The 72,089-nt window shown below is 44.4% G+C and overlaps 1 protein-coding gene across 2 annotated transcripts; it reads right to left on the bottom strand.

Moving 5' to 3' along the window:
* Window positions 1-21,426: 21,426 nt before the first annotated feature.
* On the bottom strand, window positions 21,427-23,508 carry LOC136509861 (uncharacterized). 2 transcript variants are annotated; one of them, XM_066504442.1, is made up of 6 exons: window positions 23,297-23,508; window positions 22,919-23,177; window positions 22,537-22,723; window positions 21,846-22,450; window positions 21,585-21,764; window positions 21,427-21,485 (listed from the first exon to the last, which is right to left on the bottom strand). In XM_066504442.1, exons 1-4 carry the CDS (start codon window positions 23,483-23,485, stop codon window positions 22,438-22,440), a joined length of 648 nt encoding a protein of 215 aa, XP_066360539.1. In that variant the 5' UTR covers window positions 23,486-23,508; the 3' UTR covers window positions 21,427-21,485; window positions 21,585-21,764; window positions 21,846-22,437. The 2 variants fall into 2 exon arrangements, with proteins under 2 accessions (XP_066360539.1, XP_066360537.1); XM_066504440.1 differs by having other exon boundaries at window positions 21,450-21,764.
* Window positions 23,509-72,089: the final 48,581 nt, after the last annotated feature.

Raw genomic sequence — 72,089 nt, 5'->3', positions numbered from 1 at the left:
CATTACCAAGTAGATAATGTCTCCAAATTTTTAGGGCATGCACAACTGCAGCAAGTTCAAGATCATGTGTTGGATAGTTGACCTCGTGCTTCCTCAATTGACGTGAGGCATAGGCAATGACTCTCCTTTCTTGCATAAGAACATAGCCTAATCCAATTTTCGATGCGTCGCAAAACACATCAAATGGTTTCTCGATATCTGGTTGTGCTAGAACAGGAGCAGTGGTCAACAGTTTTCGCAAAGTGTGGAAAGCTGCTTCACACTCCTCTGTCCACACAAACTTGTGATCCTTCTGTAGCAGACTTGTCATCGGTTTGGCAATCTTCGAAAAGTCTGGTATAAAGCGACGGTAATAACCCGCTAGTCCTAAGAAACTTCTAATCTCAGGAACTGTGGTCGGTGCTTTCCAATTTATAACCTCTTGCACCTTACCTGGATCAACTGAAACTCCATTTTCTGACAGAATGTGACCAAGGAAAGGAACTTTCCTCAACCAGAATTCGTATTTGCTAAACTTAGCATACAGTTGATGATCCCTAAGTCTGGTCAAGACAGTTCTCAGATGCTCTTCATGATCCTTCTCGTTCTCGGAGTACACCAGAATGTCATCGATGAACACCACCACAAACTTATCCAATTCTGGCATGAAAACTGTATTCATCAAAAACATAAAGTATGCAGGAGCATTTGTCAAGCCAAAGGACATGACAAGATACTCATACAACCTGTATCTGGTGGAAAATGCAGTTTTCAGTATATCTTGTGGCCTGATCTTGATCTGATGATAACCGGATCTCAAATCTATTTTTGAGAACAGCTTGGCCTTGGCTAACTGGTCAAACAGAACATCAATATGAGGCAAGGGATACTTATTCTTTATGGTTACAGCGTTGAGTGGCCTGTAATCTATGCACATTCTCAACGTGCCCTCTTTCTTCTTCTTCACAAACAAGGCGGGACATCCCCATTCAGACTTGCTTGGCCGAATAAACCCCTTTTTTGATAAATCTTCTAATTGCTTCTTCAGCTCAGCTAGTTCATCTGGAGGCATCCGATAGGGTCTCCTTGAAATCGGAGCTGTTCCGGGGATTAACTCAATTCCAAACTCAACCTCCCTATCCGGCGGAAGACCAGGTAGCTCATCCGGGAATACATCCGGAAATTCACACACTACCGGAATCTAATGAATAGGAATGACTGCCGTAGCACATGTAACACTTATAAGGTCTGTTCTTCGAGGCAATGGTACTTGGAAAGTATCCTCACCTAGGGGATCCTTAAGGGTAAGTACTCGACTTCCAGTATCTAAGACTGCTCCCCAATCCTTCATCCAATTCATCCCTATAATGACATCCAAAACTAGTCCAGGCATAACTATCAAGTTCACTCGGAACTTCCTGCTACCTAATTCAAGGGTTGCCCCTCGAACCATCCGGTTGGTCAAAACATCAGCCCCTGCTGAACTTATACGATAACCATAACCCAATTCTGTGCATAGTTGTTCATATTTCTGTGCAAATGCTTGACTCATAAAAGAATGCGATGATCCAGAATCAAATAGAACAACTGTAGGGTTTTCGTTGACAGGAAACTTACCAGCAGTGACGAGCTCTCCCTCAGGAATTTCATCCACAGTCGTACTATGCACCCTAGCATTATAAGTCTGCTGCTTCTTCTTGGGTGGATACGGACAAAACCTCGAGAAGTGGCCGGGTTGATCACAGTTATAGCAGGGTCCCCTCACTGTCCTGGCAGATCCCACAGCTCCCTTGGAACTACCTTGTACCGTAGTTGCGGCTGCCTTGTTGGGCTGTACTGCCATCTTGTAAGGCTTCTGAGGTCCACGGAAATTCTGACTTCTCTGCTGAGGTGGCCTAAACCTAGCGCCAGGTGCCGATGGGCGATATGGAGGACGACCTCCCGTAGGTGCTCTAGCTTGGGACGGACCACCTTCAAGGGCTCTCTTATGTGTCTTGGCTGCGGTGCTGGCGTTGTTATTCTTCTCCTGCTTCAGACAGTCGCTGATGAAGTCATTGAATCTGACGCGGTTGTTGGTACCAACATGCTTCATCATTTTTGGATTGAGTCCCCTCTTGAAACTGGCTATCCTCTTAGTATCTGTGTCAACCATGTCGGGAGCATAGCGACACAAGTTGTTGAAGGCATGCAGATATTGCGTCATGGTCTTGGTGCCCTGATTTAACGCCAAGAATTCTCCCAACTTCATCTCGGTCAGCCCGGGTGGAATATAAACTCCACAGAAGGCCTCAGCAAACTCTCTCCACGAAATCTGAGCATTTGGAGGGAAGGTGGTGCGATGATGCTTCCACCACATTCCCGCTGGTCCTTACAATTGAAGTGCAGCATACTCTGTTTTCAACACCTCAGTCATTCTCAACACACGAAATTTATCTTCCATAGTGTTGATCCATTCCTCAGCATTGAGTGGCTCTGTTGCTTCCTTGAATACTGGTGGCCTGGTGTCCATAAAATCTTTGAAGCTGCTATATTAGTTCACCCCAAGGCCACCACCCTGATTATTACCACGTTGAACGTTGTTGGCGATGGTGCACAGAAAATCCTCCATGTTCTTCTAGGATTGTTCCGCGTTGCGCTGACTCCCGAGCAACTGTGCGAGGAATATCTCGGGGGTAAACGGGGGAGGAGGTGGCAAATGCGGTTCATGGGGAGGCTCATTGTTGTTGCCGTGGTTTCCACCACCACCACCGGTCCCCGCACCGTTAGCACCGGTCTCAGTGGCCTCATACGTGGTTCGGCGAGTGTTTGTCATCTGCATATTTTAGCAACAAGTAATGATTGAGTGAAGCTGTAATAATTGTGAGTGAAGGAAAAATTATGCCGTACTGAATTTGCTGGAGAGAATAAATTCATACAATAAAACAGAGGCACAACAATCGCATCCCAATTAAAACAACAACACTTAATCAAATTACTTCAATGGTAAACATCGCGTCCATACAACCAAATTGCCAGCATACATACACTGGACTTTTATGCGTTTAGATATCGCATTCGAAATCAAGTTCCAACCACATGTCAAGTCTCATAAGTTCGAAGCAAAACACATTAGGTTACATGCCAACAAAAGAAAGGTCATCGCGATAGGACCTAGATACTAGCACAAGGCAACTAGCCTACTCCTTGGGGCCATCGTCGGGATCGGAGACGTCACCATCGCCCCTAGGTGAAACTACAGGCTCGTCCTTGTTGTCATCGTCGATGTCCATGCCAACGGCGTTTGGTGGAGCATATGGGCCAACCCCATTGTAGAGCACGTGAAACTCCTCGTGCAGGTTGCCATTGTATTCCTCTAGCTCATCGACCCTCTGCAGCAGAAGGTCCCTCTCGTCCCAGGCTTCATTCCTTTCCTGAACCAACTGTCCAATCATGCGGTCTGCATTGTTGTTGGCTTGAGTCAACGTATGCACCCGCTGCATAGCTCTATACCTCTCTCAAACCGCCTGGTCTTGCTGTAAGTTCATATCAGCTAACTGCTCCTACAAACTAGCTATAGCACGTGCCTGTCTCTTCTTCTGCTTTCTCCCCTTGAGCTTATCCTGACCACGCAAGCCAGTCAAAGTCTAGTAGGTACTCTCGAGACCCTCATACGCTCTGATGGCGGTGAACATAGCACTCATTTCCTGGTTGTCGCTAGCCTGTCCCTCAGCTGGACCTCTGACCAATGCACTTCCCGAAGGCTGAACCCAAATGGCATCACGAGGATCATCCCTAGGAAAAGTGCCAGCTAGAGCTGCTGCAAGCTCACTGGGAAATCTGCTCATAATATCCCTGATGACACGGAAGGCTGCTCCTTCTGCACCCTCAGCGGGAGTGCGACCCTCAAACTCCAAATGCCAACCATCCCAATCTAGAGCATCACCGAGAGCAGGAACCGTGATCTCTACCACTACAAGTCCATCCTCTGCTAACTGGCTCTCATTCCAAGAGTACACTGGTTCTTGACCCTCTGGGTACCCCACATCATGGAGCACTCTCCAAAGCAAGGTCGGCATGCCAAACTCGCTCAAGAAGGTGTCCGTGGTGCGGTGCTCCCTCAGGGCCAACGGACGTCGAGGTGCTCTTCCTCCGGTGGACTTACGGGTGGTCTGCTTTCGTACGGGCCATCTGTAGCAAAAGTTCTTTTATTACCCCGGGGAAACATATTTTAGGTGATACAACTTTTATCAAAAGGAGATAATCAATTTATAAGGGGAGGAATGCATGACATGAATGAAATGCACAAGTAATATGATGTATGTACGTGCCGTATGTTCTCACAAACTTATGAAATAAATAATTTCTAGCGATGAATTCGGTGGCATACAAACGATCTCTCAAATACGTAACTAATACGTTCTACATGATATCATTGTTATGTACCTGTAGAAGATTCATTTCAGCCCAATTCCCAATGAATGCATAAAAGCAGTAAAATTTTATCTACACGCTCTACACGAATCCCCAGATACGTGTACAACGGTAGTAACTACCTGAACCATCGTCCTATTGACGGCATCGCCTTAACAGACGGAAGACCCATACATGAGATACCTTTGTAAAACATGTGTAGAACATGTAATTACTCCAGCATCATATAAGCATTCACCCTAGATCGGCGGTGTATCCGATCATGCTCTCACAACTCACACTTACCGAGGCGTAGAGGCAATTGATCCATACATTACCACTCAAACAAGTGGCACTCATATAATAGCACGCCGTATGAGCGATGAAAGAGAAATATGATGCAAAAACCCCAAGTCAGTACTTAATTAAGCCACCTAAAGTCCTTAACTGGGCATAAAGGATATGACCCCTGGCACACTTTATAGTTTGAAAATCATGTTTTCCAAATGCCTTTTTGTTTTAAATACACTTGTGAACAGTAACACGCTAAACCATGCTCCGATACCAACTGCAACAGAACCGACCAATTATACGAAATTAAGTAAGAAAATCATCCGCCAGAGTAGACGATTTAGCAAACTTAAGCCCGTATGACCCGGTAGTCCGTGAAATCACGAAGGATTTCAAACCAACTTCCATTCCAGCCAAGATCGTAATAAGTTTAGCGGTCACCATCACATATTACATAAAAGTTTGCATCTCAGATATATCAGAGTTTAAACATAGTTATTACAAAACAAGTTCAAATAAAAGTAGCGGAAGCCATTTGTTCAAACCACACACACGCACGCGGAGTTCAAATATAGTGCCAGCGAATGATCATCTCCAACAAAAGCATCAGACGAGACGTAAGGAATGACCATGCCCATGGTCCTAAGCATCACCCATCGCAGGATAAAGGCAGTTGATACAGTAGCCGTAATACATCTGCCCATCTGCAACAAGTGGGAATAAAACCCTGAGTACGAGAAGGTACTCAGCTAGACTTACCCGACATAACCAAAAATAAGTGACACCAAGGATTATGAAGGGCTTTATAGTAGGGTAGCTGACTCATTTGCAAAAAGAAGCATTTTTAGCATTTCAAGACCCTTTTCAAAAGCATTATTGTCAAGTTAATTGTTATTAACCTGTCGACTAGATTTGCACCTATACTAGAGCAAACATGTGATTAAGCAGATAATGATAACCAATGATCATTAAACAACTTCCATAATGTCATATTCATTATAACTGTCCAAGTGTTCCATCAACATTACTACGATGAAGTAACTCAAGTCAAGTGCTCACTATCCAGGAGCGATGGCGATTCGAATCGATTCCTAACCAGCTGGTGATTTATTCCTTACACAAACCTCACTCACCCGCTAAAGTGAGGATATTGATCACCGAGTCAACTATCCAGGTATCTCGAGTTTGCCAGGAACCACATGTACCTGGGGGCCGACCGACTGCACTTTGGTCTTATCATCTCGCCCCCGTGTCCTACCACACCTGCTCCGGCACAGTGCGCTGCGGGCAATCTACTCGGCCCTAAATAATCTCCAGCTTCGCGGTCGGAAGGTACTTTATCTGGCCAGCTAAATGTAAGGCATGCGTTCAACATGACTCGAGGCCCAACAACGGTCGGTCCTTAATCGACACAGACGGAAAAGCACTACTAGTCCAAAACTCTGCAAGTCTCCGTCCGGTCTCAACTTCATTTAACACTTAGTTATACCATGACTTCATAGTCATCCAAGCAGATCCAGGTAACCACCTATAGCTCGCAGGTGACAGGAAATCACCCGACTTCTATCGGTCTAAGCCAGCTAAGCATTGACTCGATTGCGGATACCAGGGTAACAAGGATATAGTATAACAAAGGTAAACAAGGTATAATAGCAGCAACGGTTGCAAACAACTCCTGAACGTAATGCATCAATTAAAGTAAAGCATTGAATTAATAATTGCATACCAGGGAGAAAATGCTCCGGGGCTTGCCTCTCTCGAAGGAGCTCGGACGGTGATCGGGGCACTCCGGAAGTTCCTCAACGTCCTCCTCGTCGGCTTCGGGCACTTCCTGCGGCTGCACCTCGAACTGCTCCTCAGGCTCCTCGGGTATGACGACTGGGTTCTCGGTTTGCGATCCTGTATGATGCAATGTGCGTAAGTGCTTATGCAATCGGTGCATCGGATGAGATGAATACCATGGATATGCTTGAATGCAAGGTAGTCAACATCATCCAAGAACATATACTACAAGCACATGTCATCTACTGCATTCTCTTCTACTACTAATATGCTAAATCAACACATCTTATTAAATGCTTCAAAGATACACCAAAGCTTCACTAATTTCTTAATCACACATAAAGCAAGCACTTGATTAAACCCTAATTAATAATAGGTTTGAATAGCAACATCTATTTTTATTGCTTAGAAAAATCTTAGAAAATTACCATAGAACATTACTACCCTAAGTAGTCTACCCTCAGATTTTCATGGTATTTGAATGAGTGGATTAGTCTACACAAAAATAACAAGCTATGGCATGATTATGAACATGAAAATACTTTGTACTGTGAAAAGTGTCAAACAACAGAGTTAGCATTTTTCCTATGTTCTTCATAGCATACAATTACTGTACAAAAATTATCACATGCATGTTTTATACAAAGTTTGCTCTCTAGCTAAAATAACAAAAATCAGCCATTAAAGGTGCTTGAACTACACCTCAAAATTTTTCTACAGCACAAGCATGACACATATTTTCCTAGGAAGTACATTACATAAGAAGATTAACAAACTTGGAATCATATTTTTCTGAAGCCTATAGGTTTTTCTACATATTTTTCAAGTTATCAGCAATATACATGATTAAATAAAGTTCTACAGAAAAGTATCTCAAAAATGACATGCAATAATTTTCCCAAGTAGATCTGGTGATAAGGAACCTAGCAAAATTTATTTCAATAGATTTGGAGTAAATTTGAGTATCCAAACATTTTCCAAACCATTTCTATTTTCAAATAATAAAGAAAAATTGAAAACGAATCCTCCTATTGCTACTGGGCCAGTCCGCGGGAATCAGTTGGCCCACTGCCACACTTGGCCTGCGCGGCCCGAGCGAAGGGAAAGGGAGGCGGCCCGGCAGGGGCTTCGGCCCGTGGCCTCTTTGCCCAGCTCGGCCGAGGCGAAGCCATGCCAGCGCCGTGACGTCGCGGCGGCGCGGCTCGGCCAACGGGGTCGGCGGCCATTACCGGCCATGCCAGAGCAAGCGAGCAAGCGCATGCGGTTCGCGAGAAGCTGGCGAAGGCGGGCAGGTAGCTAGGCAGGGTGGAGAAGAGAAGGAAGGGTGCCTTCCACGACGGCCGAGCACGGCGGCGCCATGGCCGACAGTGGCGAGGCGCTAGAAGGCACTACCTGGGCTCAACAGTCGGCACAAGCGCAAGCACCACGTGCCGGAGAGCGAGGCGGAGCTACTGGCGCACGATTGCTGGCCGAGGTGGAGGAGAGGCGGCGAATTTGACCGGTGGGCTGCGGTGGCCGCGGCGAGGGGGAGAGAGCGAGCTCGGCGCGGGCGGAGAAGAAAGGCAGCGCGGGAGAGTGAAGGCGAGCACAGCGGCTTCAGCAGAAGTAGGCGGGCGCGTGGGAGCGGGCGCGTGGGAGCGGGCGCAGGCCGGCTGCGACGCGCGGCGGCGTCGACGACGCATGGCCGCCACGCGGCAGGCGTGCTCTGCCGCTGGTCGGGACGCGGCGCGGCGCGTCACCGAGCGGGCGAGCGTGGAGGCAGGCCAGGCGCGGCGCTGGGCTGGGTTGGGCCAAGGCGAAGCGCGCGGCGCGGCGGGAGGCTGGCTAGGCCGACTTCGGCCGTGGGCCGGGAAGCGGAGCGGCGGCCTGATAATAAAAATGAAGAATTTTTCTTTTTTTATTTCTCAAATATACAGAATTAAATTCCCATTTTTGAGCCATTTAAAAGCATTTTCACAAATTTGGTGTAAAAATGAAATTTGTTCCATTTTTCAATATCTACAACTTTGATTTTATGACCAAAGCCAAATTCTTGCTAGATTTTGAATTCTAAAATTAAAGTCAATTTTAACTCAAAACCCTAATTTTAGGAATTATTTTTAAAGCAAAATTGGCAATAATTTGAATACAAACTTTGCTCCAAAAATTGTGCTAAACAATTCTAGATGATTCACAATCATAACCAAACAAGTTCTACTAACCTAGCAAACATAATCAGGGCAAAATAACTCTTAAACAGGTGTATGCAACATTTACGTTTCATGAACATGTTTCGTATGTTTCGAAGCAGTGTTTCAGTTGTTATTTACATGATTAGGCATGTATGATTAGGATGCTTGATGATGCATGATATGCATGATTTGCAGTGCCTAAATGCTGGCATAACACCGGGGTGTTACAGCTCCCCCCCCCCGAGGCGCGGTAGGGAAACATGATGGGCTAACTTCAGCCCCCGCTTCGCTTCGGCCAAGCCTCCCGGCGACGGGCCTCGCTTCTCTCCGGCAGAAGTTAGCATTTATCTTATACATAACTGAATTTGGATCACAACTCAACATCCCTATGATGAGGGGAAGCCAGAGTTCATTAAGGAGTTACATTCCTTATTAGAAAACTAGGATGGACCTACCCTTATTGGTGGGGATTTCAACCTGGTAGCTAGTGTCAAACAAAAAAGTAATGGTATTGTAAATCATAAATGGATGGATCTTTTTCAAGAGTGGATTCATAACTTTGGACTTTTAGAACTTAAAAACTCTTCTAGATCCTATACTTGGACTAACAATCAGGATCAGCCTATTATGGCAGCTATAAATAAGCTTTTTTTAACACTATATTTGAGCAAAAATTTCCTAGAGCCTTTGTAACTGCTAAGTCCAGGGCTGGTAGTGATCATGTCCCTCTGATCTTAAATTTTGGCTGCCAGGAGACCAAAATACCAAGCTTATTTAGGTTCAAAAAGTGGTGGCTTGAGCAACCAGGTTTTAAACAATTGGTAGCTAAAGTGTGGAATACTGAATGTGCCTTTGAAGATGCCATGGATATTTGGCAATTCAAAATAAGGCTGCTTAGAAAAAAGATAAAGGAGTGGGCCATCAATATTAATTCTGAGATCAAGAAACAAAAATTTGAACTTCTTAAGGAGTTTGAGAACTTAGACAGGAAGTATGAAGCTGGCCTCCTGCTACCAGGAGAAAAGCTGAAAATGGATGACATTGTAAAGGAACTTGAAAGTATTTAGAACCTGGAAGAGATTAAAGCTAGACAGAGGTCTAGGGACAGGAACATCAAGGAGGGTAACAGAAACACAGCCTACTTGTAGGCAATTGCTAATCAAAGAGCTAGGAAGAAGAGGATTCCTATCCTGGAAGGTCCTGATGGTGTTTTAGAGAATACTAAAGATATATGATAGACCATGTAGTGGATTTCTATAAGAGTTTGTTTGGTGTAGAGGAAAATTTGGGAGTTCGATTAGGGGATAATTTCTGGGAGGAGGAAGATAAAATAACTCCTTCAGAAAATGAGCTTTTGGAAGCTCCATTCTCTGAGGAGGAGATTAAAACGGCTGTCATTGAATCTTATGCTGAAGGGGCTCCTGGCCCTGATGGTTTCTCCTTCCTCTTCTATTAAGCTTTCTAGGATATTATAAAATCAGATTTCATGAATCTGGTCAGTTAAATTTGGATAGGATGAATTACGCCATCATTACGTTAATTCCAAAAGAACCTGAGGCGACCTATTAGTCTTATTAATTGCAGTTTTAAAATCTTTGCTAAGGCTCTTAATAATAGACTGATTAAAGTAGCTGACAGATTGATCTGTGCAAACCAAACTGCCTTCATTAAGGGCAGATTTATTTTAGAGAGTGTAGTTGCTGCACATGAGATTATTCATGATATCCATAGGAATAAAGAGAGTCGGATTATTCTTAAACTAGACTATGAAAAAGCCTATGATAGGGTTTGCTGATCCTTTATTGAAGATATGCTCTTATCTAGAGGCTTTGGAACCAGATAGAGGATGGATGAAGAAAGTTATACAAGGGGAGTCTATCTGTGTTAGAATAAATGATGAGAATAGTATTTACTTTAAGCCTGGTAAAGGACTTAGACAAGGGGACCCTTTATCCCTTCTTATGTTCAATTTGGTTGCTGATATTTTTACAATAATGCTTTTAAAAGCTGCTAGAAATAATTTGATCACTGGTTTACTGCCGAGAGTAGTAGAGGGGGGGTTACCAGTCTGCAGTATGCAGATGATTCTTTTCCTGGAGAACAATTTAGAGAAAGCTAACAATCTTAAATGGCTCCTTGTTTGCTATGAGAAGATGACTGGTATGAAAATTAACTATGATAAGAGTGATCTACTAACTATAGGCATTGAGGAAGAAGTAGTTAAGGACGTGGCCAAGATCTTCTGTTGTAAAATAGGAGACTTCCCTATAAAGTACTTGGGTGTACCGTTGCATTACACAAAATTGAGGAGAGAAGACCAACATCCAGTCATTGATAAGATCATTAGAAGGATCGCTAGGTGAAAAGGTAGACTTCTGTCTTACGCAGGACGCCTGACCTTGTTAAAAGCATGCTTAGCAAGTAGCCCTATATACTTAATGTCCAGTATTAAGTTTCCAAAATTGGTGATTGATATGATTAATTCACATATGGGTCGTTTTCTGTGGAATAACAACGAAGACAAGCACAAATACCACCTGGTTCACTGGCAGCTAGTTGCACAGAAAAAATAACTAGGGGGTTTGGGCATACCTGGCTTAAGAAATTTAAATCTTTCCCTGCTGTGTTCATGGATCTTTAGATATGGCCTTCATACCAATGCTATTTGGTCTTAGATCACTGATTACAAATACAAAACAGATAAACCTAACATTTGTTGCTCTTTGGGGAACCAGTTGTCTCCTTTTTGGAAAGGTGTGACCAGGGCTTTACAAACTGCCCGAATGGGTATTTTGTGGAAAGTTGGGATGGTAAAAAAATTAGATTCTAGGAAGACCATTGGTTCGGAAATTTCAGTTTAGCTACTAAATTTTGGCCACTTTATGTCATATGTGAGCAGCAAGGTAAGACTATTTCCCAGGTTTGGGATGGTGTAAATCTAATGCTTTCTTTCACCAGGAGTGTGTCAGAGAATCTGATGAATCTCTAGTTTGAGCTAGTAGGGATTATGGAGGATATTACTTTAATTGATGAACCTGACCAGCAGCCTGTTCGTTTCGTCGTAAACGATCGTGGATTATTTACTGCTGTCTGGTTTGGTGTGAGAGAAAAATACTGTTCCAGCTTATAATCCACGATCGTATACGAGCAAGCGAACAGACTGCAGATTATATGGAGCTTTAGCTCCAATGGAAAGTACTCCGTTCAGTCCCTTTATGCTATTATTAATCACCACGGTGTTAAACCTGTTTTTGTGCATGCTGTCTGGAAGTTAAAAATCCCTCGAGTGCAAAATTTTCTGTGGCTCCTTTCAAGAAATAAATTGCTCACACGGGATAACTTAGCTAAGAGAAGGAATGTAGATGATAAAACTTGTATCTTCTGTGCTGAACCCGAATCTGTCCATCACCTGTTTTTTGATTGTTGTGTGGCAAAAGCTCACTGGGTTGAACTCTCTGATTGGACTTGAATTGAGTGGTGTTTGGTCTTATGAGTCTATGGCCTCACTTTGGATTGCCAACAAAAAGCACATGTTAGCAAATGCTGTGTTGGCGGCTGCTGTTTGGTGCTTATGGGAAATTGCTGAATAATATGTGTTTTCAGGGAGTCGTCTGGACCGGAATGAAGATGCTGTTGATCTGGATCACAAAGTCTTTGAGAGGATGGAAGCAGCTGTTCATGGACGACATGGAGGTGAGGCTGGAGCAGATCATTTCAACAATTGGAGACGAAAGCGTCCCCCAGCCTCCTGGAATAGGTTGGAGTCAATCACGTCAACCAACATCAGGATCTCACCCGTGCGGAGATGAGAGAGGAGCCCGGAGCGTGGCTCACATATCGTTTATCATTTTCGCCAAGGCGAAAATACTGCCTAGTGTTCAGCGGGGGCCGGTTGTCTTCTCGCCAAGGCAGAAGGGCTAGCCCTACATCCCGCAGGGATCATTGCCTTTTCACCAAGGCGAAAAGACAGCCTTGAATCGAGCGGAGGCTGTTGTCGTTCCGCCAAGGCGAGATATCAGGTGCGTATCTTGGGGCCAGGCGGTCTAGGCGCGGGGCCTGCTCCTTTCGCCTGGGCGAAGAGGTGTGTGCGAGCCGGCAGGTGTGGTAGTCGTCCGGGCCTTTTCGCCTCGTCGAATGCTTGGAGCTTGTTTTTGCATCTAACCTTGTAGGTTTTCGCCTGGAGGAGAGCTCGCCAGGAGACAGGGTGCCAATAACCACGATCCGCTAGGGACCGCTCGGTCGGCAAAAAGGTGGCAAGGCGTGGGGACCAGAGGGCCGACGCTACCCAGGGCGGGCGATACCTTCGAAAAGGCGAACAAGCCCTGGGAGAACGGGAATATTCCTCAAATATGTAGTAGTTCAAGGGTAGTATTGTCCATGGAAAGCCTACGGGCATGTATAAATAGCCCCCGAGGCGAGGATTGTAAGGCCAATACCATTGTTTCACCATGAATACATTTGTAGTGTTTTCCCCACTTTGTATTCACTTCGGTTATCCGTTTGCTTGATTTGCTCGCATAGCGACTTGGTGTTCGAAGGCTAAGGCCTAGAACAATATTGTCGCCCACCGTGGTCGTTGCACGAGCTTATCATGCCACCCAAAAAGTCAAAGATACCGACGGATAGAGTGGAGCCGTCCGCAACAGTAGCCGCCGCTGCCGTCGCAGAGGGAGGAAGCAGCTACGCAGAATGACGCGGCATCGGCAACGACAGCAGAGCTGCATACGCCGTACCCACAGCCGGACAGTGCCGCAATAGCTCAAACCTAGGAGGAAACACCAGAAGGCATCGCCGAAGAGGTCCAACTTGATCAAGACGGAAACGAGATCGAAGAAGAAGATGAAGAATGCGAAATCACTGATCAGGCAAGGGAGTTGAGGAGGCTGGAGCAGTACCAACAAGACATCGTTAGACTACAAGCACGAAAAGGACCAGCTGTTACAGCAAGCTGCAGCGTGGAACAGAGCCGATCAAACTCAATGAGCCATTTGGCAGGCCGAAATTCAAAGAATCAGACTGTAAAGGGAAATCCAAGCCCTGCACGGAGCGGGGGCCGCAGGGAACGCAGCTGGGCGGTAGAAACCTTGTCATCCCTGATGACCCAGCGCTAAATGAGGACGCCGATGCATATGACCCAACTTCGCCCCTATCCAAAGAGCTTCAGCAGTATCCCGTGGCCACCAGGGTACAAGCCACGCATCCCAGCTTTCGATGGAAAGACAAACCCAAAGAAATTCCTAGCTAGCTATGACACCGCTGTAGTTTCCGCTGGAGGAGACACACAAACTCTGGTGAAATCTCTCATCATGGCAGTCAAAGACATCGCACACGATTGGTACACTTCGCTGAAACCCCTCTCAATCCTTTCTTGGTAGCAACTCAAGACAGAGCTATTGTCTACCTTCCAAGGATACCGGTCTAGGGCGAAAACAACTAGAGACATCCTAAATTGCATCAAAGAGATGATGAGCCCCTATCCGAATACCTGGAAAGGTTCATTCATATTAAGGCGCAAGTATCGAATGCAGCAGATGAAACCATGATAGCAGCGGTGATCGACGGCCTGGCCATAGGCCAATGTACCGCCCACTTTGCTAGAAACCAACCTCAGTCTATCAAGGAGTTGTTCGAGGTAATGGGCAGTTATGCAAGGTCCGATAATGACCTCAAAAGGCGAAAGCCACTCACAATTCATGGAGGCAGGCAAACAAAACCCCAAGACCGCCGCAAACTCCAATGCAGCGAAACGTCAAGCCCTTTCATTCCATCAACAACCTCCAAGAAGAGTCAGGACAGTCGGTACCAAACCAGGCACCCCTAGGGCCACCGCCGAATCAGCAATACAAAACCTTCGATCAGCCCGTCCACGGTGATCGCGGGGGCCACAGAACGCGTGGAGGGCGAGATGGTAGAGGAAGAGGAAGGGGCCAGAGGCCCCCATACTACATCGTCTACGGCGAGAATGCCGACAATATCACCAAGGACTGCAAGTACAACAGTATGGCGAGAGAGCTCAAAGAAAAAGATGATGCCGCAAGAAGCAACGAAGCGCCAAAACATGTCTTCCATAGTGCTGGCCGCAAAATCGTGCCTCAGCAGGCATTCAACCACCCTTACATACTGATAAGCAGCAACGCTTTCCAGTAACTCACCTATTCACATGGGTACTTCCAATCCCCGTATGCTTGGCAGCAGCCAACATACCAACCGTATCAGCATTTCGCACAGCATCCAGTACAATTAGCCATTGCATCTTCACCAGTTCAACAAGAACAACAATAGTCTAGTCAGGTTCACCCAGCAAAGCAAGAGAATGCCCATGAGCACCAAACAGTCAACAACATTTTACCTTCGTAGGGTCACATATTTGCAGTCACCGGGGGGTCCAACCAAGAGCATGAGAGCAAAAGAGCAAGAAGAGACCACGAGAGAAGGGTTCACACAGTTTCACCCAGATTACCTCTCAACAGACCAGCATGGTCCATGGTCCCCATAACTTTTGATGAGAATGATTTCTAGGTGCGAGATTATCCTCACGCAGATGCGTTCGTTACAACGACGAACGTTGCCGATTTCACCCTGCACAACATTCTCAAAGATAATGGAAGCTCCACTGATATCTTGTTCATAAAGCCATTTGAACAAATGAATCTCGACAAGTGCATGCTTGAACTAGCCGCAAACTCACTATTAGGGTTCGATGGGAAGAAGATCGATGCCTTGGGAAAGAAAGCTATACCTGTATCATTCGCCGAGGGTGAAAAAGTTTGCACAGAAATGATCACTTTTGACATAGTAAACATGGATTATCCCTACACTGCTATATTCGGCCGAGGAGTTCTAAACAAATTTGAGGTAGTGATAAAACAGAGCTACATGTGCATGAAAATGCCATCACCATTCGGCATAATCTCTATTCATGGGGATCAGGTAGCTTCCAGGCGAATAGAGGGAAAACCTATCCTAGGCTACAGCCTCATCAATGAGGTGGCGAAGAAGCCGAGTGCGAACGAGGAGAGCAGCGAAGCCATTATCAGCCCAAGAGCACAGGCAGTAGAAGACCCAGAAAAAACTCCATTATCCAAGTTAACCCAGAAAAATGTGTGCATATCAGCTCAGACCTCACCCAAGAAGAGAGAGAGCATCTCATAGATTTCCTCCACTAAAGCAAAGATATCTTCACCTGGTCCGCAAATGACCTACAGGGAGTTAGCCAGGGAGCTAGCATAGCACAACCTAAATATCGCCCAAGGCTCGAAACCAAGAAAGCAAAAACTAAGGAAGATGTCCATAGAGCGGGCTGATGCAGCGAAAGCAGAAGTAAACAAGCTATTGGACGTCGGCAGTGATCAGACCAGTACAGTAGCCCAAAGTGGTTTGCTAATGTCGTCATGGTCAGAAAGAAAAACAAGAAATGGCGAATGTGTGTAGACTTCACTGATCTCAACAAGTGCTGCCCGAAAGACCCATACCCATTACCAAGAATCGACAAGGTAGTAGACATCGCCGCAGGTTGCGATATGATGAGCTTACTGGATTGTTTCTTGGGCTATCCACCAGATATGGATGAACCCCGATGATGAAGAGAAAACGAGCTTCATTACACCAAGGGGACACATATTGTTATTAGCAAATGCCAGAGGGACTACACAATGCAGGCCCGACCTTCTTGAGAATGATAGATGAGGTAATTGACGAGCAAAAAGGAAAGAATCTGGTGGCCTACGTCGATGACATCAGTCAGTAAAAAGTGACAAGAAAGAAACCCACATCCAAGATCTCTAGAAAACTTTCGAGAACCTGACCAAAAGTGGACTTAAGTTGAACCCTAAAAAATGCATATGCTGGCATCAAAAAAGGCAAATTACTCGGCTGCTTGGTATCCGCAAGGGGCATAGAGGCAAACCCTAAAAATATTGCGGCGATAATGAACATGAACCCACCAGCGACTAGAAACAGGTACAGAAGCTAACTGGAAGGCTAACAGCGCTAAACAGATTCATCGCAAGGCCAGCCGAAAAAGGCCTCCCCTTTTTCAGGATTCTACGAAACACTGAACATTCCGAATGGGGACCCGAGCAGCAGCAGGCCTTCAAAGACCTCAAAAGTTTATCTGACAAAGTTAACAACACTATCCAAGCCTTCGCACTTGGCCACCCTGCTAATGTATTTGGCAGCTTCACCTACTACAGGTAAGTGTGGTTTTGGTCAAAGAAAAAGAACACGAAAATAAAATGAAGCAGTTTCCCATATACTTCGTGTTGAAAGCACTATCAGGAGCAAAGTTGAACTATTTAGAGTTAGAAAAAATAGCATATACAGTGGTCATGGCATCAAGAAAGTTGAAGCACTACTTCCAAGCCCACAAAATCAAAGTTCTACCAGCCCAGTCCTCTTGAAGCATTATTTTGAAACATCAAAGCTATAGGCAGAATCGAGAAGTGGGCAACTAAATTAAACGAATACATGATCGAATTCAAGCACAGATCAAGCAATCAAATTCCAAACATTAGGTAGATTTCATCGTCGACTGGACGCCGGCATAGCTTTCGACACAATGACACAGTTCGATGAGCATACAGTGGACCGTGCACTAGTGACGAAGCATGGGACATGGCCGATGCATGATTATCAGTGATCCTAACACCGCCAAATGGCCCCAAGTTCTGGTACGCAGCAAGGCTAGAGTTCCTCACTACCAACAACATAGCCGAATATGAGGCAGTACTATTGGGACTACGAAAGCTAAGAGCACTCAGGCATCCGAAGATGCATAATCAAGTCTGACTCCCAAAGTCATTGTGGGGCATGTCGAAAAAGAGTTCATTGCAAAAGAACCTAGAACTGATCAAGTACCTAGGCAACTGTAAGAAGAATGGAAAAGCACTTTGTTGGTTTCTCTCTTCGCCATATCCCAAGAAGCGAGAATGAGGAAGCAGATGAGATAGAGAAAGCAGCAGCGCAAAAAGCGCCTTTACTAGCCGACGTATTCTTCCAAGCACTGACAATTAAAGCAATTAGAGAAGAAGAGGACCATCCGCACAGCATACATGCTGTTGCAAGCGAAGATTGGCGCACACCTATATTCGCGTACCTCACAGGAACTTTTGAGCCAGAATCCAAGCACAATATCGAAAGAATGAATTCTAGAACGAAGCATTATTCCATCGTGGCAGGAGAGTTGTACAAAAGCGGGATCATAGCACCAATGCTAAAATGCATAAGCAAGGACCAAGGGATCTAGCTGTTAGCCAAAATGCACTTAGGCATGTGCGGAGCCCATAGAGGACTGCACAAAATCGCCCATAGGGTGATGAGACAGGGGTTCTACTAGCCAACAGCCGCCGAAGACGCTAAGCAGCTGGTTTGCAAGCTGCGAAACTATCAAATGTTCGCCAAAAAGCAAAAAGCACCAGCAAACCCAACCAGATCAATATTCCCAACTTGGCCACTGCAAAGATGGGGGGTCAACATCATCGGGCCTTTGCTAGCAGTAGCAGGAAACCTACGTTTCGCTGCCGTAGCCCTCGAATACTTCACAAAATGGATTGAAGCTAAAGCACTAGAGAAGATCACCTCGGGCACCCTAATCAGTTTCGTCTGGCACAGAATTGTATGTCGCTTCAGAGTACTAGTTTACATCACAATAGACAACGGGAAGCAATTCAATTGCACAGACTTCAGGAATTTCTGTAGCGAACTAGGGATAAAACTAGCATTTTTATCAGTCAATCACCCCGAGAGCAACCACACGATCGAAAGAGCAAACAACCTCATTTTCACCGCAATAGCAAAGGCACTATTTGATTCAATGAAATGAAAGTGGGCACATGAACTAGTCACTTCAGTATAGGGACACAATATCTCTAGAACTAGAACTACAGGATTCACACCATTTCACCTACTGTATGGCGAGGAGGCAATCACACCAGAAGAACTCAAGTTGGGATCATTCTAAATAGAAATAGCAGCAACAACCACCATACAATGATACATTGAGCTTGAAGCCGCAGAGAACACCAGGCTCCAAGCAGCAGAATACCTCAACAAATACTACCAAGAGACAAAAAACTTGGAGAGACAAGAAGGTCCTGTGAAAAAACATCAACCCAGGGGACATGGTGATCATTCGCCACCCTGACAAGCAAGGCAAGTTGCAGTCCCAATGGTATGGCCCATTCATCGTGGCAAGCATGGTCAAACCAGGGGTATTCAGATTGCTCAACAAAGAAGGAGTCGAGACAAGTCACACATGGAACGTAGACAATCTGCGCCGCTTCTACCCCTAGCAAATAGCATTCATGCCTTCACCCCAGTAGGGGTTGTAATTTTCTGTTTATTTCACAACTATTACCTAACAAGGGGGTTCACACTTTTTTCCTCATAGGGGAAACCTTTGCAAAAAGGTATGAGGTTTTTTAACGAGGCGAACCTGTGTACCCCCTTAGACAATTTAAATTCGCTACTTTTCCCACCTCGGATAACCATTACAAAAATGTCGAAATAAGACCTACTGACGCAAGGTCTCGACTATTGACAGGACTTTCAGCAAAACAAGGTTGCACCATTCAATTACCTGCCAAATAGAGCGGCAACAAATGCAGCAACCTCAAATGGTCTAAGGACTGGACAAACACTTCGGCTCTCTAAAAATGCAAGAGAACGAAGAGAACAAGCCCAAGGGCATAGTAAATGTTTCGTCGCTCTAATAAAGTGCGAGGACCGAACAATTTAAGCCACGAGCTATTCCTGACTTTCCGCCTCTTCAAAAAATGCAAGAGAGCGAAATCAAAAGAAAACTACAAAAACACCAACACCCAGGAAAACGAATAGCAAGCCCTAGAGGCTCACTGAACATTTTGCATTGATGAAAATACAAATCAAGGCGTGCAAATAATACAATCAGCTCACCTTATCAGCGAATGCATCAAGAAAAGCCAGGAAGCCAAAAGGCAATTAAACCAAACAAAGGCCTCACCGTACCACAAAAGGATGGATCCCCATTTAAGAGCAACACCAAACTCATATAGTAAATGCAGCAGCCTACCACAACAACCAAAATTAACAATCCCAAGCCCTCAAGCAACCTATAAATAAGACGCCCGGGGCTCCTCAGGTGCCAGATCAAGTTTTCAAGTTTAAGTCAAAACACTAGGATAGACACCAACACCCCTCAGAGCAGGTGCAAGAGTGCATTAGGGGTTTCGAGCATGGAGATAGTGAGTGGGCCTGAGAATGCATCAGGGGTTTCAGGTTTCAATGTTAGCACAAGGTTTTGCGCATGGGATAAGAGAATGTGTAGACACAAACCACTCAATAGCAAAATATAGATGTTGCGAGAAAACACATAAAGTTCAGGTCGCATACTATCCAAAAGGAGCATGCACCTGATTATTGCCACGCACAGAGCTGGAGGATGGCTGAACAGGATGAGGATGGATCACAGCGACAAGCAAGCATGGAGGGATGTTGCAAGAAAAAATGTAACATCCCCCTGTCCGGCGAAACCACACCTCAAAACTTTGCACCTCCAAGAGATTGCATCCTTGCAATAGCTCTGAGCTGGTAAGCGCAACACCACAACACCGCACATCAATTTAGCTAATTCACCTAGCAATTTTGCTAACTCTCCCAGGCAAAACAACGAGATAAGCTAGATGTTCCTAGCCAAGAAGCAGAAGGAAAGATACCGATTGCGCATACATGCCAATACACTCGGCACCAACCGTAACTGTAAAAATATTTTTTGACACTTCCAACATGGAAGAAGCAATAATTTAGTATCGGCTTAGGAAATCCCCACGCCCCATAAGGTTGGGGGACGGTGTCTTTTCGCTAAGGAAAGCGCCGAGGGGCTGGCACAGAAGTCTCTCGCCCGCTCACCCTTTCACCAAATCCTCTTGCCCAGTAAGGTTGGGGCGACGGTGTCTTTTTGCTAAGGAACGCGCTGAGGGGCTGACACAGAAGTCTCTCATACGCTCGCCCTTTCACCAAATCCTCTCTCCCCGCAAGGTTGGGGGGATGGCGTCTTTTCACTAAGGAACGCGACAAGGGGCCGGTACAGAAGTTTCTCGCACGCTCGCCCTTTCGACAAATCCCATTGGCCCATAAGGTTAGGGGAGACGGTGTCTCTTCGCTAAGGAACACGCTAAGGCGCTGGCACATAAGTCTCTCGTGCACTCACCCTTTCGCCAAATCCCCTCGCCCTATAAGGTTGGGGGGACAACGTCTCTTCGCTAAGGAACGTGCCGAGGGGCTGGCACAGAAGTCTCTCGTGCGCTCGCCCTTTTGCCAAATCCCCTTGCCCCGTATGGTTGGGGGGACAGTGACTCTCTGATCAAAGAACGAGGGATGACGTCCCTCTACAAAATAGCCAACTAGCAAAAGTGGGCACGAGATGCATCAGAGCTAATACTCCATCATAAACATTCGAAAACTTTACACAGTGGCACCAGAGGCGAAAATACAAGCACCGCACATTGCCTACACACCAAGCTACGCACCGCCCCTAGCATGGCGGAGATAAAAATTATATCGCCGATTTTCAAAATCTAGTGTCATCTCCTTGGCAGGCTCCTCCTTAGGGTCCCTTAGGCCAGACGACGAAGGCTCCCCGCGGTCTCGCCTAGACTGTTCGCGGCGGGCCCTTCTCTCCCCTAATATAGCTGAATCAAAGTCCGAATAGAAAAACCTATTAAGAACCTCCTCTTTCCTAAGCATGCGACGGAAGTGCAACCTCAAAAAACCGGTCATACTAGAACCCGGGAACTTCTCGCGATGGCGAGACCAAGAAGCGCCTCCAACATAAAAATTGTTGCAACATATCATTAACGGATAGATATCCATAAGTTCCATAGGCTCCGCATCGGGAACCTGCGCGCCGAAACCACAGAAGTTTAATTCAAGTCTTTATAGCAACATCCAACCAAAGGCAACTTTCTAAAACTAGAAACATGAGTCCTCATTTTCTACCCCATCTTGACCAGCGTTTTCACCCGGAGCGCCCGTGTCGTCTTCGCCTAGGATCTTGGCGGCAGGGGTAGATGGAGCGCCCGCGTCGCCCGAGCTGCTCCCGGTCGCACCTTCCTGAGGATTCCGGGCAGCAATAAAAATGTTCACCTTTTCCTTGATGGCGGCGTACTCCTCCGGGGTCTGCAGAACAAATTTCCAACACATAAGAATGCCTTCCGCCAACTATAACGAAGGGCCAACACCTCCATTGAAGAACCATACCTTGCCATGGGTCATAGAAGCCCTAAGAAGAGCGAGATCCCTACTGCTAGGATGCCAGAACCCATCAAAAAACCTTTTGACTGCGTCATACGCGTGACTAGGGGCATTCTAGTATGACTGGGGGTCTTTAATCTCAACCTTGTCGATACGATCACACCCACTTTTTGCCAAGGCCTGAGCGAAGGCATGGAGCAAAATCATGGAGGCGTACTCCCGCTCGACGGCCATGTGGTCACCCAAGGTGGCCAGCTCATTAGCCAGACAGTCCATGAAATCGACAACAGGCGCGTCGCTAGGCGCCTCCGTCTCCTCGCCCACGCTCTGGATCAGCTCCTTGTATACATTTGCCACCTTCTGGGTGTCCACCACAACCTTTTTCGTTCATCGGTTTTCCACCGACGGTAGTCGGCAAAGTCCTCGCGCACCTTCGCAATCGGCTCCGAGGCAGTCTTACGAGCAGTCTCATTCTCTTTGGCCAGCTTCTTAGCTGCCTCCAGCTTCTGTTCGAGGCCCTGGATCTTGTCATCCTTAGTCACCAGTTCCTTCTCGAGGCCCTAGCAAAAAGCTTGCCCCTGCTGCTGGAGCCCTCGAGCTAGGAGCATGGCCTATAGGTCAAAAAGTGAAACATGAAACCGTCGTCAGAAAGAAAAACAACGAGAAAGCGAATAGAAGAGAAGGCACAGTCACTTACGCTAAGAGCATGGAAATCACTGCTTCTACAAGAGACGAATTGGGCACCCTCAGAAGGTCCCTCTCCACCTCTAGAGCCATGAACGAGCCGACGCACGCGTCAGCGAAATCAGGCGCAACCTTGCCAGGCAACAAGCCAACTGTGCGGTAATCCACATTGACGATCACCCGAGAGCCCGAAGCAGCCCCTAAAGAACGAGCAATATGATATGTTTCCTCCTTCGCGGAACTCATTTTGCCAGAAGAGCTCAACCCCTAATACACTCGCATCTTGCCATAGTCCTCAGGCCGAGAGCGCAGGCGCAACTCCCCATGACCAAACAGCTGCCCGCGAACCAGACTGTCGCTTAATCGAATAGACTCTGTGTAAAATCGGGACTTACCCTGCTGTTGCTGTGAACTAGAAGATTTTGGCGACGCTGTAGAGATAGAAGCCAGGCGAGTAGGAGCGGACGCTGCAACAGAAGTCGGCCTCGGTCTTTTCGGCGCTACATCCGCAGGCGGATCTGTGGCCTTTCGGGTGTTCTTCTTATGTTTCTTTCCGAACATGTCGCCCATAGACATGGCGCTAGCCGCGCCGAAGGCATCGCTTACATTGGCAACCTTCACCTTGCTGCCCATTTCGTCGAAACTGCTGGCGGCCTACAGCAATAAAAGCAACAGAGCATAAACACAGGAAACAAAAATAACAGGAGGCTGAGACGAGAACTCGAAACCACAACTACAAAAACAGAAGCCAAAAACATAAAAGGAAGAACTACCATTTCAGTCCAAACTTGGCCGAAACGGCGAGTCTGCCCGATCACCACTTTTTTGCTGTTGCCCATCTTGCCAGCAATTTCCCTTCCGATGTGAATATCGGCGGACTCGACGATGCCCCAACCCCGTCCACCGCGTTTTCGCTTACATGATTCTAGGGTAGCAGTACCCGCCCCGCGCCCAGCCATCATCTTCCTCCCTAGGCCTCATCGACCACAAGTCCCACGACCGCATGGGGCAGCGTCTTCGACAGGAAGGCTCATTGAGGGTCCATCTCAGTCAGCATAACAAAGGCCCATCGCTTTGAATACGCGATTCAGACGCCTTTTTCGGCCAAACACTAACATCTACCCTTGTGCTCCTTGTCCCCATAAAACCCAATAATATGCTCGGCCTTGTGCTCAACATGATTCACAAAATCAAAGTTGGTCGAAAAGACATCCGACGACGCGACACCCAGACTCGGGTACACATATCCGTCCCTCCGTTCAAACTTGAAAAACCGAGTCTTGTTACGTAACGGAGGGCTATCACATGCAATCCACTCTTCCACCAAGTCCTGGCTGATCTACCACCGAGACATCAAAGCAAGGGCATCGACAGCCGCAGCATCATCCTTACCACCTGTTCGGAATTCAGCCAGGCAAAACCCGTCCATAGGGACCATCTCAGAAACTAAAACATGTGCTTTCAGCAAATCATTCATCATCGCCACGGCAACGTCATAGTCGGAGCACACCCGATGGTAGAACCAATAATTTGTCCAGCTGCGGCCACTTATTGCGATAGCCGACACTATAGTTACGGTACCCCGCATCTTCTTCGGCACGAAGTTATAGGACCCATAGTGAGCCACCATCTCGGTCTTCGTCCGTTTGTCCTTGACAACTTTCTTATGCAGGTGAGACTCGTAGTAACGAGCGAAGGTGTCGATGCTCAAAGCACAACCAGCCATCTTGAGCACCATAACATACACACCCAACTAAGCGAAAGCGTTCAGTGTCAGCTGGTGAATTTGCAAGTTGAAGCGCTCCAAAACCTCATCGATGAAATCTTCATAGAGAAACTGTAGCCTAGCCTAGAAAAAAATCTTAAAAAACAATGGCTTCATAGGGCTCCGGCTTGGGCACCTCCTCCTAGCCCGAAGCGCTGCATAAGTCACAAAGCAAAGCCTCTATGAGCCCACACTCAACATATTCCCCAAGATCATCATCCATCACGCGTGTAAGGAAAATAGACCCTAGGCCATTTACTTTGGATATTAGTGTTTGATGACCAACACAACCAAATTGGACTAATGAATTTGCAAGTAATTGTTTTGTAGTTCAATAGGGTGCAAGACGTGACTTGGACGAAGGCGACATGATGATCCACGATCAACACCATAAGCAAGACCCTAGAAGCACAAGAGAATACCCAAGATATCAAGCATAGTCTAAGTACAAAGATGGGAACCAAGCCAGACGCAAGATCATGAAGAAACAAGCTCAGCAGAGTTGACTGGACGTGGCCCTTATAGGGATCGGACGTGTCCGATTAGTTGCTCGGCAATAGCAGGCATCAGCAGCTGTGACCAGATGCTGAGAGAAGCAGTGACCGGATGCACCGATGACACTGTTCTTTGTCACGACAATGTTTAGAGCGTGACCGGACGCAGCGGCACTAGACGACTAGACGCACAAAGTACAGCGTCCGATCGAGTCCAAAGAGGTTCTAGAATGGCGCCAGTGTGACCGGACGTGTCCGATCGAGTGAGACCGGACTCAGCCTAGTGTCCGATCAACGCGCGCGCTCTAACGGTCGGGACTACCGGACACGTCCGGTCAGGTCGACAGCAGCGTCCAGTCAGTAGCAGAAAGCTAGGTTTCACCCCCAATGACTACTTTCTCTATGGGGCTTATAAATAGACCCCCCAGCTGGCCATTTGAGATGTGGAGAGCTGAGAAAACATACCAAGGGTGTTGATACACCATTTTAGTGATCTCCTCTTGCATAGTGCTTAGTGATTAATTAGGTGATTAGCATAGGTGCTTTGCGAAGTGCTTAGGTTGATTAGACCACTGCTTATGAGCTTGCTCTAGGTTTAGGCCTAGTGTTTAGTGAGGTTTGCACACCTCTTATCACTCGGTGCTTGCGCGCACCATTGTTGTACATCAGAGTGGCTTGTAGTCTTGCGAGATCACACCAACCAAGTTTGTGGTGTGGCCGCCACCGTGTACTGGAGGGAACAAGGCCTGCGGCGTTTTGGCCGGAAGCTTGATAGTGAAGATGGCGGAGAGCATCCGAGAGAGGCTTGCTGAAAGGCACGTCGGAGACCCACTTGCGTGGGGAAGGCCCGAGGCTATCCACGGAGTTACCCAACCAGGAGCTTGGCCCTTGCAAGGGATTCCTTACGAGGGGCTCCAATGAGGACTAGGGGGAAGCTTGCGCGCTTCTCGATACCTCGGTAAAAATACCGGAGTCGTCAACGGGAGTTTGCATATCTCTAGCTTACTCTTTAGCTTCCACATTTACATTGTTTGCATAACTCCTTTTACGGTAGAGATAGCAACACACTAGCAAAACCGTAGTTGCATATTTAGATAGTTTATCTTTTGCATAGATTTTGACTAGGTGAAATTAGAGGCCTTAGTTAGAGTTAGAGTTTTAAGTTTCCTAATTCACCCTCCTCTTAGGCATCATGGTCCCTTATAGTTGGTATCAGAGCCGGTTGGCTCAATTTGGACCTTTGGCTTCACCGCCGTTGAGCCGACGCTATTTAGAGTGGTTGGGATGGATACCTCTAGGCCTCCGCACTTTGATGGCACTAACTTCCCCTACTATAAAGCTAGAATGGCTTATCACCTTGAGGCGGTAGATTTGGGTGTTTGGAGAGTCACTCGTGATGGGATGAAACTCATTCAGAATCCTGATAAACCCTCAAAGAGTGAAGAAAAAGAAATTCATTTCAATGCTAGAGCTAAAAATTGCTTGTTTGAATCTTTTAGCATGGATGTGTTTAATCAAGTGTTCACTTTAAATACGGCACATGAAATTTGGTTAAAACTCCAAGAGCTCCATTGTAGGGTCGAGATGGCGGACTAGAGGGGGGGTGAATAGTCTTTTCTAAAATTAATCACATCGGCTAACCGAAACAAGTGCGTAATTAAGACGATCGGTCTAGCCAAGACTACACCCCTCTATCTATGTTCTCTAGCACCTTCCAAAGATACTAATTAAGCAACAAAGGTGCTGGGCTAGCTAGAGCTCACCTAACCAATTCTAGAAGCAAGGTCACACAAACCTATGCCGCTAGTACTTCAAGCAACAAGGGAGCTCCTACACAAGCTAGTAAGCAAAAGCACAAACTAATTCTGGGCTAGCTAGAGCTCACCTAACCAATTCTTCTTTTATCTTCTTGAGCTTCTCAATGTTAGGGCAACCATTTGCAAGGTGTCTCGCTTCATGACACCGGTAGCACATGGTATGAGAGAGCTTTCTTTGTTGTAGCTTCTTCATCTTCCTTTCTCTCTTTCTTTCGCCCTTTGTCATCTTCTTCTTGAAGCCAAGGCCACACTTGTCACCATAGTTTCTTTGAGTCTTCAACATATGCTCAAAGGTGACTTTTGAGTTGTAGCACCTCTCTAACTTATTGCTCAATTTCTTCACTTCACTTTTGAGCTCAATGTTCTCCTTCAAAATGTTAGTCTCACAAGATATAGAAGTAGAACAAGCATCTATATGTGAAGAGCATGGCATATCTAATAAATCGTCACAAGAGGTGGATACATGCTTCTTGCCTACATCACAAGGGTTAGCAATATTTTGCAATTTATCATTTGATCCATGTGATGAGCTCTCATTATTTTTAAGTTTCTTTGTAAACACTTTAATGAGAGAAGCATGTTGTTCTAATACTTCATCATGAGATGCATGTAGTGTCTCATGATTCAATTTAAGCTCATCATGTGAAGATTTATAAGCATCAAGTAATTTCTTATGTTCTTCACAAGAGTTCTTTAGAAATGAGTTTTCATTTTCTAATTTCAATGTTTTAGCTTTCTCATTTTCTAAAGACATGGTCATGCTAGCAAGTCTACTAACAAGCTCATCATATGAATCAACATGATCAACCACATTATCATTTGTTACCTTGGTGTCACCTTGTGACATGAAGCAATGTGGTGATGTAGTTGGAGAGCTTGTAGTAGCATCTTCATCATGGCTTGAGGATGAACCATCATCACCATTAAGTGTGCATGGGGTAGCATTATCACTTGCAACACTTGTGGCATCATTATCAACCTTGTCAAGTGAACTTGTAGTAGATCGATCATCATCATCATCACTTGACCATGAGGTGGAGCAATCTTCCACAATCACCAAATTGTGGTTATGCTCAACACACTCATGTGCCTCCTTCTTGGGCTCATCATCATCATCGGAGACCGTCCCATACTTCTCATTGAGATAACTCCAAATCTCATGGGTGGTCTTCATGTCAATGATCTCTCCAAAGATGTTATTATGCAAGGATCTATACATGATGTTAGTAGCTTGGATGTCGAGATCTAGGCATTTCTCTTGTGCTTGAGTTAGATTATCTTCATCCAACACATGAGAAAAGCCTACATCTACCATCCACCACATTTGAGGGCAAATAAACTTAAAATTGCATATCATCCAATTTTTCCATCGTGTAAAGTGTGTGCCATAAAAAATATGTGGACAATCAACATCTAGCCCATAAGCCTCCATCCTCTCGGGTCGGTGAAGACCACAAATGAGAGACCGGGCTCTGATACCACTTGTAGGGTCGAGATGGCGGACTAGAGGGGGGGTGAATAGTCTTTTCTAAAATTAATCGCGTCGGCTAACCGAAACAAGTGCGTAATTAAGACGATCGGTCTAGCCAAGACTACACCCCTCTATCTATGTTCTCTAGCACCTTCCAAAGATACTAATTAAGCAACAAAGGTGCCGGGCTAGCTAGAGCTCACCTAACCAATTCTAGAAGCAAGGTCACACAAACCTATGCTGCTAGTACTTCAAGCAACAAGGGAGCTCCTACACAAGCTAGTAAGCAAAAGCACAAAGCCACCTAAGCTTACTAGCAATGCTCAATAACAAGGCAACCAATGCCAAATTAGAGAGCGCAATTACTTAGCTACACAAACTAAGTAATGTGACTAATAAGGTTACACAAACCAAATTAGCCACGCAAGGGAGCTACTTCTATGCTACACAAGCAAGAAGGTAACTAGTAAGCTACACACGCTAACTAATTACAAGAGCAACTACACAAGCACAATATATGCAAAAGTAAATACAAGCTTGTGTAACGAGGATGCAAACCAACGGGAAGAACAAGGTTGACATGGTGATTTTTCTCCCGAGGTTCACGTGTTTGCCAACATGCTAGTCCCCGTTGTGTCGACCGCTCACTTGGTGGTTCGGCGGCTAATTGGCATCACCCGCCAAGCCCGCACATCGGGCACCGCAAGAACCTACCCCGAAAGTGAGGGTAGCTCAATGACACGCTCAACTAGAGTTGCTCTTCGCGGCTCCTGCGGGACGAGCATAATGCCCCTCACAAAGCTCTTCTCCGGAGCACCGCACAAGCTTCTTGCGGGCTTCGACGGAGACCACCACCAAGCCATCTAGGAGGTGGCAACCTCCAAGAGTAACAAGCACCACTGGCTTGCAACTCGATCACCTAGTGCCACTTGATGCAACCTCACGATGCAATCACACTAGAATCGCTCTCTCACACAATCGAATGATCACTATCAAGTGTATGTGAGATGGAGGGCTCCCAAGCACTACTACACAAGCCACCAAGGCTCTAGTGTGCTCAGCTCTTCAAAGCTCTTGGCCAAAGGCCGACCACCACTTCTATTTATAGCCCCATAGGCTAAACTAGTTGTTACCCCTTTACTGGGTGGTTTTCGGGTCGACCGGACGCAGCACCGGACGCACCGATCATGAATACTGGATGTGTCCGGTTGCTGCCAGACAGCCACATGTCCCACTATTGCCTCCAACGGCTCTCTGACAAGACGACCAGACGCTCAGCACCGAAATGACCGGATGCTCAGCCGTTGCGTCTGGTTGAGTCTAGTAAGCCTTCAGGGCCGACCGGACGCATCTGTTAGAAGCTGACCGGACGCTGAGCCTTAGCGTCTGGTCGAGTACAGTAAGCACCCACGGACGACCGGACGCGTCCGGTCACACTGGACTAGATGCTGCCAGCATCCGATCAACTGTTCCACGAAACATCGATTTGCTGATTCACACCGAATGCGTCTGGTGTGGCAACCGAACACGTCCGGTCGCTGAGTACGTCGCCAAATACTGGACGTGTCCGGTCACCATACCGGACACGTCCGGTAGCTCTGTAACCTGCGCGACTAACTCGTTTTCAACTCTATCTTCTTCACCCTTGCTCAAATGTGCCAACCACCAAGTGTATCACCTTGTGCACATGTGTTAGCATATTTTCACAAACATTTTCAAGGGTGTTAGCCACTCAACTTGCCATGCCACTCGATCCTAGCGACGATGCAAAGTTAGATCACTCGAGTGGCACTAGATGACCGATATGCAAACAAGTTTGCCCCTCTTGATAGTACGACCATCTATCCTAAACCCGGTCATAAACTTCTCTACACACCTATGACCGGTGAAATGAAATGCCTTAGGTTATACCTTTGCCTTGCGCATTCCATTCCATCTCCTCCAATGTCGATGCAACACATGCACCAACACGATCAACAATGATATGATCCACTTCATATCATCACGTGATCATATTGGTTCATTGATCTTGACTTCACTTGCTTTTCACCGTTGCCTTCGTCCATCGGTGCCTAGTCTTGCTCAAGCTTCACCGCCACGCGGTCCATCGCTCCAAAGCCTCCAACTTGCCCTTCACGCTTGCAACCGATCCATCAAGCCAAGTCTTGTCTTGATCTTCTCCACCTTTGATCACATGACTCAATGTCATGTCTCATGTGCAATGAGCTCCTTCATCTTCACATGTGTGAGCTTTGCAACATCTCCAAGCCATTTTCACTTTCATGGCATATGTTGCTCACACACATGTACCTGTGGACTAATTACCTGTGTATCTCACATAAACACAATTAGTCCACCTAGGTTGTCACTCAATTACGAAAACCACACAAGGACCTTTCATCCATGATGGCACAACTAATGTCCATGAGCAAAAACATCGTCTAGCTAAACAAAATTATGATTCCTTTAAAATGAATGATGATGAGCTTGTTCGAGATATGTATTCTCGTTTGAATCTAATTATCAATGAGCTCCATTCAATAGGATTAAAGAAGCTAGATGATGCGGACATCATGAGGAAGATCATCTCTGTGCTACCACAAAAGAAATTTGCAAGCATCATCACCATCCTTCACAACATAGAGGACTTGAGCACCATGACTCCGGCCATAGTCATTGGCAAGATAGTGGCATTTGAAATGTCACGAAAGATGGGTCAAGAAGAAGCCTCATCATCAAGCAAAGGCAAAGCTCGCACATGTAGCGAGAAAAAGAAGATGAAAGGCAAGCAAGTGGAGACAAGCTCAAGCTCAAGCTCCTCAAGTGAAGATGATGAAGAAGATGAGGATGATGATGATGATGATGATGATGATGATGATGATGATGATTCAAGTGATGATGATCAATCTTCCTCCTCCACCTCCGACCTTGATGAAGAATCAATCAAACTTATCAACAAGGTGGAGAAGATGATCCAAAGGCTCAATGTCAAGGGTGTGCCATCCAAATTCAATATTTCATTTTCACTAATCAAAGAAATGAGCAAAGGAAGAAAGGATGCTATGGATGCGGTGAGTTGGGGCACTTTGTGGAAGTTTGTCCAAACAAGACACACCCAAGACAAATAAGAAGGTGTGCAAGGACAAAGCCCTCACATCAATAAGGTCATGAGATGATTCTTCAAGTGAAGAAGAAGACCACCATAAGAGGCGCGGGCACAAGCACTCATCATCAAGCACCTCATGTGTGTGCCTTATGGCACGAGGTAACAAAAAGCCTATCCCTAGTGATAGTGACAATGATAGTGATAGTAATGATGAGCTACCTTCTTATGATGAAATTGTGCAACAAAATCTTAACTTTGCTAAAGTTTGCACTAGTCAACAAAAGAAGCTTGAAAAATTAAAAGAAAAACTAGATAGCTCACAACAAGCTTATGCTACTTTGCTTGAACAATATAAAACTTTTGCCAATCTTAATATGGAGCTATCTACTAAAATTGAGCAACTTGAGACTAGTGCAAACACAAATAATTGCACAATCAATGATGAGCAACTTGTAAAGAAAAATGAAAAATTAAAGGAAAAGTTAGCTAGCTCACAAGATGACTATAAAAGTTTGCTCACTAAAATAGAAACCATGTGCAAACATTATGATGAGCTAACTAATAAAGTTACTAATCTTGAAGCCATTGGTACAACCCCCACCGAGGCACCTTAAAAGAAAGGTTCAATTTTTTACATGCCTAAAAAAGATGCATCTACTTCTTGTAATGATTTATCTTTAGACTCACCCTTGTGCAACCAAGTTTGTGTTGAGAAAGTTGTTGTAGAAACATGAACACAAGAGGTCGCAATGGAGAATGAGCAACTCAAGCAAGAAGTGGCTCGTCTCACCAAGGACTTGACTCAAGTGAAAGGCAAGACGGAGCAAGCCCAACTTCATCAAGATAACACCATCAAGGGAGTGAAGAAGCTTGATGAAGGACAAACCGTTGTTTGCTACATATGCCATAAGGAAGGCCATAAGTCCTATGAGTGCAAGGTGAAGAATGGGAGAGGAGAAAAAAAGAAAGAGAAAAACAAAAAGCAAACAAGCAAGCTCACCAACAAGGTGGACAAAAAGGCCTCCACACCCTATCTCTTGAAGAAGAAGAAAAATGACAAGGTGGTGGCCATCAAGGTGAACAAGCAAGCCAACAATGGGGCCAAACACATTTGGGTGCCAAAGGAGATCATTTCCAACATGAATAGGTCGACATAGAAATTTCATCCTGTACCGAGGGCACACGAGCAAGCCGGAAGGGTTCGCTCGATGAAGCTGGAGATCCACCTAGCTTCAGTGCAGGGGTGGTCGATCATGCGTGCTCCTCCCAAGACGTGCTAGTCAATTTGACCCTGCAATTGACAAGAAGAGAAAGTTTATCAGTAATTTAGGGTGGAACATGCTAGTGTTGCTAGACAGTCTTGAATGTACGGCTCTGAGAGCCGATATGAAAGGAGATAGACTAAATAGTCGATTCCAGCATATTCATAAGAATAAATCAGTTAAAGCTCATGGGTTTGTGTAAGAAGAATCGGTTATCGTTCAGGATGAATATTATTTAGACAAATGTTGGTCAATGGCAATAAGATATCAATAGTAATTAGTTTATACTGAGCCAATGACTACGAGTAACCGAACCCCTTTATAAAAGAAATAGTTCATCATCATTCAACCATTTAATAGAGATAAATCTAATGAACATATTAGATCTCATCTATCGCTATGACCAGTGGGGCATGAGGCAGAATCATGCAGGCCGTAGAAACAACAATAGACTCGATGACCCTAACTTATTACTAATATCAGTGGGGCATGAGGCAGAATCATATAGGCCATAATACAATAATAAGATCATGGGGCTAACACATCTGTCAACCTATCGCTACTTCAACGGTCTCGTGACGTAAACTGTTCGTGAAAGCACTCGATATCGGCTAAAATAGCCGATTTAGGCATAGCGCACAGTTAAGGTCATGCCCTTTCAGGAACAGATCTACCAAATAATAATCCCCACTCCATGGTGCTAATAGTGGGGTGTAAGGCAGAATCACACATGCCGTGATAACAGGGCATGAAATAGTTTTCGCTAGCCAATAGATCTACTCAAGATCAGACATGCCTTAACCGCACGCTATGCACGATCAAGATTGATATAAAACAACCGATAACACATAACTCATCGTTTAAAGTGCAGATTAGATCAGTTTAGATTAACATACGATGGGTTAAAAAGGATATAAGGCCGATCTAAATCAATCCCAATCGGGCGAAGTGATATTGCTGTAATTCAATAAATAACAGAAGCAATAAGCAATATCGGTAACTTAATGAATCTATTCGAAGGAACGCCACCCTTAGATAGAGCCGATAACTTGACCTTAATCTAGTTCGAGCAGTGGACGTCGATCGGATCAATGCAGCCGTACTTGAACTAGACAAGAGTCGACAACTAACTTATACCAGAGTCACAGTGGAGGTCGACCGGATTGATGCAGCCATACGAACAGAGGTATAAGCCATGACGGTACTTATAGACAAGCAGTGGAGGTCGACCGGATCGATGTAGCCGTACTCGCTAAAGAACTCGCTGAGATCTACTCTACTCCTACTCCTAAGGGGTGGCCAGAGCCGAAAAAAGTAAATAACTTGTATTTGATTGATTGTGTGTCTTTTACAATTGCCGGGGTTTAATATTTATACCTGGAATCCTCACATGACTCCTATCTAAGCATGACTCACCACAATCTTTGGCCCTAGAGAAGACATTCCTAATTTAAGATAACTTGGACTCTAATCTTTCCCTTTTTGTAGAGTCCAACATGCTTTGTCCCGGCGCCGATCGTAGCCTTTGTCGTTATCTGTTGGCACTACATGAAGAAAGCCAATTTCAGTGTTGCATTCAAATCAGCTGGTTTTGATCTGCATGCAATTGATTCCTTGATGACATGATCTTGGGAGCTTTCGAGTCCCTATGACTCTTCTTCCAAATTTTGGTGTAAACACATGCCCCCCAATTTTAGGATAAAAGTAATTTTATTCCAAAATTATCACATCTGTATCCCCGATAGGTCCACAGTCAAGGGTAGAGAATCTTGATCTGGGGTCTACTATTTGTCGTCGTCTATGTCAGCTCATGAGCCCATGCTTCAAAACTTTTTACGAGAGTATCATTGCTTCACGGGCACTTGGATTCATCTTTCTAGGCCGGCTATAAAATGTCTATCCGACCGTAGTGAGAGCAACTCAACAATTCAGCCATGTTTCTCTTCTATCTCCACCCTCGAGTGCTTTCAACTTCGTCGGACCCTCCATGGTCTATCCTTTTGCTATGAAGATCTTGAGCGGTTAGAAGAATTCTTGTGCATAGGGTGATTGTGTCGCTCATTCTAGCGCCTTGTCAAGCAAGAGGACCAGCTATTGTGGTTAGAAGAATGCTTGTGATATCACCTGAGTCTTCTCTCCATGCTTGCAAAGCTGTTCTAGTGTTTGCAAGGGCTAAAATATATGGACACCTTCCCCTTGTTTGTTCCTCCAAACGCCCACCGAGAAAGCCACATGCTTCTTTCCCATAGTTCCTCAATTTACTGAGAAATCGGCTGGGCATCTATTAGGCGGGTGGCCTTTCCCCTTCTCTGGCATAATTTTATCAATGGCCCGATGTGATTTGGTTCATGATGACCTTCGGCCTTGTGGGGACCCGGACTCCCTTCAATCCAAAGAAGCCTTGGTGGGTTGATCTTTGGTTAATGTAAATTCTTTGTATTCGTCCCATGATATTTTGTAATTTGGGGAAGCAATAAGTTCGAATCTGTTATCTCTTCGTTATCTGTCCCCTAAATTTCTGAAGTGTCGATCCACTTCCATTTCTGATTTCAATTTCACACCCCCGGCGAAATCTATCTTCTCGCCTTCCCGGGCTATATATACGGGCCACGGTTGTGGATCAAAAAACAACCCACTTCGTCTCAAACCTTCTGCATCCTTAGTATAGTTCCTACTTTTTCCGTAGGTTTGAGATCATGGAGAACAGCAAGAGGTCTGCTAAGGAGGCCCTCAATGGATCTTCATCATCGCGCCAGCGCCTTCATCGCTAAGAGGGTGCAACTTGGGCTGCCCCCATCGTTATGGAGTAGAGGGCTGATTCTGTTCAGCCTTTGGGGTCACCTTTAGCACCAATTCACCGCTAGCTTCCTTGCCACCCAAGGAGGTAGATCAATAATGATTATCTGCTAGCCTCCATCGATCGGACTGACTAGAATCTGGCTAGTTGCCTCTCCCTTTCAGAATCGGCTTTGGCCATGATTCAAGGCCGATCATCCCCTGAGGCCAGCCCGGTGGGATAAAGGTTAGCCAGAGCTAAAGCCAGAATCATGGGTGAGACATCTACCATAATTTTCCCTGTCTTCTTCTTAATTTTGCCTTCAAGAATTCTGATCATTCTTTCCTTAAATCTTTTTAGATCTAACTGCTCAATTGGAAAGCCTTCGATCAGCTGCGGATCACATGATGAGATTTGTCAATGCCAGGGGCACCATTCTAGTGGTTCGCTTGCATGACATCCCAAACCGTGTCAGGGAGGTCGCTCTTCATGGCGTTCGTCATGGTGCTGCCATGGCGTTGGCTGCTGCACAAGCCCGTTCTAGTCACAATCTTTGTCTTCTTCCTCACGGTTTTCTAGACATGGTGCATCCTGGGGAGCATGAGCGTTTGGTTGAGGATTTCTCTAGCGCCACCAACTCTGTAGCTTTCAACACCCTGGCCGATGATATAGTAAACAAAGTGTTTTCCGGCCCGTAGCTTGTAATAAGTGATATTTAGCAAACAACTTCCTCGTCTTGAGCAATTTTCCTTTGCTTCACACTTCATATTATACACATCACTTTGTCCGCATTTGTTTTGCTTCTATAGGCGATATACATCGTACCGGCTTTACTCCTTTAGGTTTATTTTTGCACTAGAGGCGATACCTTTCTGATATCGGCTATTGGAGCTGACAACCGAACAACTTGGTTATTAAGTATTAATCCAAACGCTACGGGTAATATTTCTTTAGATATTTCCCATTGATTGCTCGGCCAAATTCTTCCTCTCCTCTTAGTGTTTCCAAAATATAAGCATTACCAGGCGCACAACGCTTGACCCGATAAGGTCCTTCTCAGTTAGGTGACCATTTGCCGAATTTGCCGTCCTTTGATCCGATCAGCAATTTCACTTTCAAGACCAAGTCTCCCTCAGAAAATTGCTTAATCTTGACCTTTTTATTGTAATATTTTGCAATCCTCAATTTATTGGCTTCGATATTTTCGAGAGCACGTAGCCGAAGGCAACTCAAGTCCTCCAAGTTGTCTATCATAAGATTCTTGTAGACTTCGGTTAACAAATCATTCTGTAATGTAACACGCCTTGACACAGTCCGAACTTCCCAAGGAAGAACTACATTATGGCCATACACAAGTTCGTAAGGCGACATTTTAATTGATCCATGAGACCATGACAGGCCATCCTATATGCCCATAGTGCCTCATTAAGCGTTGAATGTCACTTCCTTGGCTATTCCTCAATCTTTTTCTTGATCGGCTTAATCATAATCTGATTGGACGCCTCTACCTGGCCATTAGCTTGAGCATAGTAAGGAGAGGAATTCAATAGCTTGATTCCCATACTGGCAGCAAAATCCCCAAACTCTTCTGATATGAACATTGTCCCTTGATCGATAGTTATAGTTTGAGGAATCCCAAAATGATACACAATGTGTTCCCTGACAAAATCAATCATGTTCTTTGAGGTTACCGTCTTCAAAGGAATTGCCTCAACCCATTTGGTGAAGTAATCTGTTGCTACCAATATGAATTTATGTCCTTTGCTTGAGGGTGGAAAAATATGTCCAATTAAATCAATTCCCCAACCTCAAAATGACTATGGCTTGATTATTGGATTCATGGCCGACGTAGGTGATCTTTGGACATTACCAAAACGTTGATAGTCCTGACACCCCTTGTAATATTCAAAACAGTCTTCCAATATCGTTGGCCAGAAATATCCAGTTCTGTGAATAATCCATTTCATTTTATAAGCCGATTGATGAGCTCCACATATCCCTTCATGTACTTCACCCATCAACACCTTAGCTTCTTCTTGATTTAAGCATTTGAGCAACACCCCATCAACAATTTTATAATATAACTGATCATCTAGCAAAACATATTTAGCCGATTTATACCTTAGCTTTCTGGTAACTTTCTGAGATGGATTTCTAAGGTAATCGACTATTTTGACTCTCCAATCATCATTCGAGGTTTCACTACTCAAGACCTCTTGAAACACTCGATATCCTGATGCACTTTGAGCTAGACGATTAGCTTCTTGGTTTTGTGCTCTCGGAATATGTTGGAAAGAGACAAGAAGAAATTCTTTGAGCAACCTTTGACATTCATCATAATACCGCTTCAAAGTTTCTTCTTTGCACTCATATAGGCTGATCAACTGATTAATAATTAACTGTGAGTCTCCAAATACTTCGATTGCTTCGGCCTTTACTTCGTGAAGAAGTTGAAGTCCCTTAAGAATAGCTTCATATTCCGCTTGGTTGTTGGTAATCACTGGCCCAGTTGGAAGAGCAAACTCAAAACTTGGCCCCCGAGGCAAAATAATAACGATACCAATGCCACCACCTTGCTTGCATGATGATCCATCAAAGAACAACGTCCAAGGCACCGGTTCTACATAATCAATGCTTGGTTTATGATGTTGGGTGACAAAATCGGCCATTATTTGTCCCTTGACTGCTTTAGCCGATTTGTACTTCAAGTCAAATTCCGATAACGTAAGAATCCACTCTCCCACTCTCCCATTCAGTATTGGCATTGATAACATATGCTTAATCACATTGGCCATGGAAACAACTATACACTCAGCCGATAATAAGTAGTGTCGTAGCTTAGTGCAAGAGAAATATAAGAACAAGCATAACTTTTCAGTGGGAGAATATCTTGTGTCTAGATCCAGTAGTCTTCTACTTAGATAGAAAACAACTCTTTCTTTTCCTTCAAATTCTTGCATCAAGACCGATCCAATTGTCTTGTCATCAGTCCGATATGTATAACTTAAAAGGCTTACCTTGCTGAGGAGGGACCAGCACAGGTGGACACTTCATGCATTCTTTTATCTCTTCAAACGCCTTTTGTTGTATGTCACCTCACTTGAATTCTTAATCATTTTTCAACTTCAACAAGGGAGAAAATGATAGGATCCTTTTCGACAAATTTGAAATGAATCTTCTGATGAAATTGATCTTACCAAGAAGATATTGCAACTCTGTTTTATTAGTCGAGGGAACTGCCTCATCAATTGCTTTTATGCTTTTTTGACCAACTTTGATTCCTCTCTCGTGGACCATGAATCCTAAGAATTGTCCAGCTGATACTCCAAAAGCACACTTATTAGGATTCATCTTTAGGCCATGTTTTCTTATGCATTCTAGGGTTTCTCACAAATCAGCTAGGTGCTCTTTGTACCCTTTGGATTTTATCATTATATCATCGATGTAGATTTCAACAATCCTACCGATCAACTTATTAAAAATACAATTCATTGCCCTTTGATAAGTTGCATCAGCATTCTTCAGACCAAAGGTCATCACAACCCACTCGAACAGACCGATTACGCTAGGGCACCTGAAAGCGGTCTTTCTATGTCTTCCTCAGCCATGAAAATTTGGTTGTATCCTGCATTGCCGTCCATGAAGCTAATAACCTTGTGCCTGGCTGCTGCATCCACTAACATATCAGCTATCGACATCGGATAACCATCCATGGGTGTGGCTTTGTTCAGATCCCTGAAATCGATGCAAACTCACAATTTTCCATTCTTCTTATATATAGGGACAACATTCGATATCCACTCTGCATATCGGCATGGTCGGATAAATTTTGCTTCCAGTAACCTTTTAGTTTCCTTTTTGATATCATCGAGCATGTTCAGGTTGAATCTCCTTAGAGCTTGTTTAAACAGCCGATATCTAGGTTTGATTGGCAACCGATGTTCAACAATTGACCGGTCTAGACCAGGCATCTCATAGTATTCCAAAGCAAAGCAGTCTTTAAATTCCTTTAATAGATCAACTAATTCTCGCTTATACTTCGGATCCAACTTAGCACTTATGTATGTCGGCCTAGGTCTATCTCCAGAACCAATATCTACTTCTTCTAATTCATCAGCCGACGTGAAGCCATATCCTAGTTTGCCATCTGTACCATCGATTGGATTATCCATTAAGACAAATTTTTAAAGCCGACTGCATGCATCGGCTGTTGGCTTTCACCATTAACTCTAATGAAGCCTCCTTCTCATAACTTGCTAGAAAAGCATTTGAAGTCTCCTAGTTCCCAGAAGACTGGATCGGCTATTGCGATGCTCACAGACTCATCAGCACGAACTAGTTCGACATCATCTCCATGCCATTGAATCAAACACTGATGCATGGTTGATGGCACACAACAGTTCATATGAATCCAATCACGACCAAGGAGCAAACTGTACGACCCTTTTCCATCGATGATGAAGAATGTGGTGAGCAGAGTCTTACTCCAAATTGTTAGTTCGACGTTTATTGCCCCCCAGGTTTTAGATGCATTACCTCCAAAATCCTTAAGCATCATGTCAGTCTCAATCAGATCTCTTGGTCCCTTGCCAAGTTTACGAAAAGTGATGTAAGGCATGAGATTGACAGAAGCACCTCCGTCTATGAACATCTTGTTCATCGGCTTCCCATCAACAAACCTTTCATATATAAAGCCTTTAAGTGCTGATGCTTGACTGGTTTATCAAATATTTCTTGTTGTACAACCGTCAACTTGGCAACTATTTCTTCATACTCTGATTCATCAAAATCTGAATATACTTCTTGATCTGCCGGAGCTTTGAATTTTGATGGCAACAGAAAAGCCATTTGGATATTAGCTGATGGTTGCTTTCTATCGACTGTTTGCTTAGTACACCACACTTGAGGTTTACCTGGATGCCTGAGCCTGTTCCCAACTCTTTATTCCTTAGGCGTTGCACCCTTCTCTTCTAGGCTTCTTGTCAAACCTCCTGGACACCATTGGCCTTCCTGCCAAACATATTTTCTTCTGTTGCCTTCTTCTTCATAATCAGCCCAGTCTTGGTCAACAACTCGTTTTCCATGTCGACTATGAACACTTTCCATTTTTTAAGCGCCGATCCATGTTATTATGATGATATACATCTTGAGCAAGGATAGACCGGTGGTTGGTTTGAGATTGCCTACACTCCCAATACTGATTGCTGCATTCTGGACAGTCATGTCTGGTAGGCAACTTCAAACCTTCATTCTAGCAATGTCTAAGAAATGGACAATTCCAATGTGATTCGACTTGTTTCCTTTCATACCTCTCTTCTTCTAGTTGACGCTGGTATGCTTGATCCTTTAACCAACGCTGATACTCCTTTTCCTTCTGTCGCTGCCACTTATTCAATAGGATCCGAGATGTAACTCGCGGCTTTGTCGCCCCATCTTTTGACGTTTCTCCCTGCTCATATCGACTCTTTTGCTTATCGCGACATCTCTTAATTTCCCTGTATTCATCGGCCTATATTTGCCTCTTGGGATCGATTGTTCCAGCTTCTCTAGATTTGGTTGATGTTAGGACCTTAGTTTTTCCTTTGAGTAGCCTAGCATCAACCATGTTTTGATCTCCTGGGAAAGGATTATCATCAACTTTCATTTTCCGAGGCGTATCTAATTTAATCCTCCCTTGCTGAATAACCCTCTGTATATGCTGCCGGAAAATTCTGCATTCATTAGTGGAATGAGAAGTAGCATTATGGAACTTGCAGAACTTCTTATTCTTCAACTGATCAGGGGGCAACATAACATGATTATTCGGGCAACTTGATCTGTCCCCTTCTCAAGCCAAGAAATCGAAGAGCTTGTCTGATTTTGTGACATCAAAGTCATAGCTCTCCTCAACTCCTCTTCCCCAAGGATTTGGCACCATTACTGTTTTCTTGCACCAATTCCATTCAGCCGTAGCAACCTCTTCTTCTTCATCTTCATAGCCATCATCGACTGAGTATGGATTGTAAGCTTCGGCCACTGTGGTACTCTTCTGAAATTGGGTATCTCTGCGCATACTCTAGAATTGGCTATTGAGCGTTGCCACTCATTGAGCCAATTGACCCAAGTTATCAAATTCTTGTCTCAACAGTTTCTTTTTCCACATTGGCAGCATTCCTTGAATGGCTAAAGCAGCTACTTGATCATCAGCCAAGTTTAAGGAGAAGCACAAGTTCCAAGTTTCTCGGAACCTCTGAAGAAACTCAGTGCCCGATTCATTAGTCTTCTGCCTTATAGTTGTCAGATTGGTAATCTTCTTTTCTCCAGTCCTAGTGTAAAAATATATATGAAACTTCTTCTCTAGGTCAGCCCAATTGGCGATGGAATTGACTGGCAGCGATGAAAACCAAGTGAAGGCTAGCCCTAACAGGGACAAGCAGAAGAAACAAACTCAATGGGCATCCTCAACTGATGCCTCACCCAACTGCGTAACATACCGACTGACATGTTCTATCGTGCTTATACTGTCTTGGCCAGTGAACTTAGCGAACTCTAGGAGTCTATAATTTATGGGAAGAGCAACCAAAGCATACCATTCTAGATATGGGCGTTTGTACGAGAAGGTCAGCCCTTTTGGCTTCAGACCAAACTGATTCTTCATCATCTCGATCACCTTTAGCAACAACTCATCAGCTTGTGGATTTGGATTTCTCTGCACCTGCTGACCCATCTGTGGATTGAAATCCCATGTGCCTTGATACCCTAGATTCGGAATCATGTGAAGGGTGTTATAATATGTTCCATAGTGATATCCTTGTCGTATCTCTATCTGTTGGGTCCTTTGCTGGCTTGCTGCTTGAAGCCTCTGATTGTAGACATGAGGATCTATATCTCTATGGATCCTTTGAATTGATGGTGCTATTTTTTGAGCCGATGACGGTATGTGGCCTGATATGCCAAAATTAACCACCTGGTTTTGATCTTGCCTCGCCTGGCTGTTGCACACTGCTAGTACCGATGGTCCAAGATTATACTGGTATCTGATTAGTAGTAGTACCTTGAGCTTGTTTAGATGAACCCTGAACTGCATGTACATCACCATTACCAGCTTGGTGCTGCTTCTTGATGGCTGGTACCTGACTTGATTAGTCCCTTGGGTCGATGAATGTGGAATATTGTAATAAGCCAGCCCAACTTGACCAACTAGAAACCCATGAATCGCTTCTTTCATGGCGTTGTGGAACGTGTCCAAGAAAGCTTCATTATGGCTTGACATGGCATCACGAACAGATTTGTCTACAACTTCCGTAAAGAAACTGCCTTGTCTTCAGCGTCAACTGTATCTGTCTGCCCGTGTAATAGAACTCTTGGTAGTGGAAATTTCTGAGCAATTATGTTGTCACGTGTTTTGGTGTAGGACAACAAACATTTGTTCTGAAATTCTTCTGTAGCTTTGCTGATGATATCTTTATCTCCATCAGGTAGGTCTTCGTAATGTACCATAAGGATGTCGTTGTTGTTGTGAACCGCCATGATGATTGTGGGGTCCCACCGAGCGTGCCAGAAACATGTGTCAGCACGAAAATTTCATCCCGTGCCTAGGGCACACGAGCAAGCCGGAAGGGTCCGCTCGATGGAGCTGGAGATCCGCCTAGCTTCAGCGCAGGGATGGTCGATCCTACGCACTCCTCCCGAGATGTGCCAGTCAATTTGACCCTGCAATTGACATGGAGAGAAAGTTTATCAGTAATTTAGGGCGGAACTGTGCCGGTGTTGCCAGACTAGTCCCGAATGTGCGGCTCTGAGAGCCGATATGAAAGGAGATCGACTAAATAGTCGATTCCTAGCATATTCATAAGAATAAATCAAGTCAAAGCTCATGGGGTTGTATAAGAAGAATCGGTTATCGTTTAGGATGAATATTATTTAGACAAATGTTGGTCAATGGTAATAAGATGTCAACAGTATTTAGTTTATATTGAGCCAATAACTATGAGTAACCGAACCCCTTTATAAAAGAAACAATTCATCATCATTCAACCATTTAATAGAGATAAATCAAATGAACATATTAGATCTCATCTATCGCTATGACCAGTGGGGCATGAGGCAGAATCATGCAGGTCATAGAAACAACAATAGACTCGATGACCCTAACTTATTACTAATAACAGTAGGGCATGAGGTAGAATCATGCATGCCATAATACAATAATAAGATCATGGGGCTAATACATCTTTCAACCTATTGCTACTTCAACGGTCTCGTGACGTAAACTGTTCGTGAAAGCACTCGATATCGGCTAAAACAGCCGATTCAGGCATAGCGCACAGTTAAGGTCATGTCCTTTTAGGAACAGATCTACCAAATAATGATCCCCACTCCACAGTGCTAACAGTGGGGTGTGAGGCAGAATCACATAGGCCATGATAACGGGCCATGGAACAGTTTTTGCTAGCCAATAGATCTACTCAAGATCAGACATGCCTTAACCGCACGCTATGCACGATCAAGATTGATATAAAACAATCGATAAAACATAACTCATCATTTAAAGTGCAGATTAGATCAGTTTAGATTAACTAACGATGGGTTAAAAAGGATATAAGGCCGATCTAAATCAATCCCAATCGGGCGAAGTGATATTGTTGTAATTAAATAAATAACGGAAGCAATAAGCAATATTGGTAACTTAATGAATCTATCCGAAGGAACGCCACCCTTAGATAGAGCCAATAACTTGACCTTAATCTAGTTCGAGCGGTGGAGGTCGACCGGATCGATGCAGCCGTACGAACAGAGGTATAAGCCATGACGATACTTATAGACAAGCAGTGGAGGTCAACTGAATCGATGTAGCCATACTCACTAAAGAACTCACCAAGATCTACTCTACTCCTACTCCTAAGGGGTGGCCGGAGCCGAAAAAAGTAAATAACTTGTATTTGATTGATTGTGTGTCTTTTACAATAGCTGAGGTTTGATATTTATACTCGGAACCCTCGCATGACTCCTATCTAATCACAACTCACCACAATCTTTGGCCCTAGAGAAGACATTCCTAATTTAATATAACTTGGACTCTAATCTTTCCCTTTTTGTAGAGTCCAACCTGCTTTGTCCTGGCGCCGATCGTAGCCTTTGTCGTTATCTGCTGGCGCTACCTGAAGAAAGTCGATTTTAGTGTTGCATTCGAATCAGCTGGTTTCGATCTGCACGCAATTGATTTGGGTGTGCCAAGAGGGAAGTGAGAAGTTCGATGGACTTCGGGGAATTTAGAGACTTGGTATAGTTTTGGGTGTATTTCATGGGGTGCATCGTATTGGATCATGTCAATTGCCAAGTGGGTTAGTGAACACTATGGACCTAAATTCCCCTCCCCATGTTAGGTAACTAGATTTAATTTATTGCAATTTCAATTAGCATCTAGTTCCTTTTCATGCCTAGGTTTGCATTTGCATGTTTAATCTTTTGTCTTGCACACACTAGGTATATCTTATGGTAGGCTTGCTCGGTTTCACTCTTAACCCTTGGAGCAAACCTACATGGTTTAAATTGTTTAGGAGCATGACACATAACTTGTTTTATAATTGTTCATCTAATAGGTGCCAAAGTCCAAATTGTAGATAATTTCTCCCGAATATCACCTTCGAAAATGATTCTCACATTCATGTGATGTCATCTTTCAAGTGGTATTTTTTATTCTAAAATCAATGTGCATGTCTCCTACAAGTATTCCATACTTGTGTGCACAAATTTATTGGAAGGTTACTCTACAAGTTGGATGCTTTGAGACTAACACCTTTTCAAGCTTATCATGTGTGTAGTAGTCTCATTGCAAGGAAAATGGAGTCCCCAGAGTTAAGCATCATACTTCAAATACCCACCACCTATTGCAAGTGGTATAAATGAAATTGGTTTCCACATGTGGTATTTCTAAACCGATATCATCATGTTGATTTCACTTTGGTATTTATATGCTTTCCACATGTGGTATTTCTAAACCGATATCATCATGTTGATTTCACTTTGGTATTTAAATGAAATTGGTTTCCAATTATGCATAAACTACATTCTTCATCATATGTATGCATATATTTAGGGGGAGCTTAGTCTATGTAATGTGAGAGTCAAATTTTGTGACCTATTCCACTCCACATACAAATGATCATATAGTTTGATCCTCCCTTGTGCTACTAATATCTTCCTTTTCGGTGTTTGATTCCAAAGGGGGAGAATTTGTAGGACCAAAAGCAAGCCTGTCGGTATGAAAAGTGACCAACAAGTAAATATTTGTAGTTTTGTCATGCGTTGTGATCGGATGTGACCTAGCACTCAATGACACAAGGTTTATACTGGTTCAGGCAACGTGCCCTACGTCCAGTTCTAGTCGGTCGGTGACTTTATTCCTGAGCCCAGGTGCTCGAAGTTTGCTGTGGGGTTACAAACGAGTGGGAATTAGAAGGGGGTGTTAAAGGTCCGGTCGAGCTCTGGACCAAAGGGCCAAGAGTGAGCTCCTACGTGCGATAAGTATTAGAACGTATGCTCTATGTAGCTTTAGAGTTCTAGAGCTATGGAGCCATTTGAGTGCTCAGAACGTCTAAAGCCTAGCAGAGAGAGAGTCAGAATGACCGTCCTCTGTTGGGAGAGAGCGCAACCCCTTTTATAGGTGAAGGGGATGGCCTTACAAGTGTGTGAGAGAGAGTGCGTGGTCGTGTTTTTCTAAGTCTTGTTGCCGACGTTGTCGGGTACAAGATGGTCGTCGGCGCCCACAATACTGTTTATGTCAGACGCATGTGGCAGGCTTTACCGTGTTCGCCTGGTATGGCAAATGATGGCGCCCACAACACTGTTTGGGTTCTAACTTGCCTAGAAGGTTGCAGAGCACCCTTCTAGCATGGCCTGGTGGTACTGTCCTATAGGTATGTAGGGTACGGTCCTCGGTATTGCGGTTGACTTGAGCGCCTTGCCTTATCTGCTCTGCCTGATTCTTGGGTCCTCACCGAGCGGGCGTCCCTGGTCGGTCGTTCCCAGTCGGCTCCGACCGCGTTGGTCGAAGAAGAGCTATAAGCAGAGGTTCGGCGTATTCCCGGTCAGAAAAGTGGGTCGAAGTCAGAAGCAAGTGTTGTCCCCTCCTTGGCCATGCCTTCTAGTTGGAGACTGGATCGCTCTTCCGGTCTATCGTTAGGTATCTGCGCTAGCCCATTAGTCACGCGTTGTTGTAATGCCATCTGCTGGACCAAGCTTTTGCTGGGAAGCGGACCCATTGGGAACCCTGGGTTTGTGAACCCGACAAAGCCCGATCATAATAATTTACAAGTGGTAATGGTCTGAGAAAGGGAGGATAGTGGATTATGGAGTTAGGGGGTGGCTTAAATCCATAATGCCACATGGGGACATTTGCAAGGGCAAGATAAGTTTCCAAAGATGTTTACATGTGGTATCTTTTAGCATCATATAACCTTGCCCTTTGCATTGTATCCTAGCAAGTAAATAGTTTTTCAATTCCAAATTTTTTATTATTTGCTTGTTTTTGTCATGTTGTCATCAATCACCAAAAAGGGGAAGATTGTAAGGAAAATGGACCCTAGGCCCATTTACTTTGGATTTTGGTGTTTGATGACCAACACAACCAAATTGGACAAATGAATTTGCAAGTAATTATTTTGTAGTTCAATAGGGTGCAAGACGTGACTCGGACGAAGGCAACATGATGATCCCACGATCAACACCATAAGCAAGACCCTTGAAGCATAAGAGAAGACCCAAGATATCAAGCATAGTCCAAGCACGAAGATGGGAACCAAGCTGGACGCAAGATCGTGAAGAAATGAGCTCGGCAGAGGTGACTGGATGCGGCCCTTATAGGGTCCAGACACGTCCGATTTGTTGCTCGGCAACAGCAGGCATCAGCAGCTATGATAGGACGTTGAGCAAAGCAGTGACCAGACGCACCAACAAAGTTTGTGGTGTGGCCACCACTGTGTACCGGAGGGAATAAGGCCCGCGACGTTTTGGGCGGAAGCTTGATAGTGAAGACGGCGGGGAGCATCCAGGAGAGGCTTGCCGGAAGGCATGTCGGAGACCCACTTGCGCATGGGGAAGCCCCAAGGCTATCCACAGAGTTACCCAACCGGGAGCTTGGCCCTTGCGAGGGGCTCCAACGAGGACTAGGGGGAAGCTTGCGCACTTGTTGATACCTCGGTAAAAATACCAGAGTCGTCGATGGGAGTTTGCATATCTCTACTTTACTCTTTAGCTTCCGCATTTACATTGTTTGCATAACTCCTTTTTACAGTAGAGATAGCAACACACTAGCAAAACTGTAGTTGCAGATTTAGATAGTTTATCTTTTGCATAGATTTTGACTAGGTGAAATTAGAGGCCTTAGTTAGAGTTAGTGTTTTAAGTTGCCTAATTCACCCCCCCTCTTAGGTGTCACGGTCCCTTACAACACGAGACTGGCCTATCCGCCTATCTGATAAGTGGCAGGGGAAAGATTCAGCTACCCTTTCGCACCGAAAGGCATAGGGCCCGCAGTCTCGGCCTCTTCGCCATTCTCTACTATCTCAACATCCGTGTCAGTCTCTTCGACCGTTGGATTGGGTGAATGCGCATGTTCATCTATAGCATGGTGCTCTGGCATCATGTTATCATTTTGCCCTTGTGAAGAGTCAGTCAATATCCAATCCATTTGGCTCTGCGAACGGGTACGCGACTCTAAACTAGAATCGCCAGATGAGCTACCGCTGGCCAAGCTATCACCAGACGATGACTCACTTGACATCTATCCAAGCCTACTACACATAAAAAGGTGAAACCGAAAAAGAGTAAAGAAACAAAAGGCAGCAATAGTAAAGGTATTGAATGAAATTGAAAATGAATGCAAGCGAAGAGAAACTCACGTTGGGAAGCTAGCGAAGAGTGGAGTCCTGGCAACACCGGCAAGCGAAAGTTGAGGAGCGAAAGAATGTCTTTCGCAGAGACTGAAGGAGCAAAAGAGCGCACGGCTCTCCCCTTCCAGGGAGGGCTTATATAGGACTCCCGCAGGTAGCACGCACACCGAGGAACCTAAAAGGATCAAGATGCCAAGAGGGGGGTGAATTGGGCAAATTCTAAATTTCTTTCAATAATTAAGCCCTACACTTAGCCCATTTCACCCCCCTTGTGCCTAGAAGTGTTTCTATTGTTCTACCGCACAAAAGTTTTGCACCCTAGGTTCCAATCCTACTCTAGCATGGCAATTCTAAGAATGTAAACACATGAATTGAATTGCTCAAATGTAAATGCTCAAAGTAAAGAGAAGGAGAGGAATGCGGTGATGTTTTTTCGAGGTATTGGAGAGTCGCCACTCCCCACTAGTCCTCATTGGAGCACCCGCACAAGGGTGTAGCTCCCCCTTGATCTACTCAAGGATCAAGTGCTCTCTAGGGGCTATTTCTTTAACACTTTGTCATGGTGAATCACCCACAACCGCTCACACCATAACTTGGGTCATCCACAAGCTCCGTCGGATGATCACCAACCTTTTAATCACCACCGAGACATCTAGGTGATGGCGATCACCAAGAGTAACAAGGACAAAATCTCACTTGACCAAGACAAGCATAATGAGAAAGGTGGATGCACACTTGCTAGTCCCTATGCACTAATGAGGTCCTTGATCTTAGATTATCAAATCACAATCACCCCACTAGGCTTTTGCTCTCCCTTGCACTCCAAAGGTGTTTCTCAGCTGAATAAATGGGCAAGAGAGCTAAGTTGGATGAGTAGGAGAAGTATATATACTCCCCACTTTAAAACATAACCGTTATTGTCCAACTCAGTAGTTTTCGGGGTGACTGGACGCACCGGTTTAAGTGACCAGACGCATCCGGTCAGTAGCCAATGGCTATGTGGCGTCAGCCTCTCAGGGAAGGCTATTAGAGTGACCTGACGCTGGCCAGCGTCCGGTCAACATCCAACGGACATGTCCGGTCAGGAATTTTGGTCTCTGGACCCTCTCTGATGTTGACCTGACACTGCAAACTCAGCATCCAGTTGTTTACTGTTCAGCGTCCGGTCCTCCCTGACAGCGAGGCCCTGATGCTATAGATATGACTAGAGGCGTGTCCAGTTCCAATCACTATGCAGTGTCTGGTCGCTCCTCGACTTTTGCTATGCGCGCTGATCACTGACCGGACGCAGCACCTGTGAGTTCGATCATCACTAAAATAGCGTCCGGTCAACATTTGACCCTCCATTCACTTCCAATTCAAAATCCTTTGTGAATGAGGTTGAAACCAATTGATCTTTGGGCTATTCCTAAGCTACCTAATGCTAAGTTTGACAAGTGTGCACCACACCTAACCCATGAGACTCACCTAGGTCAAGATACTAGTTCATACCCCCCTTAATAGTACAGCCAAATGAAAAACAAAGTCATAAACTATTCTATGTGTCTCTCCAACGCTAAACGACACTTAGAACTAGTCTGTCCTTAACATTGTCGTCCATCCTTTGGAAGCCAAAATGATTTCCATTGATAGAGGCACAAAAACCACAATTGCCCAAACAATCATCATTATCATGACCTAACTCAAGTTCCCTCTATAGAACACACTTGAGTCACAGTAATCTCATGTTGTCATTAATCACCGAACCTCAACTAGGGGCCTAGATGCTTTCAGAACTATCGCGATGGTTTGTCTACCATCAAGACGGTTCAAATTCCGCAAAACATAGCTGCGGCACACAAACCAAAAAATGGGATTAGTTAGTCGTGTCTTCCAAAAAAAATTAGGTCAAATCAGTCCTCCACTCTCCCTAGGGGACGACGTCTAAGCCCTACGGCAAGATCGTTCGGCTAACAGCCAGGACATCCACACGAGGTGAAAGCCATTCGGGCGATGTCGAGGGGCTAATGTTGGGGGCATGCCAAGCCTTTGGGCACCCCCACGGGGCTCATACATCATCGTCCCATATGCAGCCACCATTTCGCTGTGGTGAAATGAATCGAAACGCGCAGAGATGAGAGAGGAGCCTAGAGCGTGGCTCATGTATCATTTACCATTTTCACCAAGACAAAAATATGGCCTAGTGTTCAGTGGGGGCCGGTTGCCTTGTCACCAAGGCAGAAGGGCTAGCCCTACATCCTACAGGGATCATTGCCTTTTTGCCAAGGCGAAAAGATGGCCTTGAATCGAGCGGAGGCTGTTGTCGTTCTGCCAAGGCAAGATATCAGGTGCGTAGGGTCCAAGCGGTCTAGGTGTGGGCCCACTCCTTTCCCTTGGGTGAAGAGGTGCATGTGAGGCGACAGGTGTGGTAGTCATTCAGGCCTTTTCGCCTTGTTGAATGCTTGGAGCTTGTCTATGCATCTAACCTTGTAGGTTTTCACCCGGAGGAGAGCTCACCAGGAGACAGGGTGCCGACAACCACGATCCACTAGGGGCCGCTCGGTCGGCAAAAAGGCAACAAGGCACGGGGACTAGAGGGCCGGCGCTACCCAGGGTGGGCAATACCTCTAAAAAGGCAAACAAGCCCGGGGAGAACGGGAATATTCCTCAAATACGTAGTAGTTGTAGGGGCAGTATTATCCATGGAAAGCCTACGGACATGTATAAATAGCCCCCGAGGCGGGGATTGTAAGGCCAATACCATTGTTTCAACATGAATACATCTGTAGTGTTCCCCCACTTTGTATTCGCTTCGGTTATCTGTTTGCTTGATTTCCTCGCGTAGCGACCTGGTGTTAGAATGCTAAGGCCTAGAACAACACCAATGAACAATTAGGTTGCCTTTTCTATGGTGGGCACGCCTATACGCCAGTGTTGTAAACGCTTTGATGCTTTATTCTCGATAAAGTGGGGGAAACCTTTTCTCTAAAAAAACATTGGTTAAATTGTGAACTTAAATGGCATTGCCTGGTTTTATCATCCCTTGACAGAACTATTGCTCATCAAAGCTCATGAATTCGGTTTATTAAGGATGGTGATGCAAACACAACTCTCTTTGACATGCAAGATGGGTTTTGGAAGAGGAAAAATTATATATATATATATATCCCCAAACTTTTACATGGTGCTCGGGTCCTAGTGTCTCAAGGATGAGAAACATGATGTAATGTTTGACTACTTTGATGGGTTGCTTGGTACGGCGCTGCCATGGTCTACTACACTTGATCAACCTTTCTTCCATAGGGAAGGCATGGACCTTTTAGCTATGGACATTATAATAGAGGAGGATGAAGTATGGGACACAATCAAACCAATGTTGGATGATCAAGCTCCAAGGCCAGATGGGTACATAGGAAGATTCTATAAAGCTTGTTGGCAAGTTATCAAATCAGATTTTATGGTGGCATCATAACACTTTTTCCGTGACCGTACCATAAGGCATGTTTTTCATTAAGAGAAAGTAGAGTTCAAAAAGGTAAAGGACTCGCAAGTAATCCTACACTTACCACAATAGTCCCAAAGATAAACTGAGCAACAAGAGAGAAGGTACAAGGACCCTCGTCCTCAACACCCAACAAACTGAACTTGTGATAAAGAAGACATCAACACAGTGGTAATTTACAAAGCAGTCAAACCACGGTTGTGAAGCATCTACCTAGAGCAGCAGTAGCGGCCGCCATAGGAAAGACCAAAGTGACCTCGACTGCAAAGCAACCGCCAAGGAAACCAGCACGACGGTGGTGGCAAAGCATCCACCATGGAAGAACATCGACCAAGTATCCACCAAAGACAAGACAAACAACAGTAGCAGCAAAGTATCTGCTATGAAAGTTGAACCACGGTGGCAAAGCATCCACAAGAGAAGAGACCTACAATGGCAAAGTATCTGCTCAGCAATAACAAGCGACATCGGCGCCAAAGCATCCGCCAGAGAAGAGACCTGCAGCGGCACAATATCCTCTCAGCGAGAATCGACGACATCGGCGACAAAGCATCCGTCAGAGAAGGGTAACATAACATTGGCAGTAAAGTATCCGCAAGAGGACCACTGTAAGACAAACAAAAGTGTTAAAAGATATGAAGCACGCATAGACACACCGAATAGGTCTACAGGTAGACGGGTGACGTGGCACGACCACAAGCGCGCGACAACAACCACATGCGACAAGGAAGGGGTAGGCAGCCCCCCGTGCACCATGTCAAGGGAACATCCAAGACAACGCCTCCAAGGAGGGACACGTTGCAAATAGTGCCATTGTTGCCTAGGTTTTCACTTGGAAGATCTACAATAAGAGAATAGAAGGTGCATCGACAGATGCCTCTAAGGAGGAAAACGACGTCCAAAATATGTCGCCGTCATCGGCCTCACAGCAAGGCTTTCGCCAAGCACCTACCTCTCTCCCAAACCACAACATGCACATGACCAATCATGTATAGACACCATGGTCGCTGAGCATGTCACCATGGGCATGAAGAGGAGCACATGGGGTGCGTGGTGCACCACCGGAGGTGGGGGAGACCGGATCCAGCCTTGAAGGCCCAAAACCCACGACCTCGCAACTGACAAGGCTAGGCACCGGAGCATGATATGGAACAAAAGAATGTAGAGAAAGGGAGGAAAGGGGTGGTGGGCGAGCATCCTTTGTCGTGGCCGCCATGGGTTGCCTCTGAGTCGCTTACGCGTTAAGGCAAGCAACGGTGGCAGTTGGAGGGAGTTTTGGGCGTGACGGTGAGTCACCCCTCCCATCGCTTGCGAGTGACGTAGAGGGGTCCCAAAAATGTATCTAGCTCATGCCCTTTGCTTTTAGCATCATAACACTACAACAAGGGGATGCTAGGAAACTTTGGTTGCTTAATTAATTCGGCTTACATCACTCTAATACCCAAGAAAGAGGAGGCTCTCCTGCCAAAAGACTTTCAGCCGATCAGTTTGATGCGCACTAAATAAAATGGCACCTCGACATGCCACATCGGACGATGGTAGATCTTGCAGTTGAGATCAAGCCCCTCGACAATAGAGCCTACCACGTCGAACAAGGGTGGAGCTCAAGCCCCTCGCCAATAGAGCCCCTCCTGATATTTCTAAACATACGAGAGAAAGAAGTTAAGTGTATGAAGGCACATATATTATAGGCTCATGAGGCTCTCTCTATATAGTCATCTCTACTAATGTAGTAACATGGTAGCAAAGCCATGGATTAGGGTTAGGACTAGACCGATCTAATCCACGCATGATCCATTTTTCCTCATGGGATCCTTCCTCTGCTTCACACGTGTCCTCTGCTCGTGGCCCTTGCTCATGGCCCGTTAATGGGAATGGGGATCTAGATCTTCCGTCAGGTAGCGGTAACTATCATTGTGGTGGAGAATGACACACCGATCCGGCTTCAGATTGAAAGATCAAACCCTACAATCTTAGCACCACAACTCCTCTGGTTATCAACCGAGACACGGATCCGGTTGACCTCACCAAGAAGGCTAATCCCTGCCTACACAACGAAGAACGCAAGCAAGAATAAGAAAGAAAGCAACCAAATTGCAGATGATTGATTAATCTCATGAAGTTGGGGTCTCACAAACCGATGAACGGCGAAACTGTTCTTAATAGATTAATCTAAGCAAAACCCAAAACCTAATGATGATGGTGGCATATGATTATAAAGGTCTTAGGGTCATCGCCTACCCTAGACACGCCCCCTAATGAGCCCAAACACGATTGAAAGGTCCTAATATGGCTAGAGGGGGGTGAATAGCCTATTTAAAAATCTACAAATCAACTAGAGCAATTTGATTAGTATGACAAATAGCGTAATGCAAACTTGCTCTAGCTCTACAAGGGTTGCAAGCCACCTATCCAACAATTCTAGTTGCAATGATTACTTAGGCACCCAAACTTGCTATGTAACTACTCACTAAGAGCTCAACTAAATGAATGTAAATAATAAAGCAAGCTCTCAATTCTAATTACACTAAAGAGCTTGTATCAACTAGTTTGCAAGAATGTAAATAAGTGAGTAGGGTGATTATACCGCCGTGTAGGGGATGAACCAATCACAAGATGAAGATTAAGCCAATCACCGGGAGAATGCAAATGACAAGAGACAACCGATTTTTCTCCCGAGGTTCACGTGCTTGCCAACACGCTAGTCCCCGTTGTGTCGACCAACACTTGGTGGTTTGGCGGCTAAGAGGTGTTTCACAAACCTTGTCCACACGATTGGACACTGCAAGAACCTACCCACAAGTGAGGTAACTCAATGACACGAGCAATTTACTAGAGTTACCTTTCGGCACTCCGCCGGGGAAGGTACAACTCCCCTCACAATCACCGAAGGCGGCCATGAACAATCACCAACTCGTGCCGATCCTCCACCGCTGCTCCAACCATCTAGGTGGTGGCAACCACCAAGAGAAACAAGCAAAATCTGCAGCACAACACGAATACCAAGTGCCTCTAGATGCAATCACTCAAGCAATGCACTTGGATTCTCTCCTAATCTCACAAAGATGATGGATCAATGATGGAGATGAGTGGGAGGGCTTTAGCTAAGCTCACAAGGTTGCTATGTCAATGAAAATGTGCAAGAGTTATCCCTTGAGCCAGCCATGGGGCTTTAAATAGAGCCCCCATCAAATAGAGCCATTATACCCCTTCACTGGGCATAACGCGGGCTGACCGGACGCTGCAGTCCAACTGACCGGACGCAGCACCGGACGCTCCGGTCGTGAATACCAGACACGTCTGGTCGGCATACCGGATGTGTCCGGTAGCCCCAGACTGCCACGTGTCCGGTTTAAATCATCATAGCCGTTGCCACGTATTCTGCCAATGACCGGACGCTCACACCGGACGCAGACACTCAATTGACCGGACGCTCCACCGTCGACTCTGGTCGAGTCCAGTAAGCCACTAGGGCCGACCAAACGCGTCTGGTAGAGACTGACCGGACGCTGAGCCTCAGCGTCCGGTCGAGTACAGTAAGCACCCATGGATGACCGGACGCGTCCGGTCACACCGGACCGGACGCTGCCAGCATCCGATCGACTTCACTGCGGAACACTGCCTTTGTTGAAACATACCGGACGTGTCCGGTATGGCGACCAGACGCATTCGGTCGCTGAGTCTGTCGCCGAATACCGGACGTGTCCGGTCATCATACCGGACGCGTCCGGTCACTCTGTAAACAGCGTGACTAACTCCTTTTCGACTCTATCTCCTTCACCCTTGCTCAAATGTGCCAACCACCAAGTGTATCACCTTGTGCACATGTGTTAGCATATTTTCACAAACATTTTCAAGGGTGTTAGTACTCCACTAGATCCTAAATGCATATGCAATGAATTAGAGCATCTAGTGGCACTTTGATAACCGCATTTCGATATGAGTTTCACTCCTCTTAATAGTATGGCTATCTATCCTAAATGTGATCACACTCGCTAAGTGTCTTGATCACGGAAACAAAAGTGGCTCCTACAATTTTATCTTTGCCTTGAGCCTTTTGTTTTTCTCTTTCTTCTTTTCCAAGTTTAAGCATTTGATCATCACCATGTCATCACCATTGTCATGATCTTCGCCATTGCTTCATCACTTGGAGTAGTGCCACCTATCTCATAATCATTTTGATAAACTAGGTTAGCACTTAGGGTTTCATCAATTAACCAAAACCAAACTAGAGCTTTCAATCTCTCCCTTTTTGGTAATTGATGACAACCCTTTCACAAAGATATGAATTGGGATTTTATTGAATTCACATTGCTTGCCCAAGCATATCTACCATGTGTAAAAGAATATGGACAAGTTTCATGAACTCCAAATGGTAGTAATTGCTCCCCCTACATATGTGCTAAGAGTTTGGATTGTAGCTTGCACATATGCTTAGATAGGAAATATAGGAGTCAATTTCTACCAAATGATGCTAAGGTATAAGAGATGGACCTTTGAAGCGTGATACCAATCGGAGTGCACCAATATACCATCCTTAGCACCATTAGTAACTAGACATACACTAAAACTAGAATACCCCATGAGATCAACATTAAAAGCAAGGGTCTAGTTTCCATAGAATGAACATAAGTCTAGTTACTTTAGCCTATGCATGCTAGTTTTTCATTTCATCATTCAAACCTATAACTAGCATACACCACACAAGCATGGATATTGAAATTAAGAACTTGTAACATGCAAGCAAATATATGAAATGTTCATTCAAATGCATCATACAAGTTTATGAGCTTGCTCCCCCTACTTGTGTGCTCAAAATTTTAATTGATCCCTTTCCTTTATCATATCTCTCCCCTATCACTCATATCTTTGTTTCTCTCCCCCTTTGTCAACAATTAGCACAAAAGGTGAGCTCAAATTATAGATAGGTTGGAGTGAAACCATGTGAAATGAGGATCATTTTCCCAATTTGGTTCAATTTAGATTACTTGCAAAAGATATTTAACTCGGTTTGATCCAAGGACAAGCTTCTTCACACCTCCAAATAAGGGTTATCTTGTACCATGTTGAGTTAAACACTTATAGCTCATTTTCTAAATCAAACACTAGGTTTACAAGCCCACAAACATGTCATATGCTACTACTAGATCATTTCAAACATACAAGCAATAGTGGTACCATACAAGCATCAAATTCATTTGATTTTCATGAATGAGCCTAGGACATGATAGGAATGACTAGATGCACTAAACAAGTCCTTAGCAATGGATGGATGACATGTCAATCAACTTTACCTTGCTTTGCTCGAAGGAGAGGCATGTCATATAGTGGGGGTGCATCAACACATATTGGAGAAGTCAAGTATGTTCAATTCATTCCTTAGCTTGCAAAACCTCTTCTCATCAAGTGGCTTGGTGAATATGTTGGCAAGTTGATCTTCGGTGCCCACACTCTCTATGCAAATGTCCCCTTTTTGTTGGTGATCTCTTATGAAGTGATGACGGACATCTATATGCTTTGTTCTTGAGTGTTGAACTGGGTTGTTGGTGAGCTTTACGGCACTTTCATTGTCACATAGCAATGGCACTTGCTTGAACTTGATTCCAAAGTCACTCAAGGTAGCCTTCATCCAAAGTAATTGAGCACAACAACTACCGGCCAAAATGTACTCCGCTTCGGCGGTTGAAAGTGCTACACTATTTTGCTTCTTTGATGACCAAGACACAAGTGATCTTCCCAATAGTTGACATGTGCCCGATGTGCTCTTTCTCTCAACTTTGCATCCCGCATAATCGGAGTCCGAATATCCAATCAACTCAAATCTTGCTCCTTTGGGATACCATAATCCAACATGTTGTGTATGCTTCAAGTGCCTCAATATTCTTTTGGTTGCCTTCAAGTGACTTTCTCTTGGTGAGGCTTGAAATCTAGCACACATGCATACACTAAACATCACATCCGGCCTTGATGTGGTCACATAGAGTAGGCTTCCAATCATAGACCGATATTTCTTTTGATCCACCATGTTGCCACTAGCATCACTATCCAAGCTTCCACTTGTCCCCATTGGTGTACTAATAGCTTTACTATCATCCATTTCAAACTTCTTGAGCATGTCCTTGATATACTTGCCTTGACTCACAAATGTGCCATTCTTCATTTGCTTGATTTGAAGACCAAGGAAGTAACTAAGTTCTCCAATCATAGACATCTCAAACTCATTTGCCATCATCTTGCCAAACTCCTCACAAAATTCTTGATTTGTTAATCCAAAGATGATATCATCAACATAGATTTGTATTACAAATAAGTCATTTCCAAGCTTCTTGGTGAAGAGAGTGGTGTCAACCTTTCCTATCTTGAATCCCTTAGAGAGTAGGAAATCCCTCAATCTCTCATACCATGCTCTAGGTGCTTGTTTCAATCCATACAAAGCCTTTCTCAACTTGAACACATGGTTGGGTTTCTTTTCATCTTCAAAACCAGGAGGTTGCTCAACATACACAAGCTCATTGATGTACCCATTGAGAAATGCACTTTTCACATCCATTTGGTACAACTTGATGTTGTGGGCACAAGCATAAGCTAGCAAGATCCTAATTGCTTCCAATCTTGCAACCAGGGCATATGTTTCTCCAAAGTCAAGACCTTCAACTTGAGTGTAACCTTGAGCCACTAATCTTGCTTTGTTCCTTATTACTATCCCATCTTGATCTTGCTTGTTCCGAAAGACCCACTTAGTTCCAATCACATTATAATCCTTAGGCCTCTCAACTAAATCTCATACTTGGTTTCTTGTGAAGTTGTTTAGCTCTTCATGCATAGCATTGATCCAATCAACATCCCTCAAAGCTTCATCTATCTTCTTAGGTTCAATGGATGACACAAATGAGAAATGTTCACAAAATGAAGCCAATCTCGATCTTGTTTGCACACCTCTTGAAATATCACCAATGATAGTGTCCAATGGATGATCTCTTGCAACATTGGTTGGTTGAAGCACTTGCACTTGATTGCTAGCATTTGATTGATCACTTGGTTGAGATGATGAACTAGCCATTTGTTGATCTTGCACATTGCCATCACTAGTGCTTGCTTGGATTTGATCATGAGAACCACTAGCTTGCACATTTGAGTTAGAGAGCACTTGATTCTTGTCATCTTCAATATCAATCACCTCTCTAGGCCTTAACTCACCAATGTCCATGTTCTTCATTGCATTGACCAATTGAGTGCCTCTTACATCATCTAGATTCTCATCTTCCTCTTGGGAACCATTTGTTTCATCAAATTCCACATCATGAACCTCCTCAAGAATACCACTAGCCAAATTCCAAACTCTATAAGCCTTGCTAGTAGTGGAGTAACCAAGCAAGAAACCTTCATCACATTTCTTTTCAAACTTGCTCAATCTAGTGACTTTCTTCAATATATAGCATTTACAACCAAAAACCCGGAAGTATGCTATGTTGGGCTTTCTTCCATTCAATAGCTCATAAGGTGTCTTCTCCATCATGGGGTGACAATAGAGTCGGTTGCTATAGTAGCAAGCCGTGTTGATTGCTTCGGCCCAAAATGAATGACTCACATTGTACTCACTCAACATTGATCTTGCCATATCAATCAAGGTTCTATTCTTTCTTTCCACTAGCCCATTTGATTGAGGAGTATACTTGGCCGAGAATTGATGTCTAATTCCAAATTCCTCACATAACTCATCAATTCTAGTGTTCTTGAATTCACTACCATTGTCACTTCTAACTTTCTTGATGGTTATTTCAAACTCATTATGAATGCCCTTGACAAATGATTTGAATGTTGCAAACATGTCACTCTTGTCAACAAGAAAGAACACCCATGTGTATCTAGTGAAATCATCCACAATCACAAATCCATATTTGTTTCCACTAATGCTAGTGTATGTGGTTGGTCCAAACAAGTCCATGTGCATCAACTCAAATGCCTTAGATGTGCTCATCATGCTCTTCTTAGGATGTGTATAACCAACTTGCTTTCCAAATTGACATGCACTATATAGTTTATCCTTCTCAAATGTGACATCTTTCAAGCCTCTAACTAAGTCATGCTTAATCAACTTGTTCAATTGTTTCATTCCAACATGACCAAGCCTTCTATGCCATAACCAACCCATGCTAGACTTAGTGATCAAACATGTTGACAATTGAGCTTCTCTAGCATTGAAATCAACCAAGTATAGATTCTCATATCTAAATCCTTTGAATATCAAGTTAGAGCCATCTACACTTATGATCTCTACATCATCCACACCAAATATGCATTTGAAACCAAGATCACACAATTGAGCTACCGGCAATAAGTTGAAGTTCAAGCTCTCTACTAGTAGCACATTGGAAATGCTCAAGTCATTGGATATTGCAATCTTACCAAGCCCTTTGACCTTGCCTTTGCCATTGTCACCAAATGTGATACTATCAATCACATTGCTCTTGCTTTCATTGATTGAATTGAACATTCTTGAATCACCGGTCATGTGTTGTGTGCACCCACTATCAAGCACCCAATGCCTTCCTCTGGCTTTATAATTTACCTACAAAAGAAGATCAATTCTTTTTAGGTACCCAAATTTGCTTGGGTCCTTGTAGGTTAGTCACCAAGGTCTTTGGTACCCAAATGGCCTTCTTCTTTGGGCCCACTATTGGTGTACCAATAAACTTAGCCTTCACACCATTGGCACCCTTATAAAGCATGTAACAAGAATCAAATTTGATTGAGGATACATTAGGTAGCTTGTTCTTGTTAGTCTTGCAATTTTGCTATATATGCCCAACTTGCTTGCATCTATTGCAAAACCGACCATTGCCCTTCACAAAGCTAGCTTTGGGAGTGACAAAGGCCGCCTTGCCTTTCTTGGGGGTATAGCCTAATCCCTCTTTGTTGAGAGAAAACCTTTGGTTACCCAAGCACTTTAGCAAGCGGGCATCTCCACCATAGGCATTGCCTAAGGCACGAGTGAGCTCATTCACCTCCTTCTTGAGGGTTTCATTTTCCACCATTAGTGATGTATCATTCATAGGTGGAGTGGTAATGGTTGTGCTACAAGAAGTGTTAGTAGGAGCAACAATAATGGGTTCATGAAAAGATTCATCAATAAGATCACATGTTAGTCTCACATCACATGTTACTATCACTTGCTCCTTCTTGGCTTCCTCCTTCTTGACTTGCTCAATGAGAGAGGAGTGAGCCTTTTCAAGCTTAGAGTGAGCTTTGACAAGATTCTCATGGGCATCCATTAGCCCCTCATGAGTGGCATTAAGCTCATCAAAGGATTGCTCAAGAAATTTTACTTTCTTGCACAATTCTTTGCACTCCTTTCTCATCTCATTGCAAGCGTGCACTTGCTCACACATGTCCAAGAGCTCCTCCTTGGAGTACTCCTCATCATCATCATTATCATCATTATCATTCCTACAAGAGTCACTTTCACATTCATCATCATCACTCTCATCATATTTTACCTTGGTAGGCTTTGCCATGAGACATGTCGATGGAGTGTCGAAGATGGAGGGCTTGTTGTTGATGGCGATACTTGCTAGTGCTTTCTTGATAGATTTCTTGCCATCATCACTAGAGTCATCACTATCCGATGAGCCATCACTATCCCAAGTGACTACATAGCCTCCACCCTTCTTCTTCTTTTGGAAGGTCATTCTCTTCTCCTTCTTTTCCTTCTTTTCATTCTTATCTTTCTTGTGCTTCTTCTTCTCATCTTCATCATTATCACTATTGTAGGGACAATTTGCTACAACATGATTGGGGCTCTTGCAATTATAGCATCTTCTCACATATTCTTTGCTCTTGGTGTGATCTCTTCTCTTTCTTGCACCATAGCCCTTCTTCTTCATGAATTTTCCCATCTTGCGCACAAATAGGGCCATGGCTTCATCATCAATGTCACTAAGATCATCATCGTCACTTGATTCTTTCTTGGACTTGCCCTTGTTCTTGGATGATGATGAGCTAGCCTTGAATGCTATACTCTTCTTCTTCTTGTCCTCTTCTTCCTTCTTGTCATCCTTGTCATCCCCCTCCCTTTCCACACGGTATGTCTCTTGTGTCATGACATCACCTAGTACTTGGTTGGGGGTAATGTCCTTCAATCCTCCTCTTATGATGAGCAATCTTAACATCTCAAATCTTGGAGGTAAGCACATCAAGAATCGATGGGAGACATCATCATCCTTGATCTTCTCTCCCAATACCTTCAAGTCGTTGACAATGACTTGCAATCGATGGAACATCTCCGGAATGCTCCCATCTTCCTTCATCTTGAAGCTTGTCAATTTATCCTTGAGGATATACAACTTGGCACTCTTCACCGCTGGTGTGCCCTCATATGTTTCCTCCAATCTCTTCCACACCTCATTTGCTCTATCACAATCCTTAATTTGCTCAAACACCTTGGAATCAATGGCATTGTATATGGTGTTGAGAGCCATTGTATTGCATTGCTTGTTGATCTTATCTTGATTGGTTGGATCATCGGGATCAATGATAGCATAGTCATTCTCGATCACTTCCCATACTTGATCATTGATTGAACCAAGATACATCCTCATCTTTCTCTTCCAATAACCATAGCATGTCTCAAAGAACGGTGGTTTGCCCCCCACATGGTTGAACACAACTTGAGCCATAATTTGACACCGAGGTTGTTAAGCCTTCAATCAAACGGTGACCATGGCTCTGATACCACTTGAAAGGTCCTAATATGGCTAGAGGGGGTGAATAGCCTATTTAAAAATCTACAAATCAACTAGAGCAATTTGATTAGTATGATAAATAGCGTAATGCAAACTTGCTCTAACTCTACAAGGGTTGCAAGCCACCTATCCAACAATTCTAGTTGCAATGATTACTTAGGCACCCAAACTTGCTATGTAACTACTCACTAAGAGCTCAACTAGATGAATGTAAATAATAAAGCAAGCTCTCAATTCTAATTACACTAAAGAGCTTGTATCAACTAGTTTGCAAGAATGTAAATAAGTGAGTAGGGTGATTATACCTCTATGTAGGGGATGAACCAATCACAAGATGAAGATTAAGCCAATCACCGGGAGAATGCAAATGACAAGAGACAACTGATTTTTCTCCCGAGGTTCACGTGCTTGCCAACACGCTAGTCCCCGTTGTGTCGACCAACACTTGGTGGTTCGGCGGCTAAGAGGTGTTTCACAAACCTCGTCCACACGATTGGACACCGCAAGAACCTACCCACAAGTGAGGTAACTCAATGACACGAGCAATTTACTAGAGTTACCTTTTGGCACTCCACCGAGGAAGGTACAACTCCCCTCACAATCACCGAAGGCGGCCACGAACAATCACCAACTCATGCCGATCCTCCACCGCTGCTCCAACCATCTAGGTGGTGGCAACCACTAAGAGAAACAAGCGAAATCCGCAGCGTAACACGAATACCAAGTGCCTCTAGATGCAATCACTCAAGCAATGCACTTGGATTCTCTCCCAATCTCACAAAGATGATGGATCAATGATGGAGATGAGTGGGAGGGCTTTAGCTAAGCTCACAAGGTTGCTATGTCAATGAAAATGTGCAAGAGTTATCCCTTGAGCCGGCCATGGGGCTTTAAATGGAGCCCCCATCAAATAGAGCCATTATACCCCTTCACTGGGCATAACGTGGGCTGACCGGACATTGTAGTCCAACTGACCGGACGCAGCACTGACCGCTCTGGTCATGAATATCGGACGCGTCCGGTCGGCATACCGGATGTGTCCGGTAGCCCCAGACTGCCACGTGTCCGGTTTAAATCATCATAGCCGTTGCCTCGTATTCTGCCGATGACCGGACGCTCACACCGGACGCAGACACTCAATTGACCGAACGCTCCACCGTCGAGTCTGGTCGAGTCCAGTAAGCCACCAGGGCCGACTGGACGTGTCTGGTAGAGACTGACCGGATGCTGAGCCTCAGCGTCCGGTTGAGTACAGTAAGCACCCATGGACGATCGGACATGTCCGGTCACACCGGACCGGACGCTGCCAGCGTCCGATCGACTTCACTGCGGCACACTACCTTTGCTAAAACATACTAGACATGTCTGGTATGGCGACCGGACGCGTCCGGTCGCTGAGTCTGTCGCCGAATATCGGACATGTCCGGTCATCATACCGGACGCGTCCGGTCACTCTGTAAACAGCGCGACTCACTCCTTTTCGACTCTATCTCCTTCACCCTTGCTCAAATGTGCCAACCACCAAGTGTATCACCTTGTGCACATGTGTTAGCATATTTTCACAAACATTTTCAAGGGTGTTAGTACTCCACTAGATCCTAAATGCATATGCAATGAATTAGAGCATCTAGTGGCACTTTGATAACCGCATTTCGATACGAGTTTCACTCCTCTTAATAGTATGGCTATATATCCTAAATGTGATCACACTCGCTAAGTGTCTTGATCACGGAAACAAAAGTGGCTCCTACAATTTTACCTTTGCCTTGAGCCTTTTGTTTTTCTCTTTCTTCTTTTCCAAGTTTAAGCATTTGATCATCACCATGTCATCACCATTGTCATGATCTTCGCCATTGCTTCATCACTTGGAGTAGTGCCACCTATCTCATAATCACTTTGATAAACTAGGTTAGCACTTAGGGTTTCATCAATTAACCAAAACCAAACTAGAGCTTTCAACGATACACGGTCCATCGGACCAAAAGACGGTGTCGCAGCACCCTTGCAGATTCTAGATGCTGACTTGTTTCGACAATTCCCATTGATTCTGGAGGCTTTTTGATGTGAGACCACTTGAATTGGCTTCCTTATCAAATTAGCTTTTGAACCATATGTGGATCGTCAAAAACGGAGTCCGGATGCATCCTGGATGACTAGTTTAAGACAGACTGGTCCTAGCGACCGAGGGAGACTCGAACTTGAGTTTGTTTGGGCCTCCACCTCGGGGACTCGAACCGAATTAGCATCGGGCCTCCTTCTTGACTTGGACACCCTTACTGGCCTCCTACCCCTCTATATCATGTGCCAAACATGGTCATATGCATGGGTGTCATGTCCTCATCATCCTCCCCTTCTTGATGAAAAGTCGTCCTCGGCGTCGATTGTGCTTGAAACTGATCCTGCACAACATAAAGGAGAACGGGGTTGCGAAGACAAAGGGAACTGAAATAAGTGTGAGAAGGAACGTGACCATGTTTCCAAGAAATTTCAGCAAGCATGTAAACTCCATGATCCGAATGCACACGATGTATGTCAACACTATCCTGCAAAAGATTAGAACTAACCAAAGACAATGCAGGAATAGATGGTCTAGCAGACATAGGTAGGCACCAACAATGCTCCCCTTCTTGAAAGTGAACTTGTTTCTTTGAGGAACATGAGAAGATGTTTGTATTATTATGGCTGCCCTCTAAACGATCATAACCTTGTACAACAAAAGGAAAATTCATATTACTATGAATTTATACTCGATGTATCATATATTGTCCCTTGTTGTTATATTTGCCAATAACATGATATGTGTGTTTAGAAAACCAAGGCAAATCAGCATATTTAAAAAGGCTCTCCTCCAAACAATCTAGGTTACATAAAACATCAAATTCAATGTAACCCAAAGTATGTAAAGAAGACAACAGTTTAAACTCATCAGTTTTAGTAGCAATATGAATAACATGTTTATTTTCAGCACAAGTGACTAGTTCCAAAACATGTAAAACTGAAGCATCATCAACCAATTCATCTTTATCACAAGGAACTTCAAGCAAATTATCATGGGATAGAGATAAATCAAGAGAGGGTTCCACTAACAATTGCTCTATGATAGCATGGTTTGTGAAAAAATTTAGTACATTAAAACAATTCTCACCTTCCGTGAGTGTAACACCATGGGCATTACCTGTGTTCTCAGCAGGAGTAATAGGTGCATTGTGAAGTGATGGTTCTGAATTTGCATATGAGGTTGTGAGCTCCTCATTTTCTTCCATGTCATCCTCTCGCTTATGTACATTATCCTGCAGAAGGTTAGTCATAGCAAGAGGAATAGCAACAGACTCTTCCTCTAAATGGTGCACCTCAGCATATGAAGTCAAAACAGGAGGTGGATTAACAAAGGTTTCTCACATAAGGAGTTTCATATCATTCCAAGTTTGAGGTTTATCAGAAGGATCTAAAGACTCTCACCAAGATAAAGCAGAATATCGCAAAACACTAGCTGTATTTTTTACCTTCCTCCTTGGACACATAAAGCGAGTAGCAAATATGTTATCTATAGAAATTTCCCACTCCATGTACTCATCAGCACCTATACCATCATAAGTCGGTGGATATGAACAACCTGTCATTGTTAGAAGACAATAAAAGATAACACAAAAGTATTATCCCTATCAAATGACTACGTGGTTGTCGTGGCGTCACTTTTCACAGCAAGTGGAAGCGTCTTACCAAGCTCTTACAAAGTTCTTACCAACGCAAGCAGTGGGCGATACAACCGGCGGCTGGTTCGTGATACCTGTGAGGCAGTGGTACCGAGATTGCAAGGCCCTTTTTCTGTATTGATCTGAAGAGTTTGTGAAGCTTGGAAGGCACACAAAGAATAATATGTATATCTGGCACACAAGTCAGTAATAGAAAGTAATGTTGAATTATAGTCCAAAGTACTTATTCTCATTGCTGATCTAAAATGTTTCAAGTACTAGGTGTGTAACAAATAAGTATGGTGGATAGCAAGGTGATAGGGGTGTGAAAAACAAGTATGGTGGATGGCAACAGCAACACAAACAAGAAACCAGACAACACACACTAACACAGCTCACGTTGGCCTTCTCTATGTGCTCCTCTAGATATTGTTCCTCTTTTGCCCCTTGTTTTTTCTATTTTTTTGGGCTGTCGTTGTTTTTTTGGGAAATTTTGACTTTTTCTTTTTATTTTTTTGATATTTTTCCTTCACTTAGGAGCACAAAAGAAGTAACCACAGAAAATATGAGCCTAAACAAGTGAAAGACGTGGCCTATGGAAATTTTAGAAGACGTGCTCAAAAACGACAAAAAGCTTGTGACCACGAAAAGAGGATCTTGTGACCAGTTTTTGACCAAATTAAAATTCTCTGACCCTGACAACGCAGGGGATGGATGGATCCGAAATTTTTTCTGATCAATTTTGATATATGGAACGTCGAAATCCGAGATCGTATGCGAAAACTAGACCAGTTTTAAGAATTGGCTCCGAATTAGAGGATAAAACGGAAACAATGTGCGCAAAATTGGTCACGGCAGCAAAGATTTGATGGAAACGATGGGGAAAAACATACGAACTGGACTCTAACATGACCTAACCAGCAACAAGACCTCGACCAGGACACAAACTCAACACGACGGACTCTGAAACTGAAATATGCAAAGGCTATGGCACGGAAGGTTTTAGGACAGGAAAAAAATAAGTATGGCACTGGACTATGGGACGAATGCAAAACACTCAAAACTAGGGGATAAATGTGAACCTGACGGTATACCTTAGCTCTGATTACCACTTAATGGGAACAGGGATCCCGATCTTCCGTCAGGTAGAGGTAACTATCGTTGTGGCGGAGAATGACACACCGATCCGGTTTCAGATCAAAAGATCGAACCCTACAATCTTAGCACCACAACTCCTCTGGTTATCAACCGAGACACGGATCCGGTTGACCTCGCCAAGAAGGCTAATCCCTGCCTGCGCAACGAAGAACACAAGCAAGAACAAGAAAGAAAGCAACCAAATTGCAGATGATTGATTAATCTCACGAAGTTGGGGTCTCACAAACCGATGAATGGCGAAACTGTTCTTGACAGATTAATCTAAGCAAAACCCAAAACCTAATGACGGCGGCAGCGTATGATTATAAAGGTCTTAGGGTCATCGCCTACCCTGGACACGCCCCCTAATGGGCCCAAACACGATACACGGTCCATCGGACCAAAAGACGGTGTCGCAGCACCCTGGCAGATTCTAGACGCTGACTTGTTTCGACGATTCCCGTTGATTCTGAAGGCATTTTGATGTGAGACCACTTAGATTGGCTTCCTTATCAAATTAGCTTTCCAACCATATGTGGATCGTCGAAAACAGAGTCCGGATGCGTCCTGGGTGACCAGTTTAAGGCAGACTCGAACTTGAGTTGCTTTGGGCCTCCACCTCGGGGACTCGAACCGAATTAGCCTCGGGCCTCCTTCTTGACTTAGACACCCTTGCTGGCCTCCTACCCCTCTATACCATGTGCCAAACATGGTCATATGCATGGGTGTCATGCCCTCATCACCCGTCATCGTGCATGTCCCCCGTTCTGCATGCGTCCCTCTCGATATCGACATATTATATTATAGACAGCCTTGTTTATCTCACTGTCACTAGCCTAATTTTGCTCATGCAGTCTATATTTTGATTCAGTTCGTTTGTGCCCAACATCCATTCATTTTGGACATTTACTTCATGTGATGCGATACTCACGGGAAACATAGAGCATGTTTGGTTGCCCATGATGTGAATGTTGGTTAAATTATTGTTCCTGCGAATTCATGCCATCTTCAAAAATACTAGTAGCTATTTTAGGGAGATGGTATGAATTCGCAGGAACAATAATTTCTCCATATTTTTGCCATATTTTTTATCAAAATAAATAGCTCCAAATTGAAGACCAGATGATATTAGAGAATTACCAGCTGCTATATTTGATATATCTCTAGACATGTTTCCATGAACATCTTGAGGAGCTATGGGCTCATCATCCTCTCCCCCTTGAAACAAAGCCATCCTCGGCTTGGACACAATTCTAGCATCTTCCTTCATCTCATCATCATAAGCATCGTTATCTTTGGACTTACATTGGGTAGCAACAAGCATGTTTTGTCCATTGCTCTTCACGTCAGCAATATGAGAATCGTCGTGATACAAAACAGTCTCTTCCTCCAATATTTTTTTGGACGAACCATTATTAATTGAAACATTAGACAAGTCAATCTTGGTTGCAACTAGCATACCTTCTGGACCAACCAACTTGCCATTATCAGAAATAGAGAGAGAGAGCCAAATTTGTTAGAAGCTTATTCCAGAAATAGAGAGAGAGAGAGCCAAATTTATTAATTGAAACATCAGACAAGTCAATCTTGGTTGCAACTAGCATACCTTCTGGACCAACCAACTTGCCATTATCAGAAATAGAGAGAGAGAGCCAAATTTGTTAGAAGCTTATTCCAGAATCTTGCATGCAGATTCAGAATCAGAAGAATACAAGATTTCATGATCTTCAAAAAATACTAGTAGCTACTTTAGGGAGATGGCATGAATTCGCAGGAACAATAATTTGAGAACCAACATTCACATCATTGATGATGAGCCCATAGCTCCTAGAGATGTTCATGGAGACCTGTCTAGAGATAATTTAAATATAGCAGCCGGTAATATCATCTGGTCTTTAATTTGGAGCTATTTTTTTTATGAGAAATATGGCAAAAATATGGAGAAATTTACTAGCGCCGGCCTATCATCAAATATATTTTTTAGAGGTGCTTTATTGCTTGGAAAAGAGAAGAAAAGGGCAGCCAAGGAAATTTGTCAATATGGGGACCATGCACGTGGAAATAAAGGGCCGCCCAATCTGAATACGTGAACTTTATTTGGTTAATTGATTAGCAAGGTGATTAGCATCCTTACCGCATTATTTTATTATTTCCATATAGGGGTCTCTAGTTTGAGTACGTATGGCAGTCCTTGCGTACTGTGCTTGCATGCACTTGAGTTTTGGTCTGGTTGCGTCACGTCTTTTGGTTGCTGAGTCGAACCATGTTGCATACTTTGAGTCGAAGTCTGGTTCGGTCGTTTGGCTGGCCTGCGTGCCATATAGCCTGGGCGTTGCCTATGTACGAAGGTAGATTAGAATTTTACTGTAGAGTTTATTTCCCGTTGAGCTGCTGCTCGAGAAACCCTGATGGTGATCCCATTAAGTTCTTTATCTTAAAGATTATCTTTCGGATTCTTGTTGATCTGTGTGGAGTGCGTGATCAGGCTCCTACAGCCTGAGTGCATCGCTTGGAATTTTTGGAGTTCCCCATCTTCTGATCATGTTCTTCAGAAGCACGGGTGGAAGAATGTCTTGCTGCTCGGATTGCATCTATTCCAGTTTTTGTAAGCCCAGAACTCCTTATTTTGTACTGCTACCTTTCGGATTGGTTCGTTGATTAGCTTTTGACCGGAACTGCTATATATTGTCGCGTCTGGATTATCGACTGGAGTACATTTTGATATACTGCTATTGTCGTGAAGTTCATCCATTCTAAGTCGCAGCTATTAATTATCTGGGAAAAAGAAACAGCACTACTTTGTCTAGTGTTTTCGTGTACGAGTTAATTTTGTTGATCGCCCTTCCTGTTGATCCTGAGTTACTACTCATATTAATGGAGCTCATAGCTGGTTGACCGATTAAATTAATTCACGTTTATGATTGTCATGCCCTGAGAAGTGAACAGCACCTGTGTTTGTTTTTCTCTGTGGCCGTTTGCTTGAGATCAAATTCAGAGAATCATATTATTATTAATCTTGCACCGTGAAAGATTGGGTAATTATTCTTGGGTCTGTTCACTTGCTCATATACGATCGTGGATTATAAGCTGAAATAGTATTTTTTTTTCTCACACCAAACCAACCAGCAGTAAATAATCCACGATCGTTTACCACGAACATGCTGAACGCTGGCGTTTGGTTCCTTACCAAGGTAAGGCTCGGCACAGTCGTCTGAAGGAATCGCCATAGCTTTTTGTCTCAAATGTGTGGCGAGCTTTTGCTCCGCCCCCACCACAAAACTGCTTTGCCACAGCACTCACGGTGAAGGAGGCCGGACCACCGGGGAGCACGGCCACGATGGGGAGGCGTGCGAGGGCACGAGGCTGCCGGGGCGTCGGGACATGCGAGGTGGACGGGCGCGCGGCCGCAGGGCCGTTGGGGGCACAGGGACGCACGAGGGCTTGCGCGCGGCCGCCGGGCCTTCGTGTGGTGCGTTCGTGGGGAGGAATTAATAAGAAAAATAAAAGTCTGGATGGGGTAGAGAGAGAATAGAAGAAAAAATAAAATAAGTGAAAAATTAAGAAAAAAATATAAAAATAGGGGTATTCTAGACCATTAATTGTCTATATTAGTCTTAATTTACATGTTTATTCTTTGTTCATTAGAAACATAGTACAAATTTGTGATTTGATTTTACCATAAAGTACAGTGATCTATGTGGCAATTTTGTCAAATTTTTGTGGCAATCATCCAAACAACAGCCACATATTTTTTCTTTAGTAACGAACCAAACAGTTCGATTTTGCCATGTGTGGCAAATACTTAATCTTAGGCGTGGCAAATTATGACCGACAACCAAACGGACCATAATCTCAACGCATTCCACACATCAATAAAGCCAAACATGTCCTCACAATACGGAAAGCAGGGCAAGAGTGAAGGATCAATCGCACGCGAGGTCGCATACAGTTCTAAATGAAAAACAAACATACCACGTGAGCAAGGAAATTCTTTTCACAATTGCCAGAAGCAATTTGAACTGTGACGGTATTTTTACACAATCAAGCCTGCGATCACAGATCATATTTCACAAAAGTAATTTTGTAGCACCCGATTTTAAGAACAAAACCAGATACACACTATATATGAGCCCAGAAAGTTAAATCTCACATGTAGCTATAAATAAGAGTAATATCGAAATACAATGCTCAAAATATAACTTACTTAGTATAAAGGATATAACCTTGGACAGCAAACAGTAGAAAGACAGCTCCGATCTTCGAGTGAAGACTCTAATTTCACAGGGACAACTGATTGGTTGATCACAAGCCTAACTCCTCCAGACTAGCAATCTGGTACCCATCCGGGATTTTTCTAAAGATTTAAAAAGTAAAGTAAGCGTAAGTACATGTCGTACTCAACAAATATAGCATGGGGTTCATGAGGCTCAAAAGGCTGACACTGGTTTAACTGCGATTAGCTTTTAATGAGTCATCTTTTAGCAATTGGGTGGCAACAAGTTTATCACAAGCCCATGTAAACACATGACCACGTAAACATGAATAATGAATAGCATAAACAATTAACCATTAATGAGCATCTTTATCATCAGTGTTCATCATCTATTCCGTAAGGGTCCAAGGCCGTTCATGGCCGTGAGCACGGTTGATATATCAGTTTTACACTCTGCAGAGGCTGTACACTTTCACTGTGAGTCGTGATTTACCCTTCCGCCCAAGGTGATCAGCCTCTTGACCCACTACTAAGAAAGATCGGCATGGTTCACTATGAAGCCTTTCAAATGTTCGTCTAACAAGTTAGGGTCATTAGATTCACTCGACAAACAGATGTAGAGCCCCTTTTCCGATGGCACAAGGACGCGCAGCCTATACACAAGGGGACAGAGGCCGCACTATACCCGATTCGTCAAGTCATTCTTGCGCCATAAAGGTAACCACTAACAAGCTAGAA

Source organism: Miscanthus floridulus, chromosome 16 (genome assembly GCF_019320115.1).
Source record: "Miscanthus floridulus cultivar M001 chromosome 16, ASM1932011v1, whole genome shotgun sequence".
Taxonomy (NCBI): domain Eukaryota; kingdom Viridiplantae; phylum Streptophyta; class Magnoliopsida; order Poales; family Poaceae; genus Miscanthus; species Miscanthus floridulus.
Note: the sequence above shows the minus strand (reverse complement) of the source record. Positions and strands in the feature narration are given on the sequence as shown.

Bases quoted from the DNA above. Each gene is read 5' to 3' on its own strand.
- LOC136509861 (XM_066504442.1), bottom strand. From the start codon at position 23,485: ATGATGGCTGGGCGCGGGGCGGGTACTGCTACCCTAGAATCATGTAAG. The intron at 23,178-23,296 runs GTAGTTCTTCCT...TTATTGCTGTAG, and splicing joins GCCAAGTTTGGACTGAAATG to GCCGCCAGCAGTTTCGACGA. The intron at 22,724-22,918 runs GTAAGTCCCGAT...CTCGTTCTTTAG, and splicing joins TAGTTCACAGCAACAGCAGG to GGGCTGCTTCGGGCTCTCGG.